We start from the raw sequence: 72089 nt of genomic DNA on the forward strand, positions 1-72089 counted from the left end.
CAGCTGTGCTCTCCAGCTAGTGCTTTTTAATAAGAGGGTGATGACTCAACATAAAAGTAAATGGATAGGCCCTTCGCAGAGGGAAGCAGGGATTTGTAGAGGTGTCAGAGCTCGGTTTTGCAATAGAGATAAATTGTATTTTGAGCGGTATACTTTCATTGTCAACATAACAACTAAGAGATGGCGATATCTTCCACGCTAAACACATTATAGGCGGTTCCCAAACAGAATGGTAAAGTTTATACTCCCCCTCCACCAACAAGCATCAATCCATGGCTTGCTCGAAACAACGAGTGCCTCCAACATACATCAGGTCCCAGGGGGAGTTCTGTTTGCAATTAATTTTGATTTAGTTTGCATAAAGCATGGGACTGGGCATCCCGACGACCAGCCATTTTCTCGTGAGTGAGGAGCGAAGTCCACTCCTCTTGAGAATAACCCGCCTAACACGGAAGATAAGGACAGCCTTGGTTGATACATGAGTTATTCGAGCATACAAAATAGAATGTTTATTTGAAGGTTTAGAGTTTGGCACATACAAATTTACTTGGAATGGCAGGTAAATACCGCATATAGGAAGGTATAGTGGACTCATCTGGAATAACTTTGGGGTTTAAGGGATTGGATGCACAAGCAGTATTCCCGTTTAGTACAAGTGAAGGCTAGCAAAAGAATGTGAAGCGACCAACTAGAGAGCGACAACAGCCATGTACATGCACTAAAATTAATAAACATTGGACGCAAGCATGAGTAGGATATAATCCACCATGAACATAAATATCGTGAGGGCTATGTTGATTTTGTTTCAACTACATGCGTGAACATGTGCCAAGTAAAATCACTTAAATCATTCAAAGGAGGATACCACCCCATCATACCACATCATAATCATCTCAATAGCATGTTGGCACACAAGGTAAATCATTATAACTCATAGCTAATCAAGCATGGCACAAGCAACTATGTTCTCTAATTATCATTGCAAACATGTTTATTCATATTAAGCTGAATCAAGAACGAGGGACTCATCATATTTACAAAAACAAAAGAGGTCGAGTTCATACCAGGTTTTCTCATCTCAGTCAGCCCATCATATATCATCATAATTGCCTTTCACTTGCACGACCGAACGGTGTGAATAATAATAAGAGTGTACGTGCATTGGACTAAGCTGGAATCTGCGAGCATTCAATAAATAGGAGAATACAAGGCAATATGGGCTCTTGGTTAAATCAACAATAATGCAAATAAGAGCCACTTCAACAATTTAATTATGGTCTTCTCCTACTGACCCCCCAAAGAAAAGAAAAGAAATAAAACTATTTATACGGGAAAGCTCCCAACAAGCAAAAGAAGAACGGGAAATATTTTTGGGTTTCTTTTTAATTATTACTACTATAGCAGAAAGATAAACTACTACTAATTTTTTTGGTTTTTCTTAAGGTTTAACAAACGCACAAGAAGAAAGCAGGAAAAAAACTAGCATGGATATTACAGGGAAAGAGTATGAGCACCGACATCTAGCAATGAGTGTGTGTGAACATAAATATAATGTCGGTGGGAAATACGTACTCCCCCAAGCTTAGGCTTTTGGCCTAAGTTGATCTATGGCCACGGCTGGCCTGGCTGATATCCATAATAATAGTTGTTGGGGTCGTACTGTGATGAAGAATAGTTGGGATCATATTGATGTGCAGCGGTTATCGCCTGCTGAGCTGCAGCGTGGAGTCGAGCTGCCTCCGCTCTCCTCTCGTATTCTTCTGCCTCCTCTCTGGTAATAACATATCTTCTTTTTGTCTGTGAATCAAAGAAGGCAGGAGCAGGAAGAGTAATACGGAAAACACGTCGTTTATTAAAAATTAAACGATATAAGAGAGGTGCTTCAGGCCTCTCGACAAACTGGTGCGAAGCCATAGAGTCGTAATCTAAATATGCAGGAGGCAACTCCGTATCACCCTCACAAATGTCTATCTCAAGAAAATGAGCTAAGCGGGTTGCATAAATTCCTCCGAAGAAATCTCCATTATGTCTATTATGATGCAACCTACGAGCTACAATGGCTCCCATATGATAAGATTGGTCTCCTAACACAGCACTCCTAAGAATGCTAAAATCAGAGACACACATGTGACAAGCTTCATCCTTAGCATTTATGCATCTTCCGATGAAGAGAGCAAAATAATGTATAGCAGGAAAGTGAATGCTCCCTATGGTAGCCTGCGTTATATCTCTAGATTCCCCCACAGTTATACTAGCAAGAAAAATTTTAAATTCAGAATTAGGGGGATCCCTAACACTACCCCATGATGGAAGTTTGCAAGCAGAAGTGAAATCCTCTAAGTCCATGGTATAAGATTTGTCATAGAGATCAAACATGACTGAAGGAGAATTACGCGAAGATGAATACTCAAACCTCCTCACAAATGAACTTTGTGAGATCATGATACCGGGGGCATTTGTTAGCCTCAAAATCCTCAAGACCGGCATTGCACAAATATGCTTTGGATTCTTCTTTAATTCCCGCACGGTCCATAAAATTTTCCGACAGCCATTCGCAAGGTCGTACTGGAGCGTCTCTTGGTGGATCCTCGTCAGCATCGCGCATAGCAATCCTGGGTCCTTGCTTCTTAGAGGAACCACCTTGGAACATCTTCCTAAGCATATTGTTTTTCTCTGAAAAATCCTGAAATTTTTAGTAACTTCAAACAAAAGTGAACCAACTTCAATAATATTGATAGCAACTACTCGTACAAGTGCCTAGAGCCTATATCAAGCATTAGAACTACTTGGAACCATATAAATTTGACATGCAAGCTCAAGAACATGGTCACCTATGCAGCACAAATTTGCAAAGAATAAAGCACTAGAACAAAATATAATTGGACCAATGGAGGAGTCACATACCAAGGAACAATCTCCCCAAGCAGTTTTGCGAGAGGTGCTTTGAGTAAGGAGATCGAAAATCACAGCAAAAATGGCTGGAACTCGTGCTTGAGTTGGTTTTTCGGGTTTGTGCGAGACAGAGGAAGAAGATGGGTGCTGGGATAAGTGGAGGAGGGCCACCGTGGGCCCACGAGGCAGGGGGCGCGCCCTAGAGGGGGGGGGGTGCGCCCACCACCCTCGTGGCCAGGTGGCAGCTCCTCCCGCGGTAATTTTTGCACAGTAAATCCTCAAATATTCCCGAAAAAATCATATTAAATTGGCATGGCATTCTGAGGATTTTTATTTTCGGGATATTTTTATATTGCACGGATAAGTCAGGAAACAGACAGAAAAATACTATTTTTACTTTATTTCTACTAATTAACAGAAAATAAAGAGAAGGTACAGAAGTTTGTGCTTCTAGTTTCATCCATCTCATGCTCATCAAAAAGAATCCACTAACAAGATTGATCAAGTCTTGTTAACAAACTCATTCCGATAATCATGGAACTGGAGAAATTTCGAATAACACTAAGTTACCTCAATGGGGATATGCACATCCCCAATAATAAGTATATCACATTTCTTTTTGACAGTAGGAAGAGGAAATTCAAAACCTCCAATTATAATCGATGGAATTTTTCCAATGGAGTTAATACTATGAACTTGAGGTTGTTTCCTCGGAAAGTGTACCGTATGCTCATTACTATTAACATGAAAAATGACATTGCCTTTGTTGCAATCAATAACAGCCCCTGCAGTATTAAGAAAAGGTCTTCCAAGAATAATAGACATACTATCATCCTCGGGAATATCAAGTATAACAAAGTCTGTTAAAATAGTAACGTTTGCAACTACAACAGGCACATCCTCACAAATACCGACAGGTATAGCAGTTGATTTATCAGCCATTTGCAAAGATATTTCAATAGGTGTCAGCTTATTCAAGTCAAGTCTACGATATAAAGAGAGAGGCGTAACACTAACACCAGCTCCAAGATCACATAAAGCAGTTTTAATATAATTTCTTTTAATGGAGCAAGGTATAGTAGGTACTCCGGGGTCTCCAAGTTTCTTTGGTATTCCACCCTTAAAAGTATAATTAGCAAGCATGGTGGAAATTTCAGCTTCAGGTATCTTTCTTTTATTAGTAATGATATCCTTCATATATTTAGCATAAGGATTTGTTTTTAGCACATCAGTTAATCGCATACGCAAAAAGATAGGCCTAATCATTCCAGCAAAGCGCTCAAAATCCTCATCATCCTTTTTCTTGGATGGTTTTAGAGGAAAAGGCATGGGTTTCTGAACCCAAGGTTCCCTTTCTTTACCATGTTTACTAGCAACAAAGTCTCTTTTATCAAAACGTTGATTCTTTGATTGTGGGTTATCAAGATCAATAGCAGGTTCAATTTCTACATCATTATCATTACAAGGTTGAGCATCATCATGAACATCATCATTAATATTTTCATTAGGTTCATGTTCATTACCAGATTGTGTTTCAGCATCAGACATAGAAATATCATTTGGATTATCAGGTGGTTCAGCAATAGGTTCACTAGAAGTTTGCACAGTTCTATCATTTTTCTTCTTCTTCTTCTTAGAAGAACTAGGAACATCAATATTATTTCTTTGAGAATCTTGCTCGATTCTCTTAGGGTGGCCTTCAGGATACAAAGGTTCCTGAGTCATTCTACCAGTTCTAGTAGCCACTCTAACAGCATAATCATTTTTCTTACTATTCATTTCATCAAGCACTTCTTTTTGAGCCTTAAGTACTTGTTCTACTTGAGTGGTAACCATAGAAGCATGTTTGCTAACAAGTTTAAGTTCACCTTTAATATTAGCCATATAATCACCCAAGCGTCTAATCATATAAGCATTTTCTTTTAATTGTCTACCAAAATAAGCATTGAAGTCGTCTTGCTTAAACATAAAGTTATCAAACTCATCCAAGCACTGACTAGCAATTTTAGTAGGAGGGACTTCAGCTTTATCATATCTATTGTGAGAATTTACCTTTACTACCTGTGTCAGGATATCGGGATCAGGAGGTTCTTCAATAAATAAAGAATTGAGATCATATGTTTCTTCAATAGGCGGTATATTAAGACCATGTATTTCTTCAATAGGAGGTAAATTCTTAACGTCTTTAGCTTTAATACCTTTCTCTTTCATAGATTTCTTTGCCTCTTGCATATCTTCAGGACTGAGGAATAGAACACCTCTCTTCTTCGGAGTTGGTTTAAGAATAGGCTCAGTAATTGGAGCAGGAGCTGGCTCAGGAGGTGCCCAATTATTTTCATTTGTCAACATATTATTCAATAGAATTTCAGCTTCATCCGGTGTTCTTTCCCTGAAAAGAGAACCAGCACAACTATCCAGGTAATCTCTAGAAGCATCGGTTAGTCCATTATAAAAGATATCAAGTATTTTAGGTTTCTTAAGAGGATGATCAGGCAAAGCATTAAGTAACTTGAGAAGCCTCCCCCAAGCTTGTGGGAGACTCTCTTTTTTAATTTGCACGAAGTTGTATATTTCCCTCAAAGCAGCTTGTTTCTTATGAGCAGGGAAATATTTAGCAGAAAAGTAATAAATCATATCCTGGGGACTACGCACACAACCAGGATCAAGAGAATTAAACCATATCTTAGCATCACCCTTTAATGAGAACGGAAATATTTTGAGTATATAGAAGTAACGCGATCTCTCATCATTAGTGAACAGGGCAGCTATATCATTTAACTTAGTAAGATGTGCCACAACAGTTTCAAATTCATAGCCATAAAACGGATCAGATTCAACCAAAGTAATTATATCAGGATCAACAGAGAATTCATAATCCTTATCAGGAACACATATAGGTGAAGTCGCAAAAGCAGGGTTGGGTTTCATTTTATCTCTAAGTGATTCTTTGTTCCATTTAACTAATAACCTCTTAAGCTCATATCTATCCTTGCAAGCTAAAATAGCGGCAGAAGATTCCATATAAAAAGATAGCCCTCAAGGATAACAGGCATATTTTCATCATCATTATCATCATCGTATTCATATTCAATAATTTCTTTTTCTCTAGCCCTAGCAATTTGTTCATCAAGAAATTCACCAAGGGGCACAGTAGTATCAGGCATAGAAGCAGTTTCATCATAAGTATCATGCATAGCAGAAGTGGCATCATCAATAACATGCGACATATTAGAACGAATAGCAGAAGCAGGTGTAGGTGTCGCAAACTTACTCATAACAGAAGGTGAATCAAATGCAGAGCTAGATGGCAGTTCCTTACCTCCCCTCGTAGTTGAGGGATAGATCTTGGTTTTTGGATCTCTCAAGTTCTTCATAGTGTCCAGCAGATATAAATCCCAAGTGACTCAAAGGATAGAGCTATGATCCGCGGCAACGGCGCCAGAAATTAGTCTTGATAACCCACAAGTATAGGGGATCGCAACAGCTTTCGAGGGTAGAGTATTTTTATTGATTCGACACAAGGGGAGCCAAAGAATATTCTCAAGTATTAGCAGCTGAGTTGTCAATTCAACCACACCTGGAAACTTAGTATCTGCAATAAAGTGTTTAGTAGCACAATAATATTACAGTGGTGGTAGCAACAACAAAAGTAAAGACAGCAAAAGTAATGTTTTTGGTATTTTGTAGTGATTGTAACAGTAGCAGCGGGAAAGTAAATAAGCATAAACCAGTATATGGAGAACTCGTAGGCACCGGATCAGTGATGGATAATTATGCCGGATGCGGTTCATCATGTAACAGTCATAACATAGGGTGACACAGAACTAGCTCCAATTCATCAATGTAATGTAGGCATGTATTCCGAATATAGTCATACGTGCTTATGGAAAAGAACTTGCATGACATCTTTTGTCCTACCCTCTCGTGGCAGCGGGGTCCTATTGGAAACTAAGGGATATTAAGGCCTTCTTTTAATAGAGAACCAGAACAAAGCATTAGCACATAGTGAATACATGAACTCCTCAAACTATGGTCATCACCGGGAGTGGTCCCGATCATTGTCACTTCGGGGTTGCCGGATCATAACACATAGTAGGTGACTATAGACTTGCAAGATAGGATCAAGAACTCACATATATTCATGAAAACATAATAGGTTTAGATCTGAAATCATGGCACTCGGGCCCTAGTGACAAGCATTAAGCATAGAAAAGTCATAGCAACATCAATCTCAGAACATAATGGATACTAGGGATCAAACCCTAACAAAACTAACTCGATTACATGATAAATCTCATCCAACCCATCACCGTCCAACAAGCCTATGATGGAATTACTCACGCGCGGCGGTGAGCATCATGAAATTGGTGATGGAGGATGGTTGATGATGACGACGGCGACGAATCCCCCTCTCCGGAGCCCCGAACGGACTCCAGATCAGCCCTCCCGGGAGGTTTTAGGGCTTGGCGGCGGCTTCGTATCGTAAAACGCGATGATTTCTTCTCTCTGATTTTTTTCTCTCTGAAAGCAAATATATAGAGTTGGAGTTGGCGTCGGAGGGCATCCAGGGGGCCCATGAGGTAGGGGGGCACGCCCTAGGGGGGCGCCCCCCGCCCTGGTGGACAAGGTGTGGGCCCCCTGGTCTTCATCTTTGGCGAGGATTTATTATTATTTTTTCTAAGATGTTCCGTGGAGTTTGAGGTCATTCCGTGAATATTTGTTTTCTGCACATAAAACAACACCATGGCAATTCTGCTGAAAACAGCGTCAGTCCGGGTTAGTTCCATTCAAATCATACAAGTTAGAGTCCAAAACAAGGGCAAAAGTGTTTGGAAAAGTAGATACGACGGAGACGTATCAGTGGCCAGGGGCACCCCAAAGTAATATCAATTGTTCTTTAGCCGTGTGCGGTGCCCCCCTCCACAGTTTACCACCTCGGTCATATTGTCATAGGGTTTAGGACAAGCCCTGCACGGATCACATCACCAACATCGTCGCCACGCTGTCGTGTTGACGAAACTATCCCTCGACCCTCTACTGGATCAAGAGCTTGAGGGACGTCATCGTGTTGAATGTGTGCTGAACACGGAGGTGCCGTACGTTCGGTACTTGGATTGGTTGGATCGTGAAGACGCTCGACTACATCAACCGCGTTACATAAGCTTTCGCTTTCGGTCTACGAGGGTACATGGACACACTCTCCCGTCTCGTTGCTATACTTCTCTTAGATAGATCTTGCGTGATCGTAGGAATTTTTTTGAATTACTACGTTCCCCAACACCTCCTGGCCAGCCGGTCGGAGGTCCAACATCTATTGGGAAACACAAGCCTTGCAAAGGATTTGCAACTCAAGGGTGCACGCGAGTCCCAAATCACCATTGCTGCAAGATCATGATGCCTACCAACAAATCACGAAGCATTTGCCGACCGCACCGAGTACACACTAGAAGTCTCCCATGCCCAGCGGACCACATCCTACTCGTTGTCCACCAGGTTAACTGAAGATTCACTCCCAGAGGGCCAGAGTCTCATACAACTCGTCTTGACTCAGATCCGGCCCAACATCCCTTGGTCAAAGCCCTTGTAGTGTCTCCTTGGTGGTCCTTGTGGCCCTAACCCTAGCCTGGATGCGAGCATATATCTTAGGGGCAATGTCATGTACTCACTTCCCCTGGAGCCTACGACCCTCCCAGAAGTACGAAGATCTCCCATTGCCCACGACCACATGCACAGTAGCTTGAAAATTTTTCTTAGTTTCCTTAGACATTGAACTCTCGAACTCAATCCACGGTCGCTCACTGTCCGTTCGCTTGATCCAAAGCCACCTCATCCGCAACACGATGTTCATCCATTTTAGGTTTGGGAGGCCCAATCCTCCCCCACTTGGGCATTTACACAATATTCCACGCGAGAACGTAATGCCCGTCATGCACATCCGTTTGAGCAACCCATAAAAACCCTTTGCATATATTCGTGATACTTGCAACCACATCCGGCGGTACGTTCAACGCCATCAAAGGTGTGAATGGGCATTGCGCATAGTACTAACTGCATCAACACAAGCCTTCCTAATTTATCCATAGTAGCAGCTCGTCAAGTTGGTAACTTTCTCACAATGACTTGAAATTGAGCGTCCGAAGGCGGTTTCCTCGCAGTCAAGGGCATGCCCAAGTACTTGCATGGGAATGAGCAATAGAATAGCGCAGACCATGCTGCAACAAAACTATCTCTACATTCGTGCACCTGATGGGTAAGTCATACTTAACACCACCATTTTCGTTCGAGCTAGAGATTTATACAACAACATAAAGGCAGCCAATGGATGTAACTCCATAGTTAACACCGAGAATAATCCATAATTCTAGTTAAGAAATAAAAAAGAATGGGTTGGTGCACAAAAAGAACAAAAAAATTATTCAAAGACATATAAATGAGTCATCCGCAATGTAATTGAAGTTGACATTCCCACATATGGACACCTCCCACAAAAATCATCACTTTCATACATAAGTCCATAAATCACATAATAAGTTTATGTCCCATTTGATCTTTTCTCACAAATTCAGTTGTGAGAATGACAGATGTGCACCAAATAAGAAAAAAGTATTTTGGTTCCATATTCAATCGAAACCAAATTTGGACTAAACATCTACACATGAAGCATTAACAACAGAGATCTCTTAACAACAACATTTATTTGTGTGTTGACCATTGTCTCCGCCATACCGGCGAAAGAGAGGAAGGTTTCGTCTGGCCATATCATGCTCACAGTGTGGGCTCTCTAGAAAGAGCGTAATGTCGTGGTCTCTAATGATGTCACCCCGAACATTGCTGGTTGTGTACAATCCTTCAAGTCAGAGGCACATCGACATCAGGCAAGGTTGGGATATTGCGGTTGCAAAAGATGTTTCCATCGTGACCCTTGTAACCTAACTTTCTATGAAATACATCAATGATTCAACGCCATATTGTGCTTTCTCGAGAGAAAAATAGACCAATTTATCACTTTCAACATTTTTTTGGAAACGCAACACAGGCACAAATGCTTATATACACGCACACACACACCATATCCTCACGAACACCTTGAAAAGAACGAGGCAGCAAATCTTGAGATTGACGAAGCCGCTTTAGACAATTCATAGTTGGCAAACACAACATACCGTTGATAGAATAATGCCAGAGAGCCCGGAATAAATCGAGAAAAATGCGAACACACGTGTCAACTTTAGAACTTGAACCGAGATGAGTAGTTTCCACCATAAAATACCTAGTCATTTGAAGCTATGCTCGTTCACCACTTTCAGCACCTCTGTGACCACGATGCTTGAAAAACAGTTTGTTAAACGTAACATTTTTTCAGTTTTCACACATCTCATATATCGGTTCCCGGTTCTCAAGCATGCAGCCAAGAAAGAGCCCAACTAACCAACTTTGAAGAAAAAAAATATGATGCTCCATACCACCATACAACAGCAGCAGTACGGGCGTACGGGTGTACATGCGCAGCACTCACCATGTGGCACATTGGCAGGCCGGCAGCAACACAACAACACGAGTAGTAGGAGTACATGCAGTGTTCCCCCGAACGGGAGCACCGAGCACCGAGCGAGCAGCTGGCGACTGGAGCAACAGTTCATGCAGTCTATACTGTTTGCCCAGCGCGGAGTAGAGATCGACGAACCGAAGTGGGCGCGCTCTGCCTCTTTGTAGATCAACAGTATTTTGTTTTGGAGGGTTTGTAGATCAACAGTTTAGGCCTGTACACTTAAAATTTCAGTTTGTTTGGTTAACGGGGGTAAAAGCGACTTTCCAAAGTTATTTCCATTAGAGCAACTCCAACGCGCCGAGCCGCCGACCAATTTTGTCCGCGCGCGTCCGTTTAGAATGGCGTGGAGAGAAAAATCGACCCAACACGCCGATTCAAACGGACGCGCGCCCGCTTTTCGTCCGCCTGCTGACTCATTCCCGACCCAATTTTGAGCCTATGCGTTGGCGTGGACACGAAGCGGGCGCGTGTGACGAGCACCTACTCCTCCCCTGGCCCGCTAGTCGGTGGCATCTTGGTCATTCTCTTTCACCCATATCGACAGCAAGCCCTCGCCCATCCCGCCCCTTCGCCGCCGCCGCCCATTTCCGGTGCCTCTGCCAGCAGCCCGTGCCGACACACCTTTCGCCAATGCCGCCACCTTTCACGTCGCCGCCACCACCACCTCGCCGCCGGGCCACTGCAGCTTCCCAACCCCCGCCCACTCCGACGTCGCCGCAACCAGGAAGCCACCTCCCCTACTCGGCCAGCTCCTTCGTCCGGCACCGCCAACTGTCCTGACGCCGCCAGGCCAGCCACCTGGTCCAGTGGAGGCGCGCGTCTCTTCGCCGGACAGCTTCTTCGTCGACGTCCGCAAGTTGCTCGACAGTTTTCCTCAAGGCACAAAATGGACTTCGCCGACGAGTTCTTTTTTCACAATTTCTTGTGCAACTCAGACGATTCCTCATCCATTGAGGAGGAGATGTTGGCTGCCTTGTTGGTCCATTACCACCTTAATAGGCAGTGGTCGTTGTTTCGGGGCTCGATCCCGGGGTACATTCCATCGTTGAATCGCAACCGAGAGAGCGGCCATTTCCTTCTTTGGAAGGACTGCTTTGACACAACCAACCTGTTGTTCAAACATCAGGAATTCCGGCGGCGTTTCCGTATGGCTAGGCATCTTTTTAACCGTATTACAGAGAGGGTGGTCATATACGATAATTATTTCGAGTGCAAAGAGGATGCCTTCGAAAGATTGGCTTCTTATCTTATCAGAAATGCACTGCAACCATCCGGATGCTTGCCTATGGAGTGCCCGGTGATCTCATTAATGAGTACGTCTATATGAGCGAGTCTACGTGCCTAGATTCCATGTACGGCTTCTGCAAGGCTGTGATTGCTGTGTTTGGCCCTGAGTACTTCAGAGAGCCGACTACTCAAGATACAGCCCGCTTGTTGGCGATGAATGCCGGTAGGGGCTTCCTAGGGATGCTTGGCAGTATAGACTGCATGCACTCAAACTGGAAGAATTGCCCTTTTGCTTGGCAAGGGCAGTATAAGGGCCATGTCAGGGTTTGCACTGTCATACTTGAGGTCGTGGCCTCACAAGATCTTTGGATCTTACACTCTTTCTTCGGCAAGGCTGGACCGCACAATGATATCAACGTGCTTTAACGCTCGCCGGTGTTTGCAAGGCTTGTCGAAGGCAATAGCCCGCCGGTGAATGTTAACATCAACGACCACAACTACGACAAAGGGTACTACCTAGGTGACGGTATCTATCCTCAGTGGACCACTATTGTAAAGACAATCCCCAACCCCGTCGGAGAGAAGAGGAAAATATTTGCCATGGAGCAAGAGAGTGTTAGGAAGGATGTCGAGCGTGCCTTTGGTGTTCTGCAATCTCAATGGGGCATCGTTCGGTATCCTGCTAGAACTTGGAGCACCGAGAATTTGTGGGAGGTGATGACTGCTTGTGTGATCATGCACAATATGATCATAGAGGATGAGCGTCCAGAACGTATTTACGATCAAGGGTTTCAGTTTCAGGGTGAGAATGTTCCTGAGCATGGAGGAGGAGCGGCAACGCTTGCAGAGTTCACCCAATTTCACCATGAAATGCGTGATTGGAAAACTCACATGCAGCTGCAAAATGATTTGGTTGAATATATGTGGGTTCATGGTGGCAACCAATAGATGTCTTTTTTAATGTATTTGAGACAATTATTTTTTTCGGCTTGTAAAACTATGCTAAATTTAGTTGGTTGTGAAACTATGCTATTTTTGTTTGATTGTGAAACTATTCAAAATGTGTGTATATTTTTTCAAAAACAGTGACAAACTGGCCACACATGTAAATATGGGTCAGCGCATTCGACGCACTGCCAATCCAAATTATAAACAGGATGGACGCCGAGCTGGCGGTTGATTCAAATAAATAAAAAAGGACAAAATTATTGTCTGTTTGAGTCGACGCATTGGAGGTGCTCTTAGTCAAACTACATAAAAACATAACAAACAACCAAAAACTGAGTTTTAGACGCTTCATCGGGTGTTGGAGAGAGCTGGGCGCGCACCTTGTGGAGGAGGATATCTGGAGTAGCTGTGGAGCGCAACTTCTGAGGGAAGGGGTGTCGCTCTCGGTCTAGTATGGGTTTTGAGGATTTTGTTCTAATTAGACAGGGACCCAATAGCCAGTGGACATTTCTAGGAAGTATGGCATTTGTGAATGTTTTTTATAGCAAGTTCTTCAAAAGTGCATGATAATTTCCTCAGGAATAGATGACAACTTCTGCAAAGAAGGGATTTTGCTGTGAAAATTGACATGTTCGCCTGAAAGAATTGTCTTGCTCCCGCAACATAAATTATCACAAAAAACGTTTGCAATGACATCATTCCCAGTAAATGTTCGCTGAATAGCATTACTGTTAGATTAAAGCCAACCCCTTAAGCCTAACCCCTAAGCCTTGTTCTAGGTTGGATAATAGTGAGCCATATTTATCAGTTGTTTGCCTAACCCCTAAGCCTTGTTCCAAGTTCCATAGTAGTGAGCCACATTTATCAGTTGTTTTTGCTTACCTGGTTTTCGGAAACATGTTATTCCCATTTGATCACAAGTTTGTATCTATTGTAACTCATATTGTAAACACGACCAACTGCCCAAGTTGGCATTGTTCACATTAACAGGATCCACCCAAGGAAAGAAATGTTTATTTCATCGACGTAACCCGTAACTGCCTTTAGTTATTTGAGGAAGCTAGAAAAACACAAATGCTTTCATGTGCGACTTTTTATTTATGTATATCCGCCGACGAGTAGAACTTTCCGAGTCATAATATAGTTACTTTCTTCTTGCCCATTTTAAAAGTGTGACCAATTATTTATATTTGGTTTGGTTGCGATCAAGGAGAAACACCTTCACGCAATGTGGTGCTTGATTACCACTTAACTGATGAGGACATCTCAACTATTGTTACACTCACAACCACCATTGCTACACCAGCTCAAGTTCTAGAGATACAAGGACCAACGGCTAGAGCTCAGACATGACAACTTAATTAGCAGGTACTTTCATTTCTAGGAACTTACACTATTGTTCATAATAATGTAATGTTTCCTAAATCAATGTATTTATATTACTCAGAAATGAAGGACCTAGCATAGACGAGAGGGACACTAACTAGAGTAAGATTAAGCATGGAGATAACAGCAAGCACACAAGAAGTGAGGACATAGCTTCAATTGATGAACTTAGGACTTTGAATCCATCATGATTACACGTGAGAGTCATGGAAGAAATATACAAGATGGCACTTTATAATTTCATTCATGGTCATCTATAAGTGTTGTGTCACCCCAATTGGGGGTCAGGCCCATGTATTTTCAGAATAAAAGACCACATGCAGTTTCCAGAGTTTGTTTTAAGAGAAGAGACTGTTAAGCTTCATGCACTAGCCAACGCAACCAAAAGTTTGAACTGATGGAAAGGGCTAGTGCAATTCACAAATGCTATAACACCCCCTCTCACGTGTGACGGGGAAGACAAGTCAACACGTGTAACCGGAAGAGCGCGACGATGCGTGAAACTCACGTATGACTCAAGAGGTCTCTGTGTGGACACAAAGGGGGGCTACCGGCATTTTTTAATAAACTATGAAAGCCAAGACTTGAACTCAAGACCTTAATTCTGATACCATGTTAAGCTTCATGCACTAGCCAACGCAACCAAAAGTCCGAGCTTATGGAAAGGGCTAGTGCAATTCACATATACCGTAATAGAGACAAACTGAGGTTATATTCGACCCCCGCCCCTTTGGTCTGGCCAAAGCACCCTTGGTCTCTCCTTAAATAACCCCTTGGGTGGGTTTTTTATGTAGTCTTCTTATTCATGCTAATTGGATATATAATGTAAGAACATAAGACCAAAGATGATATACTTCTGTTGTAGTGTAGCACATGACTCAATATGTTACACATTTATGTGTAAACGAGAGAACCCATTCCACCTCATCGGTACTGTGACGATTTGGTGCACGGCACATTACACTTTTTTCTAAAAGGTGTTCTGAATAGTGCGATTGAAATTTCATGGTGGTTAGGGTACTCTACTTTGGACCATTGTATGAAAAAAGTTGACGAGGACAGTGGACAGGGATAATTTCAAATTGAAGATTTGCCTAACTTGTCCTTGTCCATGTATGATATTTTTGAGTAGGCTCTTTGTTTTTTTCTTTTAGATTTATATTAATCTTCTCATGCATGTATGTTTATTTTGAGCAGCAACAAAAACATTGAATATGTACTTTTGCTTTTTCTGCATCTCACTCTGGTGAATGATGGGATGAGAAGGGTAGAAAGATTCTACTAGTTGCAAAGGCAATGGCACAACCAAGAAAGCTAAGGGTTTCTTTTCTATTCTCTGTCCATTGTAATAGAGTGCAATGCAATTATATCCAAATATCATATGAAATTCCGATGATTCAAAAGGAGCCATCTTCACTGCACCACATGTGTTCTGATGACACATCTTTTCTTGAGGAACTCTTTGCTGTACTTTCTGTTTTTAGTTTTAATAAATTGTTGCGGGGTGTAAACCCTGCAGTCTTCAAGGTCAAAAAAAACACTACCACAATTGAATTTTTTGCGAACTACATGTGGAGTTTAAAATTGATTGATATATGAATGAAATATTTTTTAAAAGTTTTGAATTATATTCTTAGAAAGATGAACAAGAATCAACCACTAAAATAATTGATTTTTAATGAAAATGGCCTCTCGAAATGTTCCTGAAACAATTCAACAATTTTGAATAAAAATGCCAAAATAATGTGAAACCCCTCTTTTGAAACTTTCATGAAGATGAAATATTTTTTAAAAATGAATTTTGTGCAAACCTATAGGAATAATGTTAGTTGGAAATTGGTATCTAATGCCGAAAAAATGCGGATAAAAAAGAAATACATCCCATAATATAGGCATGGCTCATACTAACGAAATTAGATTGGTTAAGAGGAGTCTACTATGTAGAAGGTCCGTCATAAATGAACTCTCCTCTCAGTGAGTCATTTTGGAGCCCGGGTTCTAGTGAGCCTTTTTTTAATGATCAAATTCATATGGAAAAGTATAAAAAATATTAAAAAGCTACATTATTATGTAGATTTGTTGTACATATATGTGTCATTCAAAAAAACACTTGTCTATGTGAGATGCCCAAAGAGGAAAATTCACGGATTTATAATACTAGCAAACAACTCACATTTTTTAAACGCATGCTTTTTTTGTGCGTGCATATATAAAAACATGCATTACATGAAAATCTAGGTACACATATTATATTTATACTAGCACAAACGCTTGTGTGTTCCAACAGGAAAAATACCAGTTCTTATGAACCACGATTTGCCGAGTCGAGGAACTATGTCACGGGATAATGGTCGCCGATGACAAAAAAGACGGATAATTTGAGGATCATGACATGGTGCTTAGGACATGGGGTATGATTCGGAGTAAATTGATCTGATTAACAACATTTTTCTACGAAAAACTTTTGATCTATTTATCAAATATCATGGCAATATTAAGAACATCAAAAATATTGAAAAATACAGCATGATGTAAATTCATCGGACTTCCACAGTCCTAATCCAATTATTATGTTTTCCAAAAAAAGAATAATCAAATGGCCCTAACATGAGGAATAATTGTTCTTTCAAGCCGACCATATATACAAAAAGTCTAACCGAATTTTGCATTTGGGGGGTGGGGGTGTATGGATTGTTCAACTTGCGGTTTATGCTTTGCTAATGAGTAAGCACCATAAATTTTTTTTGTGAAAAAAGACCAGAAAAACGGCTTACAATAGAGAGAGAGAGTTGATCAAAATGCAATATTGATTAGGGTATTTTGTTGACCTAGTTAAATCTCTCCTAATATTATGATCAATATGCAGTCCCTAGGGCAGGCGCTCTCGCAAAATCACAATGTTTAGTGGGCAACGTGCGTCCCTAAGGGCGGGCGCTCTCCCAATATTATGCTCAACATGCATGCATCTTCCTTATTATTCTATCAGAATGAAGTCTCAAATTCCTTTCCAAATTATTAACTCCCTCATTTGCCTATCAAAATGAACTAAATTATCAGGCATGGATACTTGTCTCAATTCCTTTCCAAATTAGCTTCCTTATTCCCTATTATCATGTCTAAATTTCCTTCCTTATTATCATGTCTAAATTTGCTTCTCAAATCCTTTCCTCTAGCATGGACAACTTTCTTTATTATTGTCTCAATTCCTCTCCTGTTTTTTACATCAAAGTGCTCTTTATTGCAAGGTGATCACCATAGTATCTTTTACAAGAGTATGAACAATCTCTACGGGTGGATCTTCCATCCACCCCGCACTCACCTTACTTGTCACTAGTTTGGATAAATCATGGGCAACACAATTAGTCTCTCTAGAAGCATACTAAAAAATGATATGTGGAAAATCACACGCAGGGTGATATATATCATCAAAATCTGTCGCCAATAGACCGTAAGAGCAAACTCCATTCTTCATTGTCTCTATCACCTCCATGTTGTCGGATTTCACTTCTATGCGATTACACCCGACTGTAGTTGCCAAATTAAGAACAAACTGTAAGGCCAATGCCTCAGCCATAAGTGCATCTCCGTAACAATCAATTTCCCTGTTTTTTGCCGCAACGAATCAGCCATTCGAGTCTCTGATCACAGCGCCATACGAGCCCTTGAGTAAGTCTGGTTCAAAAGCCCCATCCACGTTCAGCTTCACATAGTTGCTCCTTGGTCTTTCCCAGCCATGTCGCTTGATCGTCGCCTTTGCATCACTCGCCATAGTATAATTAGCAACCAAAGCTGTAATTTCCATTGCTATGAACTTAGGTTCCTGGATCTTTTCATTATGCACTAACTTTCTCCTCTTCCACCATAAGTACGAGGAACCAACAACAATTGCTTCCATTGAATTTCCTAGACCGAGGGTCACACATTCTTCAGATGGTTCTAACCATATATATTCTAGCACAGCTTCTCCCCCATGATCCAAAGCGCATGTTTTATCAATAGCAAAGTCCAAACCTAGTAACCGCCATACCTCTTTAGCTTTTGCACAAGTTAATAACAATTGCTTGGTATCCTCGGCTCCTATATCTTATGTAGGACATTGCTCACTGACTTTGTATGTCTATCAGTCAAGGTCTCCCGACATGGTAGCGAGCCTAAGAAAGTTTTCTAGAGGAAAATTTTAACCTTGGCGGGACAACTTAAGCTCCAGACCGTCCCCCATATTGGTGAATTCCGTGAGGGTCCGATTGTGTTTTCTGTTGTTATTTTATGTCCATATTGGTTGTGCCACTCCGCAAAGTACGTCGATCTCACTAAGAATCTACCGTTTTTTGCACAAGCTCCATGTTGCGAAGTCCAACATATCAAATTCAGGCAACTGAATCACAAGGATCCGTACCTCATCAACTTGCCAGAATGTTTGAGAAACCAACTCTTCATCCCAACGACCCGTAATGGGGTTAATGAAATTGCTTACTTTTGCTAGTAAATTGCCTCCATGAGTCGTGATCACTTTCCTGGTAGGTGAGTTAGGGATCCATTCACCATCCCAAACGACATTGATCCGACTACCATCAACAACCCTACATATATGACCTCCTTTTAGTGTATGCACCCCCAACATAATACTTTGCAATGTGAATGAGGCTCTATTTTTCAGAGTTGCACACAAAATATCACAATCTGGATAATATTTAGCTTTGAGAACACGGGCACAAAGGGAATCCGGATTATCAATTAATCTCCAAGCCTATTTCGCAAGCAGGGATAGGTTAAAATGATGAATATCTCAAAATATCATTCCACCTTCTTTCTTTGGCACACACAACTTTCACCACGTAAACCAGTGCATTCTCATCTGATTGTCACCGCCCCCCACCAATAATGTGAAATTGCATCTATACTTCCTTTAAAATCTGTTTTGGAATTTTTGAAATCGACATTGCATAAGATGATATAGCCTGAACAATTGATTTGAGTAGCACTTCTTTTCCTCTGGTTCAAAGTTGTCTATCCTTCAATCCCATAATTTTTTCCATAACTCGACCCACCAAAAATTGGAAACAGTCTGTTCTATCTAGACCCATGGTGGATGGTAAGCCTAGATAAGTATCGGATAGTGCCTTGGTCATTATATTTAAACTACTGCAAATTTGTTCCTTCATCTCAACTCTAGTATTAGGGCTAAAAACACACTTGACTTGTCCACACTGACCTTCTGTCCCGAAGTGACACAATATGATGCCAGGATTTCTTTCAGACACTCAACATTCTCGGTATTGGCCTTCATCAGGATTAATTAATCATCTACAAACAATATATTAGTGATGGACAGTGCTTCCCTACACACCTTTACTCCCTCAAGCTTCCATTCTTCCTCAGTTTAATTTATTAAGCAAAGCAATCAATCCGTTAGTACAAAAAGAAACAAATAAGGCAAGAACGGATAGCCTTGTCTCAAGCCTGCTGACGGTTTAAAATTTATGTTTCTTCTGAGCTAAAACGTACACGGCATTCCATTATAATACACATTGCATAAGCAGTTTAACCCACTCTTCACGAAATCCCAATTTTGATGCACGTTGAAACGTCGGTCAAAATCCTATCTAGAGAGCCGAAACTCAGTTTTTGCCCTTCCCTTATTGGTTTTTGAGATGACTCCTTGATACCCGGAAAATTCAAAGACCTATATAAGTTTGGAGGATTGGATGTAAGAAGGCGAGGTGGGACTATTTCATAGATTAAACAACATTATGTTTTAGACAAAACATTCAACTAGCTTGGTTGGTAGCACAATATTTACATGACCGCCTTTTACCCGATATGTGGGCTCCTAGCTAGACATACGAATGCACAAAGGTCCAGCCATAGGCCCAGTCGAGCGATGTAAGGAAAAATCAAACGCACTTGATGTAACGCCCCAAGATTGGAGCTTCAGATGCCTTCCAGGGTTTCCGGGTTTTTCGTCATGTGAGTTTGTTTGGTCCGTTACATTTCATCTTTGCATCATGTGCATTGCATCATGTCATCATGCCATCATGTCATTTCTTTTCTTAACTCAACTAAATAAATTGCCTGGATCTTCGGTCCATTTAAATTGAGGGATATTCACTGTGGTGATTACTCTTTAAAACTTATTCTTCCAATATTTTAGGGATCTATATAAATTATATTCCAATAATTTGGAATCACCCATAACACACGTGCAGATAATCCCATGCCTTTCTGCTTCGAGTTGATCTCCAAACCTTGCCGAAAATTCTTTCTTCTTTTTTTGAGGCTCCTCCAAAAGTCTCAATATTTTTGGACCTTCTCAAACCTCACTTCCTATTCAAATCATTTGAATTAATTTCAAATGAGTTTGAATTCAACTTCAAGCGTGTGCCCACTTCTATTTTGCGGGATCAAGCTCATTTTTGCAAGTCTAGGGAAATTATCCCTATGCGCAAAATCCTTCTGTAACCCTCTCCTTCTTTTCCCTCTCTCGATTTTCTTTTCTGCTAAAGGATATAAGAGAAGAGAGAGAGAGAAAAGCCCAGCCTAGGCCGGCCTGCTAGGCCCAGCCGGCCCATCTAACTCCTCCAACCCTAGGCGCCCAAGCCACCTAGGCCCGATCCCCTCCTCCCTTTCCTCTCTCTCGATCCCCATCTCCACCCTCTCCTCTTCGTCCTCCTCCTGCGCCGCCACACGCAGAGAGGGGAAGATCATCACGTCTGCGCCCGATCCCCTCAACCCCCGCGCCTCTGCGTCGTCCCAAGCCTCGTCTCCCCGTCGCCATGGACCGGTGCCCGCGCTTCTGCTGCTTCGTCGCCCACAACCGCCATGGCCATGGATGTCGTCCGCCACCTCCTGCTCGATCTCCTCTCCCTGTGCGCTCCACGCACTACACACACAGGAGAGTAGCTCCTCGCCCGCGACCCCTCCGGTCGCCGCGCTGCCATCTGCCGCGTCCTCCTGGCACGCGAAGCCCTCGGCTCTCTCGGTCACGCCCGACCGCATGTTCGCTGTTGCAACTCCCGGCTTCGGTCGGCCCTACTCCTTCTAGACTGCGTCCGTCGCCCGCCATGGCCCGCGAGGCCATCAGCATCGCCGCACCCTTGCTGCCTCCCTCCCTTGGCGACCTCGACCTCGGGCCTGTTTCGCCTTGCCGTCGTGCACCTTGTCTCCTCTGCGTCCATGGTGCCTCTCATGCTCCCCTGCACCACGAACCCCGAGCTCTGTCATTTCTGCTTCGCTCCACTGCTACCGCCCCCCATCTCCGGCCCCGTTCTCCTGCAACGCCCTGCCTCCTGATGCTCTGCACCAGCACCAAGTCATGGCCGATTTGGTTGTTTCGTTGTTGGGCATGAGCAGCAATGGCTCGACATCTTCTGCCACTGCTCGCCCGCTGCCTACCAGAGGCCCTTATGTCTTGTTTTGTTTTGGATAGGCAAGAATGTCGCCAAGACCCGTACGGGGACCGTCAGGCATTTTCTTTGAGATTTTTGCCAAGTACCACGACAACGCATCTTGTTCATCTATCGCTGTTTTCGGAACCACTAAGAATGGCAAGTACCTCGTCAAGTACCTTGACGCCCGATGCATAGAACGACTACCGTTGCCGACGACCCGAGTACCACTACCGTCGACCCTCGAAGACTCCGTGGACGTCAAGATCCTCGCCGTGACCTCAAACACCTATGGAATGTGCATGACTACAAAATGGGTACCACTACCGTTGCCGAAGACCCGTGTAACGGAATCGTCAAGTCCGACTACCATCGCGTGAACAACTACTTCCACTACCGCCGTCGCGAGAACGCCTACTTCCCTCTACGAACTTGATCCGTTCCGATAAGGCACGCTTCGAAAGGTATGACCATCGACACGACCGTCCGTGGACCGAATGCATGTTATTTGATACGAGATGAACCCCGTGTTTGCAGCGTGCCTGTTTGTTACGTGCACGACCCTTGGTTGCCATACCGCCGACACATGGGACACCCGGTATCCGGGAGCGCCCCACCTTCTTTTGCTCGCTCCCGCCACTTCCTTTTGCACCGGTATCTCTATGAGCTACCGGAACCGATATGTTGCCATGGCATCACTTTCGGATTCGTTGCCGTGGCACCCCTTTCGTTTCCGCCACGATGACAAATGCCTCGTATCTTATCATGCCAACATTTTCATAAATATTGCATAAAACTTGCTCATGTCATCCGCATCATGATAACAACAACTAAAATGTTTAAAATTGTTGTTTGCTTTAAATTGCTAAATGCATATGGGGATTTTCCGGACTTGTCGTTTTGTTGTTCCGGCCTCATTTAAACTTGCCTAGATAGATAGTTTCATTACGCTTCACCTCTTGCCATGCTAACAACATTTAATATTGTTGAGTACCTAAACGAGAGAGAACTAAATAAGTCATGTGGTGTTTCGTCAATATGCAACTCGTTGCATATTGAGCTCCATTTAATTTGTAGGATTGTTTGTGCATTTTGCCATGCCATGCCTCATTTAAACCGGACATGCATCATACCTGGTTGTGCATCATGCCATGCTTATGTGATGGTTGTTTACTTTGTTGTTTGCTTCTTTCCGGGTTGCTTCTCGCGTTTAGCTTCGGTTTCGTTCCGGAGTTGTGAGGATTCGTTCGACTACGTCCGTTTGTCTTCTTCATGGACTCGCTCTTCTTCCTTGCGGGATTTCAGGCAAGATGACCATACCCTCGACATCACTTCTATCTTTGCTTGCTAGATGCTCGCTCTTTTGCTATGCCTATGCTACGATACCTACCACTTGCTTATCATGCCTCCCATATTGTTGAACCAAGCCTCTAACCCACCTTGTCCTAGCAAACCGTTGTTTGGCTATGTTACCGCTTTGCTTAGCCCCTCTTATAGCGTTGTTAGTTGCAGGTGAAGATTGAAGTTTGTTCCTTGTTGGAACATGGAGATGTTGTTCCTTGTTGGAACATGTTTACTTATTGGGATATCACAATATATCTTATTTAATTAATGCATCTATATACTTGGTAAAGGGTGGAAGGCTCGGCCTTATGCCTGGTGTTTTGTTCCACTCTTGCCGCCCTAGTTTCCGTCATATCGGTGTTATGTTTCCGGATTTTGCGTTCCTTACGCGGTTGGGTTATAATGGGAACCCCTTGACAGTTCGCTTTGAATAAAACTCCTCCAGCAAGGCCCAACCTTGGTTTTACCATTTGCCACCTAGCCTCTTTTTCCCTTGGGTTAGGCCAGCCCAAGGGTCATTTTTATTTTAACCCCCCCCCCCCCGGGGCCAGTGCTTGTCTAAGTGTTGGTCCAAAACAGAGCCACTTGCGGCGCCACCTCGGGGAAACTTGAGGGCTGGTTTTAGCTGTACGTAGTGTTCATCCGGTGTTGCCCTGAGAACGAGATATGTGCAGCTCCTATCAGGATGTCGGCGCATCGGGCGGTCTTGCTGGACTTGTTTTACCATTGTCGAGGATGTCTTGTAACCGGGATTCCGAGTCTGATCGGGTCTTCCCGCTAGAAGGAATATCCTTCGTTGACCGTGAGAGCTTGTGATGGGCTAAGTTGGGACACCCCTGCAGGGATTTGAACTTTCGAAAGCCGTGCCCGCGGTTATGGGCAGATGGGAATTTGTTAATGTTCGGTTGTAGAAAACCTGAAGTTGACCTTAATTAAAATGCATCAACCGCGTGTGTAACCGTGATGGTCTCTTTCCGGCGGAGTCCGAGAAGTGAACATGGTGTTGGAGTTATGATTGACGTAGGTTGTTCTAGGATCACCTCTTGATCATAGTTTATCGATCGTGCTTTGTCTTCTCTTCTCGCTCTCATTTGCGTATGTCTAGCCACCATATATGCTAGTCGCTTGCTGCAGCTCCACCTCATACCTTTACATTTCCCATAAGCTTAAATAGTCTTGATCGCGAGGGTGCGAGATTGCCGAGTCCCCGTGGCTCACAGATACTTCCAAAACCAGCTTGCAGGTGCCGATGAGTCCATGCAGACGACGCAACCAAGCTCAAGGAGGAGCTCGATGAAGATCTTGTCCTTCGTGTTGTTTCATTCTAGTTGATCAGTAGTGGAGCCCAGTCGGGACGATCGGGGATCTATGTAGCATTTGGGGTAGTCTTCTTTTACTTTCGTTCCGTAGTCGGACCTTGTGTGTAACTGGATGATGTAATGCTTTATTCATGTATTGTGTGAAGTGGCGATTGTAAGCCAACTATGTATCTCTTTTCCCTTATTGTATTACATGGGTTGTTTGCGAAGATTACCTCACTTGCGACATTGCTTTCAATGCGGTTATGCCTCTAAGTCGTGCTTCGACACGTGGGAGATATAGCCGCATCGAGGGCGTTACACTTGACCAGAACGCAGCCTATCTACGACGCACAAAGAAAATCCAGTGACAGACGAAGAAACGGGCCAGACAGACGAATATTCGGGAGTAAGAAAGGATCATCACTTTAATAGTATATTAGGTATAGATGTACATGTCAATTTTCTAAGTTTTTTGACACTTCAAATGTGCCATTTTTGAAGAAAACAATAGACTCACCGGAGCCATGGATCCAAAGTCAATTTGCGGTATGTGCCACCGGTCTCGCACAGAAATTTACCTTTATATTTTTGACGGAAAGTCATCATAAAGCAATCTGAACATCTCGATTGGTTCGTGTCATCATTACGCCCCTAAAACACATGTTGCAAATTATGCGCAAAAAAACACATATTGCAAATGGTTTTTTCTCAAGACATGTATAAACTTTTTTTTGAAACGAGACATGTTGCAAACTTTTTTTTTGATATCAAAAGACTGCATTCATCAAATAATGGAAAGATTGTTTACAAGGGAAGATGAAATAAAGTCAGGGATAGCATCCCAAACATAAGAGGTACTAGAGCTAAAAGCATATTTTGCTGTAGTATTCGCCACCTCATTGGCCTCTCTAAAACAATGTAAGAAATCAACTTGGCCAAATTCCTTCATCAGCTGTTTACTCTCCGTCATCACTGGAACAGAAGGTCCTGCATAATCGCTCTCACCTTTCATAGCATCAATGGCAAAAAAGGTATCAGAATCGATTATCAGCTTGCTACAGCCAATGCTCGCCGCCAAATAGAATCCATTTCTGATCACAGTCATTTCCGCCGAGTCTACATTAGGAACGTGAGCCATGAGGTAGCTGCAATAAAATTGCCATTCTCATCTCAGGCCACTGTGCCAGAAGCTCCTAACAATGTTTCAGCGATGAATGAAGCATCAACATTTATTTCACGAATCCTTTGGATGGCTTGTTCCACATCTGATCCAGTTTACGCTTTTGGTGACTTTGAATTAGCAGCTCATATAAAATTTGTCAACAAAACTTTGATGGAGAGGGCAGATCGCTCTGAAGTTTGCACAGATTCTCCCCTCACCAACTGTCGTTGTTGCCACCAAAGAAACCATGCAACAACTAGCGCCAGTTCAGCAGAAGGCAAGCCTCCAGTGACTGATTGCATTTTAGCTCAAATTTCAAGTGTAACAGATCCTGATCTATCTTGCAGAACCTCTTTTTGCAAATCATCATAAAGTCCCAAGTCCTTCCATACATATTTTACTCTGACGCACTTGAATAGGTAGTGTTGTATGTCCTCAGGTCCCAAGGAGCAGATCGGGCATTGAATAGGGGTATGTATGTGCCTTCCTGAAAGGACCCCATAACATGGTAAAACCCCATGCAACACTTTCCATGCAAATATTTTAACCTTCCCTGGAATTCTTAGCTTCTAGACTTCTTTCCAGATCGAATTCAAGTTGACCATGCCTTGACCATCTATTATGTACCCTCGTTGCCCATGTTGATGTTCCCACTCTCGGTGGTATGCAGAACATACAGGAAAGGTTCCGATCTTTTGTAATTCCACCCTATAAAATTATGCGCGACTTTTTATTTATGTATATTGATACGTCTCCAACGTACTATAATTTTTGATTGTTCCATGCTATTATATTATCTGTTTTGAATGTTTATGGGCTTTATTGTACACTTTTATATTATTTTTGGGACTAACCTATTAACCTACATCCTAGTGTCAGTTTCTATTTTTTCCTTGTTTTAGAGTATCGCAGAAAAGGAAAATCAAACGGAGTCCAATTGAGCTGAAACTTCACGGAACTTATATTTGGACCAGAAGAAGCCCACGGAGTATCGAAGTTGGACCAAGAGAGTCCCGGGCTGCCCACGAGGGTGGGGGGCGCGCCCACCCCCCTGGGCGCGTCCCCCTGCCTCGTGGACAGCCCGGAGATCCACCGACGTACTTCTTCCTCCTATATATACCCATATACCCTAAAAACTTTGGGGAACACAATAGATCAGGAGTTCCGCCGCCAGAAGCCTCCGTAGCCACCAAAAACCAATCTAGACCCGTTCTGGCACCCTGCCGGAGGGGGAAATCCCTCTCCGGTGGCCATCTTCATCATCTCGGCGCTCTCCATGACGAGGAGGGAGTAGTTCACCCTCGGGGCTGAGGGTATGTACCAGTAGCTATGTGTTTGATCTCTCTCTCTCTCTCGTGTTCTTGAGGTGGTACGATCTTGATGTATCGCGAGCTTTGCTATTATAGTTGGATCTTATGATGTTTCTCCCCCTCTACTCTCTTGTAATGGATTGAGTTTTCCCTTTGAAGTTATCTTATCAGATTGAGTCTTTAAGGATTTGAGAACACTTGATGTATGTCTTGCGTGGGATACCCGTGGTGACAATGGCGTATTCTATTGATCCACTTGATGTATGTTTTGGTGATCAACTTGCGGGTTCCGCCCATGAACCTATGCATAGGGGTTGGCACACGTTTTCGTCTTGACTCTCCGGTAGAAACTTTGGGGCACTCTTTGAGGTCCTATGTGTTGGTTGAATAGATGAATCTGAGATTGTGTGATGCATATCATATAATCATACCCACAGATACTTGAGGTGACATTGGAGTATCTAGGTGACATTAGGGTTTTGGTTGATTTGTGTCTTAAGGTGTTATTCTAGTACGAACTCTAGGGCTGTTTGTGACACTTATAGGAATAGCCCAACAGATTGATTGGAAAGAATAACTTTGAGGTGGTTTCGTACCCTACCATAATCTCTTCGTTTGTTCTCCGCTATTAGTGACTTTGGAGTGACTCTTTGTTTCATGTTGAGGGATAGTTATATGATCCAATTATGTTATTATTGTTGAGAGTACTTGCACTAGTGAAAGTATGAAACCTAGGCCTTGTTTCAATGCATTGCAATACCGTTTGTGCTCACTTTTATCATTAGTTACCTTGCTGTTTTTATATTTTCAGATTACAAAAACATCTATCTACCATCCATATTGCACTTGTATCACCATCTCTTCGCCGAACTAGTGCACCTATACAATTTATCATTGTATTGGGTGTGTTGGGGACACAAGAGAATCTTTGTTATTTGGTTGCAGGGTTGCTTGAGAGAGACCATCTTCATCCTACGCCTCCTACGGATTGATAACCTTAGGTCATCCACTTGAGGGAAATTTGCTACTGTCCTACAAACCTCTGCACTTGGAGGCCCAACAACGTCTACAAAAAGAAGGTTGTGTAGTAGACATCATATATCCGCTGACGAGTAGAACTTTCCGAGTCATAATATAGTTACTTTCTTCTTGCCCATTTTAAAAGTGTGACCAGTTATTTATATTTGGTTTGGTTGTGATCAAGGAGAAACACCTTCACGCAGTTGCTACCTCTTGAGCACTGCGTTGGTTTTCCCTTTAAGAGGAAAGGGTGATGCAGCAAAGTAGCGTAAGTATTTCCCTTAGTTTTTGTTAACCAAGGTATCAATCCAGTAGGAGATCATGCTTGAGTCCCACGCACCTACACAAACAAATAAGAACCTCGCAACCGACGCGATAAAGGGGTTGTCAATCCCTTCAAGGTCACTTACGAGAGTGAGATCTGATAGATATGGTAAGATAATATTTTTGGTATTTTTATGATAAAGAGAAATAAAGATGCAAAGTAAGATAAACGGCAATAGAAATAACTAAGTGTTGGAAGATTAATATGATGGAAGATAGACCCGGGGGCCATAGGTTTCACTAGTGGCTTCTCTCAAGAGCATAAGTATTACGGTGGGTAAACGAATTACTGTCGAGCAATTGATAGAATTGAGCATAGTTATGAGAATATCTAGGTATGATCATGTATATAGGCATCACGTCCGCGACAAGTAGACCGAAACGATTCTGCATCTACTACTATTACTCCACACATTGACCGCTATCCAGCATACATCTAGAGTATTAAATTCACAAGAACAGAGTAATGCTTTAAGTAAGATGACATGATGTAGAGGGATAAACTCATGCAATATGATATAAACCTCATCTTTTTATCCTCGATGGCAACAATACAATACGTGTCGGTTCCCTTTCTGTTACTGGGATCGCACCGCAAGATTGAACCCAAAGCTAAGCACTTCTCCCATTGCAAGAAAGATCAATCTAGTAGGCCAAACTAAACTGATAATTCAAAGAGACTTGCAAAGATAAACTAATCGTACATAAAAGAATTCATAGGAGATTCAAATATTGTTCATAGATAAACTTGATCATAAACCCACAATTCATCGGATCTCGACAAACACACCGCAAAAGAAGATTATATCGAATAGATCTCCAAGAGAATCGAGGAGAACTTTGTATTGAGATCCAAAGAGAGAGAAGAAGCCATCTAGCTAATAACTATGGACCCGTAGGTCTGAAGTAAACTACTCACACATCATCGGAGAGGCCAAGGAGTTGATGTAGAGGCCCTCCGTGATCAATGCCCCATCCAGCGGAGCTCCGGCAAATGCCCCGAGATGGGATCTCTCGAGTACATCAGGTTGCGGCGGTGGAATTAGGTTTTCGTGGTGCTCCTGGATGTTTGGGGGTACGTGGATATATATAGGAGGAAGAAGTACGTCGGTGGAGCATCGAGGGCCCCACAAGGGTGGAGGGCGCGCCCAGGGGGGTAGGCGCGCCCCCTGCCTCGTGCCCTCCTCGATCGTTTCTTGACGCCCACTCCAAGTCTCCTGGATCACGTTTGTTGAGAAAATCACGTTCCTGAAGGTTTCATTCCGTTTGGACTCCATTTGATATTCCTTTTCTTCGAAACCCTAATATAGGCAAAAAAACAGCAATTTGGGTCGGGCCTCCGGTTAGTAGGTTAGTCCCAAAAATGATATAAAAGTGTAAAATAAAGCCCATTAACATCCAAAGTAGAGAATATAATAGCATGGAGCAATCAAAAATCATAGATACGTTGGAGACGTATCAGAAGTGTGGTGCTTGATTACCACTTAGCTAATGAGGACATCTCAACTATTGTTACACTCACAACCACCATTGCTACACCAGCTCAAGTTCTAGAGATACAAGGACCAACGGCTAGAGCTCAAACATGACAACTTAATTAGCAAGTACTATCATTTCTAGGAACTTACACTATTGTTCATAATAATGTAATGTTTCCTAAATCAATGTATTTATATTACTCAGAAATGAAGGACCTAGCATAGACGAGAGGGGAACTCACTAGAGTAAGATTAAGCATAGAGATAACAACAAGCACACAAGAAGTGAGAACATAGCTTCAATTGATGAACTTGGGACTTTGAATCCATCATGGTTACACGTGAGAGTCATGGAAGAAATATATAAGATGGCACTTTATAATTTCATTCATGGTCATCTATAAGTGTTGTGTCACCTCAATTGGGGGTCAGGCCCATCTATTTTCAGAATAAAAGACCACATGCAGTTTTCAGAGTTTGTTTTAAGAGAGGAGACTGTTAAGCTTCATGCACTAGCCAACGCAACCAAAAGTTCGAACTGATGGAAAGGGATAGTGCAATTCACATATGCTATAACACCCCCTCTCACGTGTGACGGGGAAGACAATTCAACACGTGTAACCGGAAGTGCGCGACGATGCGTGAAACTCACGTATGACTCAAGAGGTCTCTGCGTGGACACAAAGGGGGGGGGGGGCTACCGACATTTTTTAATAAACTGCGAAAGCCAAGACTTGAACTCAAGATCTTAGTTCTGATACCATGTTAAGCTTCATGCACTAGCCAACGCAACCAAAAGTCCGAGCTTATGGAAAGGGCTAGTGCAATCCACATATACCGTAATAGACAAACTAAGGTTCGATTCGACCCCCGCCCCTTTGGTCTGGCCAAAGCCCCCTTGGTATCTGCTTAAATAACCCCTTGGGTGGGTTTTTTATGTAGTCTTCTTATTCATGCTAATTGGATATATAATGTAAGAACATATGACCAAAGATGTTATAATTCTGTTGTAGTGTGGCACATGACTCAATATGTTACACATTTATGTGTAAACGAGAGAATCCATTCCACCTCATCGATACTGTGACGATTTGGTGCACGGCACATTACACTTTTTTCCAAAAGGTGTTCTGAATAGTGCGATTAAAATTTCATGGTGGTCAGGGTACTCAACTTTGTACCATTGTATGAAAAAAGTCGACGAGGACAGTGGACAGGGACAATTTCAAATTGAATATTTGCCTAACTTGTCCTTGTCCATGTATGATATTTTTGAGTAGGCTCTTTGTTTTTTATTTTAGATTTATATTAATCTTCTCATGCATGTATGTTTATTTTGAGCAGCAACAAAAACATTGAATATGTACTTTTGCTTTTTCTGCATCTCACTCTGGCGAATGATGGGATGAGAAGGGTAGAAAGATTCTACTAGTTGCAAAGGCAATGGCACAACCAAGAAAGCTAAAGTTTTCTTTTCTATTCTCTGTCCATTGTAATAGAGTGCAATGCAATTATATCCAAATATCATATGAAATTCCTATGATTCAAAAGGAGCCATATTCACGGCACCACATGTGTTCTGATAACACATTTTACAAACACTACCACAATTGAATTTTTTGCGAACTACATGTGGAGTTTAAAATTGATTGATATATGAATGGAATATTTTTTAAAAGTTTTGAATTATATTCTTAGAAAATTGAACAAGAATCAACCACTAAAATAATTGATTTTTTTTATGAAAATGGCCTTACGAAATGTTCCTGAAACAATTCAACAATTTTGAATAAAAATGCCAAAATAATGTGAAACCCCTCTTTTGAAACTTTCATGAAGATGAAATATTTTTTAAAAATGAATTTTGTGGAAACCTATAGGAATAATATTAGTTGGAAATTGGTATCCAATGCCGAAAAAATGCGGATACAAAAGAAATACATCCCATAATATAGGCATGGCTCATACGGACGAAATTAGATTGGTTAAGAGGAGTCTACTATGTAGAAGGTCCGTCATAAATGAACTCTCCTCTCAGTGAGTCATTTTGGAGCCCGGGTTCTAGTGATCCTTTTTTTAAGTGATCGAAATTCATATGGAAAAGTATAAAAAATATTAAAAAGCTACATTATTATGTAGATTTGTTGTACATATATGTGTCATTCAAAAAAACACTTGTCTATGTGAGCTGCCCAAAAAGGAAAATTCACGGATTTATAATACTAGCAAACAACTCACATTTCTGAAACGCATGCTTTTTTTGTGCGTGCATATATAAAAACATGCATTACATGAAAATCTAGGTACACGTATTATATTTATACTAGCACAAACGCCTGTGCGTTCCAACAGGAAAAATACTAGTTCTTATGAACGACGATTTGCCGGGTCGAGGAACTATGTCACGGGATAATGGTCGCCGATGACAAAAAGACGGATCATTTGAGGATCAGGACATTGTGCTTAGGACATGGGGTATGATTCGGAGTAAATTGATCTGATTAACAACATTTTTTTTACGAAAAACTTTTGATCTATTTATCAAATATCATGGAATATTAAGAACATTAGAAGTATTAAAAAATACAACATGATGCAAATTCATCGGACTTCCATAGTCCTAATCCAATTATTATGTTTTCCAAAAAAAGAATAATCAAATGTCCCTAACATGAGGAATAATTGTTCTTTCAAGCCGACCATATATACAAAAAGTCTAACCTAATTATGCATTTGGGGGGTGGGGTGTATGGATTGTTCAACTTGCGGTTCATGCTTTGCTAATGAGTAAGCATCATAATGTTTTTTTTGTGAAAAAAGACCAGAAAAACGGCGTACAATAGAGCGAGAGAGAGAGAGTTGATCAAAATGCAATATTGATTAGGGTGTTTTGTTGACCTAGTTAAAGCTCTCCTAATATTATGATCAATATGCAGTCCCTAGGGCAGGTGCTCTCGCAAAATCACAATGTTTAGTGGGCAACGCGCGATGTTTAGTGGGCAACGCGCGTCCCTAAGGGCGGGCGCTCTCCCAATATTATGCTCAACATGCATGCATCTTCCTTATTATTCTATCAGAATGAAGTCACAAATTCCTTTCCAAATTATTAACTCCCTTATTTGCGTATCAAAATGAACTAAATTATCAGGCATGGATACTTGTCTCAATTCCTTTCCAAATTAGCTTCCTTATTCCCTATTATCATGTCTAAATTTCCTTCCTTATTATCATGTCTAAATTTGCTTCTCAAATCCTTTCCTCTAGCATGGACTGCTTTCTTTATTATTGTCTCAATTCCTCTCCTGTTTTTTACATCAAAGTGCTCTTTATTGCAAGGTGATAACCATAGTATCTTTTACAAGAGTATGAACAATCTCTACGGGTGGATCTTCCATCCACCCTGCACTCACCTTACTTGTCACTAGTTTGGATAAATCATGGGCAACACAATTAGTCTCTCTAGAAGCATACTCAAAAATGATATGCGGAAAATCACACGTAGGGTGATATATATATATATATATATATATATATATATATATATATATATATATATATCATCAGAAACTGTCGCCAATAGACCGTAAGAGCGACCTCCATTCTTCATTGTCTCTATCACCTCGATGTTGTCGGATTTCACCTCTATGCGATTACACCCGACTGTAGTTGCCAAATTGAGAACAAACCGTATGGCCAATGCCTCGGCCATAAGCGCATCTCCGTAACAATCAATTTCCCTGTTTCTTGCCGCGACGAATCTGTCATTCGAGTCTCTGATCACAGCGCCATACGAGCCCTTGAATAAGTCTGGTTCAAAAGCCCCATCCACATTCAGCTTCACATACTTGCTCCTTGGTCTTTCCCAGCCATGTCGCTTGATTGTCGCCTTTGCATCACTCGCCATAGTATAATTAGCAACCAAAGCTCTAACTTCCGTTGCTATGAACTTAGGTTCCTAGATCTTTTCATTATGCACTAACTTTCTCCTCTTCCACCATAAGTACCAGGAACCAACAACAATTGCTTCTATTGAATTTCCCAGACCGTGGGTCACACATTCTTCAGCTGGTTCCAACCATAAATATTCTAGCACAACTTCTCCCCCAGGATCCAAAGCGCATGGTTTATCAATAGCAAAGTCCAAACCCAATAACCGCCATACCTCTTCCTTCTTCGGAGTACACATCTTCCACCACTCGAACCAGTGCATTTTCTTTCTGTCCTCCTCATATCCCCACCAGAATCCCGATATCTCATCGGTTATGGCCTTGCAAATACCTTTGGGTAATTGGAAAACTGACATAGCATATGAAGGTATTGCTTGCGCCACAAATTTCAGCAAGATTTCCTTTCCCTGCAAAGGCAAAACTTTCTCCTTCCAGCCTTTCAGACGTTGGCACACTCGGTCAATTAGGTGTTGGAAGCAGTCACTTCTCTCCACCCCAACCATAGTTGGGAGACCCAAATATGTGTCGGAGAGAGCTTCAGTTAAGATATTTAATTCCTAGCAAATATCCTCTCTCACAGAGACATCAGTGTTTGGGCTAAAATAAATACTGGACTTGGCATTACTAACCATTTGTCCAGAGCTCTGACAGTAAGTTTCCAGCACCTTCTTCAATGTTTTTGCATTGCTGATTTTAGCCTTCATTAAAATTGAGGAGACATCTGCAAAAAGAAATGTGATACAGACGGCACATTCCGGCAGACTTCGGAGAGACATGTTGCAAACTAGTAGTTCCCTTAGAGCATCTCCACTAGGCCCCCCCCCAAGACGACCCCCAAGCACTTTTTTTAGCACCGGCTGCAAAAAATGGTCCCAGTCACGCCTCCATGACCTCGTTTTGCGCCGGATTTTAGCAAAAACAGCGCCGACGACCACAGGAAAAACCCAGCCCCCCAAGGGGCACTTGGGACGCCCGACGCTACTTTATGCATGGTGAAACCCCACCAGCCAGCCTCTCTCCCCCCTTTTCCTGCATTCAAAAGGAATCTGGCTCCTCTCTCTCTCCACAATCAGAACTCCTCGCTCCAACACGCCACCGAGCTCGCCGCCTCTCCGGCCCCCTCCCCGCCAGCCTCCACCGAGCCACCGAGCTCACCGCGTCTCCGGCCAGATCCCGCGGGCACTCCCATTGCTGGTCGCGGCCACCTCCTCGCCGCGCGCCGGCCGGCCTCTGCCTCCTCACCGCCGCCCTCTGATCACCGCATGCGAGAACTTGGAGCTGCCCGCGGAGTCCGAGTACTTATCCTCCTCGACGTACGCAACAGCGCACGCCTATGGCCCCCGCGCCGGCTATGGCTTCCCCCTCGGCAGCGCCGTGTCCCTCGATGAGCTCAGATCCGAGTAGCCGTCGACTAAGTACTTGCCGCCGCTGCAGACCTCGACCTCCTCGACGTCGGAGGACTCGTCCATGTCGGAGGTCGTGGAGGCGCTCCCGTCGGCGGTGGGGCGCAGCGGCACAGACGCGCGCGGTAGGTGCCCGCTCCTGTACTTCTCCGGTGGCAACATGTCGAGGCCGAGGCCGATGCCGCCCGCGCGTGGCCGGGGCGGAGGAGGAGCGCGCGTGGCCGGTCACCGAAGAAGCTGCGCGCGGGGCGGAGGAGGAGCACGCATGGCCGGGCACCGAAGAGGCTGTGTGTGTGCCGATCTGCGTGCACACGCAGGCGTTCATCGCGGGCATGCGCCTGCCGCTGCAGCCCTTCTTCAGCGACGCGCTCGCGCACTTCGGCATCGCGCCCAATGGGTGGCGCATCCTGGCCGGCTTCGCGGTGCTCTGCCACTACACGGCGAGCAAGCTTTTGCATGTTGCTGATGTCCGCGTCGACGGAGGCGGGGCCACTGCCCCGAGCTACAGGGGGCCGCGGTGAGCAGGCCGACGCGGCGGGACGAGCTGCAGGGGCGTGCGGGCGCGGTGAGCAGGCCGGCGGGGTCGACACAACTGAAGCAGAGGACCGCGGTGGGCGACCTGGCAACGGCCGCGGCGAGGAGGCCGGCGCGGTGGTGGCGGTGCGGTGGAGTGAGGGAGATGAGGTGGCGCACAGGGAAAGAAGAGACAGAAGTGCTGGGGTGGGGGACGGCTGGAAGAATCTTCATCCCCAATGTAAAAATTTCGCCCGGGCCTCGCCAGGAGGCCAGAAAAACGCCTCCTGGGGGCACAACGGCTGGAGATGCTCTTAAGACATATCTTGGCGAAATCACTAATTAAGGAGTACTCGTTGCAAAGATCAATCCAATTCTCCTGGTTGCGACAAGTGGCGCACATGCAGCGCGCCACTTGTTGCAACCTGGGAGTTTTCCCTTTTTTCGTAGATCCGTTTATTCAAAACGTTTTATCTCTCAAACCGTTCGTCCAAATCTCGAACCGCTTTCACCGTTGGGTTCCTCGCGTCGAGATCTTCAATACTAGATGTCATGTTGATAGGTTTTGACAAACTTTTTTTCACGAAAAAAACCAAACGAAAAAACTGAACCGGGAGCGCGGGTTTTTTCCCTTTCCGAAAGAGGCACGTCCGTGCCTCTCACGAAATCACAACCGTGCCTCTCGCGGAGTCAAAACCGTGACTCTCGCGGAAGAAAAAAAATGCGGTTTTTTTCGTTTTCGAGGAGGCACGGTCATGACTCTTGTGAAAGCACAACCGTGCCTCTTGCCGAAGCAAAACCGTGACTCTCGCGAAAGGAAAAACAGAAAACGCATTTTTTTCCTTTCCGAGAAGCACGGCCGTGACTCTCGCGAAAGCACAACCGTGCCTCTCGCGGAAGCAAAGCCGTGAGTCTCGCGAAAGAAAAAAAACAGAAAACATGTTTTTCCTTTCCGAGAGGCACGGCCGTGACTCTCGCGAAAGCCCACCCGTGCCTCTCGCGAAAGCAAAACCGTGGCTCTCGCGAAAGCAAAAAAAACGTGTTTTTTCGTTTTTGAGAGGCGCGGTGGCCGTGACTCTCGCGAAAGCAAAACCATGACTCTCGCGGAAGCAAAATCGTGACTCTCGCGAAAGCAAAAAAACAAAAAACGTGTTTTTTTTTCATTTTCGAGAGGCACAGCGGTCGTGACTCTCGCGAAAGCAAAACCGTGACTCTTGCGGACGCAAAATTGTGATTCTCGCGAAAGGGGAAAAAAGAAAACGCGTATTTTCGTGCAAAAATATTTTTTTCCGATTTTTTTATTGAAAAGCTAAGGAAGACCGATGAAAAACCAAAACATCAAAAAAACCGAAAAAAACGTTTAAAAAGCCGAAAACGCGTGCGGAAAAATAAGAAAACAAAATCCGGAGGAAGCGCCCAGAGCGCGACACGTGACGAATGGCTGAGAGCGCATCAACTGGCGCTGATCGTTGTGAGGCTCCCGCAGGGGAGCTCGTTCATTAGTTGCTCTCATATCTTGGGGACGGCTTTAAAACAGACGGGCCTAGGGTGGGCTTCTACAGCGAACAGGCACTTGTTTTTAGGTATAGTTATGTAATTTCGGCCCAAAACTCCTAGTCCTATCAGCCCAGCACCTCCAGATTCCAGCCCATGGTAGCACCCTCTTGGGACACTGGGAGCCCACGCAGCAGGCACTGAATCAGCTTCCTCGCCATGGACGAGCCCGTGCCCCCCCTAGAGGCTCGGCTACGTGTAGCACACCGCCCGGTCGAGGGTTGACCACCTAACGCTGTTCCACGTTCATCCAGGCCACCAGCAAGTCAGCAGCTACGGCTACGCACGCACGTAGCAATAGCCAGCCATTCTGCAGCTGCCTCTGCTCACTCCGTCACCGCCCGTGAGCCCCAACATTTGCTGCATGGCGCTGCCAAACTTACCACACCACATGCACACAGAAGCTCAGGATCCAAAGAACAGATGGCGGATGGATCGACCGGTCGATCGTATCGTCCATGGCCGACGATGCCAACACATCGCAAGGCTAGGCCGCTCTAGACAGAGAAAGAGATACAGTAAGTGAAGAGCGTGAAGGCTTCCCCTTGTCTTTTGCCTGGCCTGACACGAGAGCTGTGCATGCAATGCAAACGCAGCAGACTCGCAGACACGCAGTTACTCACACTGCAACTCGTTTCGTTTTTAATAAAAATCGGTGGCCTCGGCTTGGCGCGCCTCTGGCCGGAGTACGCTAATGATACTATTGCCGCTGCCGTCCGTTCTGGCTTGGTTGGTTTCTTCTTCTGGCCCTGCGGCCCGCGTCAGGCTTCCCGCTGCACCGTAGCAACAGTCTAAATGTAAGTGCGGCAGTGCAGCAGCATGAGATGGGCGCAGTAGATAAGACGTTTCTGTTCTGAGCTCAGTGCGTGCATGGCGCAGATTAAAGTAGCCCCCATTTCTCCCGCCAGCTCATGTTTCGGGCTTTCTTCTTCTGCGTCATCTTTTTAATTCGTTTCATGGCATGCAGTCCAAAAGCTTCATTCCAAGAGATGCTTCCGCGTCAAGCCATGGCCATGCAGCTGCGTCTAGCCTGATATACTACAAGGCCTTGAGCTGCTTTATCATTTTCGTGGTTAAATTCCTGCAGCTGCCTTATGACCTTACCAGACATGAAACTCTTCATCAAGAGTAGTAGCATAGCATGCCGCCTTGGCAGTTCAAAATCCACATCCATGGGTGGAATAATTGATTGATCTCACTGTGTTGGGTGAGAACACCCTAGACTTGGGTTGGCAGTGCAAAGCACAAACAGGATGCTAGCTAATTTGGCGAGATCAGAGGGACAGACACAAGTGGGCACCATGTCACCATCAGGCTGGTCACAATGGGCAAGAACATAAGCTAGTAACTTACACACTTCCCTAGACTATGTTACTATCTCTATAGTGGGTAGAAACATCTATGTAGTGTCATGCAACAATGTATTTATTAGGTTATAGACTCATTGTTTCTTGGAGTGTGTGATGTTCCGGTAACTTAGCTAGTTACCACAAGCACCTCTTTCTTTATTAAATATGTGTCACATAAGCAAAATTGTATTGGAGTGTGTGATGTTACCCCTAAGTTCCTTCCCATTGTGACAGCATGAGGCACCACCACCACCAGGGTCAGAGAATGGCAATGCAATCAATGTGGGTTCACTGCTCCCATTCTCGATAGGCAGACTAGGCAAAGCATTGCTAGAAACAAGAGCCGCGCCTGCATGCATACACAGGGAATCTGTTCGCTCGCCCCCTACTACATCTAGTACGTACGAGTAGCTGTTTCTTGCTCGTGCACTGTAGACGCGCACGCACGTAGCAAGAATTATTGGGCATTGGTGTACGTGCTCCGCATTCACTTCCTTCTCCTCACCTTCGTCCATGTTCTGGCCAAGCCCGGAGCCCCCTGCCTATGGCGCTATGTACTATGCATCGAGACATATCGATCCTTCAACCGGCCTTAATTTTGCTTCTGCGGCGGGCTACTATTTACGTCTTCGTTTCCAGAAATTCCACATGACGTGAACCATGGAAAGCTCCGGCGACGCTCGTCTCCATCGAACTTTTATGTCGAGAGCGATCGATCGACCGTAATTGCACTTTCCCGGCCTTCCACTCTGTTCTGTCAATTGATGATACACGTAGTAGAACAGCAGGATCGGTGTCAGCATTCCCCGAATTTTCTTTCTTTCTTTCTTCCCTCAGGGAAGGCATGCAGTTAAGGGCCAGTTATTTTGCTAGCTTCTAGAATAAGCTGAAATAAACTATCCCTACACAGCTTATTCTAGAAGCCTAACCAAAATTATTTTTTTAGAAGCCTAATAGTTAAGACTTGACTAATAGGCTTTCAAAAGAAAAAAATTGGTTTGGCTTTTAGAATATGGGGCAGCTTATTCTGGAAGCCCAAAAAAGCCAGGAAAAGAACTGGCCCTAAGTTGCTTACAGAGGGTGCACGTAAGACATCTCGACGTGCCGGTCAGAGCTACTTACTGATCATGCGATGCGCACAGTGCCACAATTACTCTCGTGAACAGGCCTGCTGTGGCAATGTGTATGTAGTACACATCGCAAGGCCCCGGTTTGTTTCTTCGACGCACACCTGGCATGCATGATGTCAACCCTGTACGCGTGCGTCGGCGCCGTTGTAGGGCATCGAAATAAATTTGGTGCGTGCCTAATAAGTCTTGCCAAAGACGTGGGCACGAGATGATGGTCAGAACGCCTACCAGACATTCGAAATGAATTGGGCTACTGTGTAGGCTTCAACATGCTCGGTCGATGTCCATGAGGTTGCAATTGCGCGCTTTCGCGCACAGTTACGTACGTACGTACCGCTTTGTTGTCGTCCTGCCGCTCGCAGCGTCCATGCATGCAGTGCAACCATGCGCTGATTGGTCTTGACGGCACACACTGCGGTTAAATTTCGTCTTTTGACCCTTTCCTGAAACCTATTTCAGATTTGATCCTAGTTTCAACTTTTTTTTGAGATCTTATCATTTGCTACCGCCAGGGACCACGACGGTAGAGTATAAGAGCATTACTAGTAGAACCCTCAAACCCTTGAACCCTCACTAACGTTTTAAGGGTCCAAAAATGATTTTTTTTGTGCACTTTTACGGGTTGAAAAACAGGGGCAAAGATTAGAACCCTCAAACCCAACACTTATAACGGAATATTCCCCACGACGTTGTCGTTGCGCGCGGGAGATCGACGGGGCGGCCGCCGGCGACGGGGGCGACTAGCAGCGGCAGTCGCGGGCGTGAGCGCGGGAGTTGGGAGGATTTTCCCCTCCCGCGCGAGTATAACCGCCAAATGAGGGTTGGGGTAGGTTTTGCTCTCCAACCCTTACTTTTGAGGATTGAGAGAGGGTTTGAGGGTTGGACCTTTAAAAAAATTTAAGGGTTTGAGGGTTAAGGGGTTCTAGTCTACGGCTTTTTTTCGACGAAAACTGTAAAAAAGCAGTTATTTTTAAGGGTTTGAGGGTTTGAGGGCTCTACTAGTAATGCTCTAACAGCCTACCGTCAAGGTCCCTAGCGGTAGGGTTGCATGCCCTACCGTCAAAAACCTTCTAAAGGCTTCTTTGATTCAAAGGATTTTATAGGATTTCTGGAGGATTGAAATCCTTAGGATTTTTTCCTATATTGGTCCTTTGATTCATAGGATTGGATCCCATAGAAATTTTTTCTATGGAATCTTTTGTACTACATTTCGGCCTTCTTTGATTTGAAGGATTTTTCATAGGAAAAATATAGAAATTCTCATTCCATAGGATTTGCTACTGTAGTGATGTTTGATTTGCAGGAACCAGTATGGAGGAATACTATTGCAATCCAGAGAAACACTGTTTGTTTCCTGTGATTTTGCATGAAGTGAAACATTGAGTCAGACCTCTTTTTTACACAAAGACCGAGGCAAGAGGGACAAAGTTGCATACCAGCGCATGGTTTCTCTACTAAATAATGCATTCCTTTGATTTCAGTTCCTGCATTTCAAACGTTCCATTTGTTTCATATTCCTATACTTTTCACTGTTTTTCAATCCTCTGTTTTACAACTACAACCCTATAGATTTCCTGTATTCTTTCTATTCCAATGTTTTTGTAATCCTGTGAATCAAAGAGGCCCTAAGTATTGACCACAACGCGTGCTCATGCCTTGGCGGTAGAGTTGTGCAGGCTACCGTCAGCCCGGTTGGCGGTAGCGATATTTCCTACCGCCAAAGTCCCTGCCGTAGGCTGTTAGACCCTACCGTCATGGACTCTGGCAGTAGTAAAAGGGTCAGATTTCGAATTTTTTTCAAACTAGAGTCAAATCTCGAATAGGTTTTAAAAAATGGTCAAAATACGAAAATTTGCCACACACTGCTGATCATCAATTCATCATGCCCGTCTCATTGGTGAGAATATCTCCGTGAGTGCAGGCATGGCGGTGGCGGCCATTTCTAATTTTACTCCTCTACGTACTACCCTATTTTGTCGAGCCATTTTTCCTTTCTTTCATGGACACCGATACACCCCGCTCGAACGCTCGATCCGCCGGTGCACGGCAGACGGCACTGTGCCAATACCGACCGCAAACGAACAAAAGCCAATGAGGTGCAGTGCAAGCCCGAGACCGTGGATGGCGCGCTTGGATTCTTGCAGGCTCATTCCATCGTCCGTCCAATTCTTTAACGATCTCGTGCATGCATTGGATCCGATCCGCTGAAGCTAAAGCCGGTCGTCAGTGGAAACAGCAATCGTCCAAAGCCTCCCACCCCCTCAAATCATACCAGATCCAACGAGGCACCCGCGCCCGCGCGCCGGCTAGTTCCAAAAGCTGCGATCCCCTCTCATCATCCGCTCAATTGTCAAATTTAAGCCGATCGCGATCAGCGCTTGACCCACCCAAACCCAACCAGAGAGGGCCCCCGTCCCAAGCTTTTTTTCCCGGCGCCCCGGCACAAGCTCGAGCGGCAGAGGCGGCCAGGCCGGGTCCGGACCCCGGACCCGGCGCGCGCGCGCACAGCGGGCCAGCGGCACAACTGCTCGCCGAGGCAGGTGCACTTATTTCGCGACAGTGGCGGTGCATGCTTGCCTGATGACGCCCTGCGCCGCGCTGCCCAAAGTCTATACGAGGCTAATTTTCACTCCCCATGCCATCGAGCGTGCGCCGCTGCTTTTTTTTTTGCGGGGAAAAAAGCGAGTAAATAAAGCAACGGCAATTACTACTCAACCTGGCGATCGAGGCGACACGGTGAAAACTGAAAGTTGGGCTGGCGTGGCGAGATACACGGGCGGGTGGCACCGATGGACAGGCGGTTGGGCTCTTTTGAGCACCGCAAAGCGCGCGACGTGACATACTACGACACGTAGCAGTGACGACCTGTGTGTAAAGAGGAGTGAGAGCAGTGGAGCATGGGCGCGGGGTACCAGGATGTTCCAGCCCAGCCCAGCTCCACACGCATCGCCCGACCGATCATAGTAGCATGATGACGACCTCAAGCCCTCACCGTCGCAGTCTTCCCTAGTAAAACCCGCGGGGCCCGGCGCCAGCCCAACGCCCACCACCCAGCAGCGCAGAGCTGAGCAGAGCACCCGCTCTTCTTCTAATATAAACGGCTTGACTTCCGTTCTAGCGGGGCCGTAGTTGCATTGCGGTCGCAGGCTTGCAGCTAGGGAGAGAGCGAGTGAGTGGTGAGGCGAAGGAAATGGAGGCGGCGGGAGAGGGGAGGAAGCTCCATCACCACGCCGGCGGCGGCAGGGCGCAGATGGAGGCGAGCCCGGAGCGCGGCAGGCCGGCGTACGCGTCGGCGGTGACGGCGAGGTCCGCGCCGGCGAGGCCCATGAGGCGGGTGCAGATCATCTACTACCTCTGCCGCAGCGGCCAGCTCGAGCACCCGCACTTCATGGAGCTCGCGCAGTTTCCCCACCAGCCGCTCCGCCTCAAAGGTAGGCATGCACTTCTTCCATCTGCACCTTCATCTGCGTCCCTGGTCATCTGTCTCTAGCCATGGCTGATGATCGATGCTCCATTTTTGTCGCCGCGAAGATGTGATGGACAAGCTGACGCTGCTGAGGGGGAAAGGCATGCCCGCTCTCTTCTCATGGTCTTGCAAGAGGTAGGCGCCGGATCGTTTATTGGACACGCTCCGTACGTATTTCTCGTGTGGTAGTAATGTGCTCATGGTCTTGCAATTGTGTTACTCTTTGATTGAAGGAACTACAAGAACGGCTACGTGTGGAACGACCTCTCGGAGAGCGACGTGATATATCCGTCCGACGGCGTGGAGTACGTCCTCAAGGGCTCCGAGATCTTCCCCGGCTGTTCTTCCGGTAATGAAAATCATCACTCTCCATCGCTTAACCACGACGCATGTAAAAGAAACAACTTCTTCTTCTTCCTAGCATGACCATGAGCGATACTGTGATAACTTCATTACTTTTTTGTTCCTTCTTCTCGTGCAAAAAACAAGCCGTCTTTTCCATCTTTTCGCCTCTCTCTGTCCCCATTGTCGACTCGTCTTCAAACGAATGGTCCAAGAGAGAGGAGCTGGTAAAAAACGAAGTACCCACAGCAGCTTCTTACACCTTGCACGTTCCGTTTCTGCACCCGCGTCGAAAGTCGCGAGGAATTTATCACCCAACGGCTCGAACGCTAGAATTCCTGCTCCTTTTTTCTCCATGGCGTTAATGCATGAATGCACGGTGGCGCCAGAAGTCTACCATGGCATGCAATGCAGTGTCCGAAGTAAAACCTGAATTTATGTGCAGCAGAAGTACAGCACCGCGGTCACTGTCCAACTAATTTTCGTTTCCCTGATCGCCAGCCGTTGCAGGGGAGCGGTTCCAGCACCTCCGCGTGACGGACAGGTCGCCGACCAAGCCCCCGCTGGCCCTCCCGCACAGCCACAAGCAGTACGTGGACGCCTACCGGGACGACGCCGGCGAGGACCCCGAGGACGACGAGCTCGGGTACCCGTACCACCGGCGTGCCGCCGCGGCTAGGCTGGGCGGGCCGAACAAGCCCGTCTCGGCCCGCACCAACCGTGGCCACCCCGTGGAGCTGCCCGTCGAGGAGACCTCGCCGCCGTCCTCGACGTCCTCCGACAAGCCGCCGCCGCCGCAGCAGGCGGGCCGCTGCGACGAGGCCGAGCCGAACAGGACCGGGTCGATGCTCCTGCAGCTCATCGCGTGCGGGGCGGTCACCGCCGGTCCGGCCAAGTGCGGCGGCCGGGCCGAGCCGAGGCGGAGCTGCGGCCTGGTGAGCCGGCTGTCGTCCCGCGCCGGCGCGGAGGACGACGACGAGGAGGAGGCGGCGGGCGGCGAGCTGAGCCGGCGGTTCGGCCGCATGGGGGCGGAGGAGAAGGAGTACTTCAGCGGCAGCATCATCGTGGACAGCGGCGGCAGGGGCACCCCGCTGCCTGCTTCCTCGCTCAAACGCTCCAACTCGTACACCGAGGAGAGGTAATCAGCTTTGCTTGCTTGCAACCATTAATCCTCCTTCGTTCGTCACGTGTAGCGCTATACATATTCTCAGTTTGAAGTACGTAGTGAGCTGCAGTAGTTTTGAACGACACTGTCGGGCGCATATGAGTTCCCATAATCTCACTCGGCTTGTCACATCGGTCACTCATTACAATTAGGGTCATGTCATGTGAACGTAGCCCACGAGGTTCGGTCTTTAGCCGTGGCAGGGCACGGAGGTCAAAAGATGAACATGCACGTCCTTGGTCCTGGAAAAACGACACAGTAGGAAAAAGCTTTCATGCATGCATGTCGTCGCGGGCAGCCAAAGCGCCAACACATTGCAGGATCCATTGGTTGGTTCACGGTTCTAGCTAGGACGCGCTACTACCATTGCAAGTACGTACGTGCCGACCATGTACTGCTCCATGGATCCTCGTTGGCGGTGTGGTGCACTGCACGTTCAGGCGCGTCACATGGCACGGCGGCTAGCCTAGCTGCGTCGTCGCGCTGCTGCAGTGTTCCGTGCACTGTGCAGTGCATGCGCGGGCCACCGCCCACTCTGCTCGCTCGATCGCTCGCTGGATCGATCGCCAGGCAAAAGTGCCTTCACATACGTGCAGACATGCTGCTAGCCTAGCCTACTGCAGTAGCTGTCATCACTGTGCTCCTAATCACGTCCAACACATGCATATGATCGCTGCTGAGAATGGTTTTGTGTTTGAATTATTCAGGGGCTCGAGGCTTGGCGCGGGGGTGATCGGCGAGGGGACGGCGGATGGGCGCATCGGAGGGGAGGAGGGGATGATGAGGGGAAGGTGCATCCCGGGCAGGAAGAGGCAGCCGCAGCACCAGAAATAGGCCGGCGCCTCGGCTTAGCTATCTAGATTAATCTCTGCTTCTGACAGAGCATGTAGTAATAGTTCCAGTAGCAGGAGTGTTTAGCATCTCTACTTGTGTGTTGTGGACCATGGGTTAGCATTGAGAGCTAGGCTTAGCATCTAGTTCGATGTTGGACAAGCCAGCACGCATGGCACTTAATTTTGGATCCTATGTCTATGTGAACGGTGAGAGTCGGTACTACTGTATCCATACGGACCGGTAGCAATGCAAGTAATCGACTGATCATGCCCGGTGTGCCTGTATTTCTGACACTGTATGTCACGCCCCCAGGCCCCGATACTACGTAACAACATCTACAGTCGGACTTCTTAAATTAACTACTGATGCCCAACCAAATCCCTCAAAGTCTCCTTAAATGCAGAAGCAAAAAATTGATCCAACCAAACCCTCAAAGTCTTCTTAAATGTTGGGACTGTTCGCCACTCCTCCACTCCTCTTATTTATCTCGTATATGTGATGAGTATGAGGAATGACCGGGCATGTCTAGTTAGTGGTCATGCGTCCGCCACATAGGATTGAACCCATCATAAAGCATCTTTTTTCTTTCTTTACTAATTTTTTTTCTTCTTTCTCCTTTATTTATCACATGCATTTGACTGGACGTATAAGAAAAAAAGTTAGGGACATGACTGAGTGGACAGATAAATAGGGAGTCAAAACGAACATGACCGAACGCTGCATTTCCAGTTTTTGGAATGGAGGGAGTAATTTACAATTTGCTTTTGCAGAGGGGCTTCCAGAGAATGGGAGTGAGGATTCAGACATGATGCATTTCCAACCTTTGGACCTCCCCTTCCTCTTTGCTGGTAAATGCATTTTCCCTCCTGCATTTACTTGGGTGCATCTTGGTGCATACTTTTTTTGAGCAAAAGAGCGCGCGCGTGTGTGTGTGTGGAGGGGGGGCTCCGATTTCATTAACGAAGGCATCAAGTCTAATTAAGTTTTAGGAGGGGTCACAGGCGTCTAAATTTAAGTTTTAGGAGGGGTCACAGGCGACACATTTGGATAAAGAGGGCGCAGCCTCCAGCAAATTAAACACAAGAAAGGAAAATCGAGCCATCTCCATGAAACGAAGTCTTCAGTTCGTCAGACGGGGAACTCCAGCTCTCCATCCCTGCGAAGCTTTGTATACCTCACTTGCTACTTGCTCGATTAGCCTTGCCCCCAGCATCAGAAGGTTTTGTCCTGTTTTTTTTTTTCCTGCAAAACATCCCAATCCACAATCCAATTGCAAGTTAATTTCACCAACTTCATGGGGTCATTGATCAATTTATCTCGAAAAATTATATCATTTCGACATTTCCAAATAGTCCAAAGAATTGCAGACGTTCCAACTAGCACAAGTTTTTTTTTCCTCTTTTGAATTTCCTAATCCAGGCGCCCAGGCAATCATCAACCCCAACCGGGGTTGTTTTTATATTGAATGAGCATTTTATCATATTCCAAAGCAGCCTTGCAGTAGAGCAAGAGAGAAAAAGATGATCCATGTTTTCATTTTGACCACAGAATACACATCTTTGATCCCCTTTCCACCCCCTTCTTGCAAGATTATCTCTGGTTAGTATACTTTTTTTTGGCAAACAGCCATAAAAACATCTTAATTCGCTGGAATTTTCACTTTCCAAAGAAATTTGTGTGGGAATCCCACATCTGTTTTAACTAACTGTTGATATAACGATCGAACAGAGAATTGTCTGTTGGCTGTCAACATCCACATTGGATGAACTTTGCCCACATACTTCTCACCCCTCCACATCTGTTTTTCAAACCCTCTCATAAAGCTCTTTTGTCTCCAGGCAAATTTCTTCTAAACTTAAAACCCTCCCATCCCATATCAATGGCCTGGGCCACCGAAATGTCACGAGTTAAGCTGATGAAGTATAGGCTTGGGTAGGCCTCTTTTAATGGTTTGGACCCTACCCACCAGTCTTCCCAGAATCTAGCGTTTTGTCCATCTCCCAATTTCTTTTTCACATTATTATAGTAAATGTCTTTGATCTGCATCAGGGCCCCCCAAAACTGAGAGTCCCCAGGTTTCTTTTTAATTTCAGATATACATTTTCCTTTTGCATACTTATTCAAAAGGATTCTGACCCACATCCCATCTTCTGTCTCTAGCTTCCAGAGCCATTTTGCTAGCAAGGCTTTATGCATATAGTCAAGATTCAATATCCCTAAACCACCCAGGTCCTTTGGCAAACAACACGTTTTCCAGTTGACCAAATGATATTTCCTTTTATCCTCATTCTCCTGCCAGACTAGTCTGGCTCTGAAGAAGCCAGCTTTTTTCCTAACTCCTACTGGCAAGGGGTAAAAAGACATCATATACATAGGCATATTTGTCAGGCAGGCCTAGACTAGGGTTACTCTCCCAGCCATATTCAAAAGCCTCCCTTGCCAGCAAGCACATCTCTTCTCTATTTTCTCAGTCATGCTTTTCCAAAATTTATTTCCTAATCTCACATTGGTAACAGGTAGTCCCAGATATTTGAAGGGAACCTCCCCTTTGCTACAAGTGAGTATTTCTTGATAAATCTCACTTTTGTTTTTGGCTTCCCAAAAAGGTATACCTCACTTTTGTGGAAGTTAATAGTCAACCCATACATTTGCTCAAAAGCTGTTATTGGTTTTCGTATCGGAATTATTTCGATTATCAGACGAGCAGGTCCATATACTGGCGTTCCTATCAGCCTCCAAGCAAGATATGCACGTCATATCTCCATTTAGAACTGCTGCCGTGATGCCTTAGAATGGAAATTCGCTGCAGCACCGTACAAATAATCTACTCCTGTCAGTGAAAATGGTGATGAGCAAATGGAACAACCAGAGAATTATTTTTTTGAAACAGAGGCACAACCAGAGAAAATAGTTCTCACGGTGTTGAGGAGAACATGGAGATGTCCGAACTCGATGACAAAGTTTCTCCTTCAACACCAGATATTTTGGAGACCGAATCTCTCCTTCAGATTAAAGGTTGCAAACAGCAAATAGAAAACATGCTGCAATTCTTTTTAAATAATCCAACTTTTTTGTCTGAATTGCGGAGTCAGATGAACCTCTCTGGCCCAAGAAAAGAGTAGCTACAACTAATATGGCAGACGAACAATCATGTTCAGATATCCAGGGAATTAACACAGTTTCAAGGAGTACTGCTTATGATACCATCTCTGATAAAGGTTTTTTTTTATGGTGGCACGTCTAGAGGAGTCGCTCGGGATACTGTAAGGTGCTATGCTCTGCAGAATGGAGACATCGTGGTATGTTTCGAATGATCTGCCTGTTTAGTTGCTGGGTGACATTATACACTAATAAATCTTTTGTTGAAATGATTGACTTTGGGAAGTTTATGGACTATGCATAAATAGTTGCAAGCTTGGTGCTATAATTTTAGTTTCACAACCATCTGCTTGATGCACGGACACTGGTCTGAAATCTACTAGGAGTACCTTACTGCATCGCTTGCTTCACTGCATCTTAATGCACCTTTATATCCGTCACGGTAGTAAGTAGCCTCCTGCAAAGTTTAGAGTTATGTCTCACCATCTTCGGTGAAATCAGCTATTACGCTTTAAGCAAATTCATGTAAATCTTTTGCACGACTACTGCAGTTTTCTGTATACTAATCATGCTTGTTATTAGTTTATATGCACTTACCTTTGGTTTGAAGTTTCTGCCAAAGACCGGCGGTATCCATACATCTGAAGTATTATTAATCGTTTCTTTCCAGGCGAGATAAGGAGCACTCAATTATTCTGAAGCCTGCAAATATGTTTCTTTCCAGGGATTGGATGATCAACAGTGATGTATCTCTGACTTGGTCACTCCCAAAGATGACTGGAGTTGATACAAATGCTTCTGTGCCTGGGGTTAGCGACCCCGGTGCTGCTCTTAATGATCAGTATGCTGTACTTATATCATATAGCTGCAATTATACAGGTGAACTGTTGGAAAAAAAAAAGAACATGCGCTTGAGGACAAGTGTTTGTTTATAATTCTGACTCCCAGCCCTTTTATCCTCTGCAGAATCAAAGCTTTTCTTTAAGCAAGCCACGAGCTGGCAACCCCGTGCAGCTAGTGATCTTATAATCTCTGTATCTTCAGAACTGTCATTACGATATCCTAGCCTGAGTGCTCGAGTTCCTCAACAAGCATCTGGTTCTTCTTCAGTTGTATCATTGAACTCAGCTCCAACCACACCAGATAGTTGTTATGACAATCTTAATGAGCCTATGAGAAGGTTTGGCTTGGGAAAACATGGAAATGGTTCTCGGAGACTAAATTCATTTGTTAGTGGCTCTCCAGAATAAAGTGATAATGGAGGAAATAGAATGAGTACTTCAACAGGCTGCACCCATTTATGGTTGCAGAATGCAGTTCCTCTAGGTATTGCTATCCACCCTCGCCGTTTTTCCCCTTCCGTCGAGTCATAGCTCGATATGTCAATACGCTGAAGAATTGCATTCTTGTGGTTAACATGGTGTGTTCCTGCACGGTCAAGCACCACTGTCAAGTTTGAGCTACTCCCATTAATAGATAGGATCATTACACTAGATACATGGCAAATAACCATAAAGGAGAGAGGTAAAATTTTCATGAGAAAAACAACATACAGAATATCACCCAGATATAGCATGGTGCCTGCCCTCAGAACACATTTTGTTATTGTTACTGTTTACTACCTGTCATAGTCTGAATCCACCAGATTCATCAGATTAAATTTTGAGATAGTGTTCCATGGCAGGATCGGACGACCAAACCTCTCAAGCATGTCATGTATTTTGCAGCTGATTCACGCCATGTATCTTTGCACCACAGATCTTGCGTAGTACTCCCTCTGTCTCATAATATAAGAGCGCTTTTGACACTATACTAGTGTAAAAACGCTCTTATATTATGGGACGGAGGGAGTATATATTAGGGTCAGTTCTTTTGATGGCTTCTAGAATAAGCTCAGTAGGTACCCGTTAGGTACCTTACCCAGCTTATTTTAGAAGACCAAAAAAACTGACCCTTAGAGCACTCATTGAAAATACACGCACTTCCGCCATTCAGCGGGAAGGTCATAGTAGGAAGTAGTAGTGCATTACTCTATGTCTTATGTCTGTGGCTCAACCTCTGCGTGAGTGGGAGTCCAAGTGTGCAGCTGATCATTTGTATTGGATGTTGGACATGGAAGCTCTTAGGGCAGTATCCGAGAAACGAGCCAGCCAGATAATGGTATTTGTGCTGAACACGATGGTCTCCGCATGAACCAGAGAATATGAGACAAAGCTTTTGTGTTGGCCAGGTTCACACATATATATATCCATTTGTAAACAGAGTGGTTGGGCAGGCTCGTCGAAAAACCTGTAATGTTGTGCTGCATAGTTTTGACATCATTTTTGTGTTTTTTCATTCTTTTTGTTACATGTAAATCTGACGCTTGGTCTTGTCTTAGTTGGTGGGAAGATGTATCATGTTATGTATCGGAAAATGAGAAAGTTATCTCTGCTTTCGTTCCTTTTTGTTGGTAATTTAGATCAGCTGTTCTTGGCAGCTGATATGTGCTGCGTTTTGATACAAGTTGGAAGGCAAGGGAAGCAAGAAGGTCCGATTAATTGGCTTTAGGACAATTGAATACTCCGCATATAGTATCCGTTAGTCGTCCAAGTCCACCAGAAGGGTGGCATGTTGCTACACCTAGTGCTCGGTGCGGGCTGATGCGCGCCCGCACATGAGCTGATCGGCGTCGAAGTTGCACCAAGGTCATGACACATGCAAAGGAACGGAGCGGAATGGCGAGCAACCTCGGGTCCTATGGCGATTGGAGGTAAGAGCATCTCTAGCCGTTCGGCCCCCCAGGGTGCTAAAAAGGGGCGGTCTGAGGGCGAACCGGCGCTAGTTCGGCCCATGGGGCGACCTAGCTTCCAGTCACACCCCCAGGCGCTGCCCTCAAGACGCGAAAAATTTAAACTTGGTCGTTCCCGCTCATAAAAGACGCCATAAATCGGGCGATCGCAACCCACAGTTCGGCGTACAAAAAATAGAGCGGCAGAAGTTCGCGTGCGCATCACTCGGCGGGCTCTGCCCCAGGCGTCGGCGGAGTTGGCGTGCGCGGGCTTGTCGGTGTCGGCGCGGCTTCGGTGGTGCTGGGCGTCGTGGAGGCGTCGTCTCGCGGGCTTGGCATCGGCGTCGGCGTCGGCGTTGGCGTCGGCGTCAGCGGCCTTGTCGAGGGAAGCTGGTTCAGGATGAGGCCGCGCTCCGCCAAGTACCATGCCAAGAACTCGGCCTTGATGCGGTCCCAGTACGTGTCGACGCTCTGGTTCGTGTCGGTCATCGGGTCGAGGCAGACGACTTTCCATACTTCGGCGAGGCATTCCTCCTCCTTGGACGCCCACTTGATGCGCGGCTCGCCTGTCCTGACCACCCGCTTCTTCTTGCGCCCCTTCGCCGTCACAGGCGTCGGCTCCTCCTCCTCCTCCTCCTCCCCCTCCTCGTTGTCCTCCTCCTCCTGCTCCTCCTGCTCGTCCTCGCCGTAGACGTAGCCGAGCTCGCCGTCCATGCCGCCGCTGAGATCAACCACCTCGTCCTGGGTGACGAACCCGGGAGATGCGGCGGCCGCGGCCGAACCTGTCGCGATGATGTCGTCCATGTCGGCCTCAGTCTCGTCGGTGTCGCCCAGGTGCGAGAAGGGCAGCGGGCCACGGCGTAGCAGGGGCGTCGGGGAGGAAGCGTAGACGGGCGGCGAGTAGTTGTATGGAGGGTACTGCACGCCGGCGAAGGCGGGTGAGGGCGTGCGCTGGACCGGGTATCCATGGGGGAAGGTGACGTTTGGGTTGAACCCACCGTGCGCGTCACCGTCGGCGTAGTCCGGCGAGGGCGATCCCCATGGTTGCGGAGAGCCGACGCCTTGCTGACCCAGGGCGCGTACTGGGCGTGGCTTCCGGGTGGATTCATCATCCCCACGCGAGCCGCCTCGGCCTCGATTTGGTCCGCCGAGGCAGTCGCAGCCGCGCGCGTCGCGTTGTCGCGGGCCTTCTTGGCGATGGCCCTGTTCCGCCGGTCGGTGGTGACAGCCTCCCGCTGCTGAACTTCCGCCCTCCACTCGGCGTTTGACATGCCCGGTGACTTGGTCGGCGGCGCCCTCGGCTTCCTCTGCTTCGGCTGGGTGACGGAGGCGGTCGCGGTTGCCGCCGCGCGGGGGGCGACGTACTTCTTCGGTGGCATGCCGGCCGGCTGGGAGGAGGAAGGCGAGCGGGAGGGAGATTGGCGGGAGGAAGAAAGAGTACGGGAGGGAAGTGGGGAAAATGTGGGAAGAAACGGCGGGAAGAGGCGCTCGCCTCGCCAACAAGGCGGACCCACGCGCCCTTTTTGCTTGTGCCGGCGCTCCTCAGGAAGCCGGGTTCGGCCTGGATCCGCCGGCACCAGTTTCGCCCCGAGCCGCCGAAAAACGGGCTTCTAGAGGCATGACTGGACTATTTTTTTGACGCCGGCACGGTAAAATCGTCTGGAAAAGACCTATTAGGGGCGCGGCTGAAGATGCTCTAAGCGGGTGACGATCGAAACAGTAGCCCAAAGGGCTCAAGCACTCTGCCGTGCAGCGGATGATCCAAATGTCACAACTCAGAAGTCGTGCCTATTCAAGATAAGCAAATCAAGCTTTCTGGAAATCAACCATTCTATTCAACTTCCTCCATATATTGATTGTAATAACATTTTATATTATAGAACAACGTAGTATGTAGTAAAATAACGGGGATTTTGATTTCTTGCCACCACTTACTTTGGACTTTGACAATTTGCCACTGTCTACTTTGTAATTGATATTTTGCCACTTCTTAGTTGGAACTTTGAGGATTTGCCCTTGCCCATGTGAAATCCCGAACCTGCCCATGTTCTCGATTGACCGAGTCGATAGATGAGCTCTTCATGTCTGTTCGTTCCTGTCTCGCGGGCGCAGAACTGCTATATTGATTGCTCCCGCTCCAAGCGCTGGGATTATGCATTGCATCAGCTGCCGTTCGTTCAGCTTGTGTTCTACGTGGCCGGCTAGTGCGGAGGCACGAGGCGTGAGCAACACTAATAGCACTACGTGCGGCAGCGGCGACCAGCAGCAGCTGCTATACCACTAGTACACGGGCAAGCAAGAGCAGCATGGGGCAGGCGGGGTGTCAGTGGCGAACGGGTCATTGGCAGCCTGAAGCACTCGCGCGCCGGGCGCCGTTCCAGCTCCCTAGCCGCTGCGGTGCGCTCGGCTATGCGTGGTTCAGGGACGCCGCCGATGGGACCATGTGGGCTGGACTCGACTGATGAGCAGCTCCCACCTGCACTCCTCCACCGGTTATCTGCAGGGCCACCCGGTAGCAGCAGGGGTGACGGCGGCGGCTGAGTTATGAGTTAGGGTTCATCTCGATTTGGTGAGGAGGATGTGTTATGTGTTTCAGTCAAACAGGTAAAAGGGTAGTTTTGTCCTCTGCTTTGTGCACTCCATTTGTCTTTCATTTACAAAGATTATTTTTGTGTTGAAAAGTGGCAAAAAATCAAAATGCAAACTAAGAAGTGTCATCAGATCAATTTCAATGTAATGAGTGGCAAAATGTCAAAATCCAAAGTAAATGATGGCAAATAATCAAATCGCCCTAAAATAAAAGAGCAAGGATGATAAATCAAATCTAGCTTTGCCCATCCATGCGAAGTGCTACAAACGCACTTCAACTGTTTCGTACGGACATGCAACACTACTAGGATATATTTAGATCAGTATCATTAGTCATAAGTCATACATTGAAGCATAACATACACTTCACCTAATTCAACTGGACAGACAGTTCAACAGGTTCAACTAAACAGAGATTTCGCTACTACTTCAACAGGCTCAACATATCACACACAGGAGTACTTCACAAGCAGCAGCTATGCAAGTACCACTGGAGCACTGCATAACAAACGGACACACGACAGACACACACGATGACTCTAGTACCAGCAAAGCAAGCACAAACATCATGGCCTCTACTTCACAAGCAGCAGCTACCCAAGTAGCAAACAGACACGCGACACACAGCTGTGACTACTTCCAGCAAAGCAAGCACAAACCCCATGGCCCCTTCATCCATAAGACAAAAGGAGAGACCACGCCACCGTTACCTCCATCTCACAAGAGCCAACCTTGAGCATTTGGTGGCTCCTACCAGATCTCTTGGGTGTGAAATAGATGTCGTCACTAACTACATCCTCTTCATCATTGGCAGGGTTTGCTTCCACCAAGACTTCAAGCTTTCCTTTGCTTTCAACGCTAACGACGCGACGAAAAAGCTTGACATGCCCATCATCCTTAACAGGTAGGACCTCATCAACCTCAAATCCAAGAAGCACAACTTCCATGTCATTGATGCTAGCAGTAGACGCAGTAAATAGGCCTCCATGGCCATATGGCCATTCCCCATGTTTGACTTTGACACTAATTGTAGCCTCCACGGAATGAATAATGTGGGCCACAGTTATCTGCAACGTGCTAAGCCTGCCAGCCAAATCTCGTTGCATGACGAAGGAGTTAAAAGGGACAATCTCGATGTAGGCATCAGATACGTAGCTAAATTCTTCATCACCAGAATCTAGCTTGAGTTTTAACTCAACCTCGATATATGAATGATGTACCGACAACACAACAGCACGGGAAGGACCGGTGAGAGGTAAATACGGACTCTGCATATAATGGGGCAATAATCATTATGAGAATTCAAAATAATTATGCTGAATGCTAGCCACACAACATCAAGATTAGTTCAGATATAAAAGGGGAAATCAGTAGCATCCAATCTGATGTCGATCAACCATCTTACTGAACCCACATCTTCCTGTTATCTGAAGGCATATTGGGCCAGACATACTTCGAGTACTAATTGCCACATTCTGAACAATGCATAACGCAGCACCAAAGGTCAGTAGAAAATATGGACTAAACTGGGGCAGACATTTAAGTGTTCAACACAGCTATTGAAACCACAGGTAAGCAAACACTATATAAGAGCTGACATTTCAAAACCTTCAAAAAGAAGCATGCATTCTACTGCAATAACTGAGGTGGAAACTTTAAAAATTGACTATCGTGCTTCTATTTGCTGTCCACGAAGCATGAGGTTTACAAGAGCTTGCACGTTACTGACCTTACATTATGAAATTTAATCAAAATACAGGTAGGAGATAGCACATGTTGGCAAATTGTATCATTATTGGAAGTGTTTACAAAGAGCATGTGATATAACCACAGGATTGTTGCTTAGATGCCATAAGATTTTTAATTGAGATTTTCAACCAACCACAAGATACATGCCATGAGTTCTCCAGTTCAAATTATATAATAATTCATATCTCTTTGTTAGTTGTAGGGCATGCTTTTCAAGAATACTCTATGGTTGAAAACGTTAACTGCAGACAGGAGAAAGTGGTATTTTTGGAGAATATATACGTACATCCTCGTAGAGGATTTCACAGTTATCCCTCTCACAATCAAAGATGATATTGCGATTGCGATCAACTGTGTCGCGTGCCGCAATCTTGCCATAGAGACTAAGTGGCCAAGATATCCCCTTCTTTACTCCAACGACTTTGACTGAAAAAATCTGAAGAGTCTCAAGTGGGCCAGCGAGGTCACATACATCATCAGTGAATCGCATGGGAGGGATAGAAGCTGCATCGTTGATAAACAAAGTAGTTAGCAATAAAAGATTAAAATTAACACATTATGCCATATTAACAAAAAAACTTGGAAAAGAAATTATAGGGAGTGGTACGATATCGACTCTGATGGGCCTACATAAAAACGTTGGTCGGTGTAGGCTTGATACTGATACATGGGCTATGCATAATTGGGTTCAGATTTTTTTAAATACTGTAACCTATACGATAGTATGAACTCAATTACTTACCCGTATCAAATACTCAGATCCGAGCACACACAAATCCAGGACTAAAATGCTCTTAAATACTCCAAACTGTAACAAAAAAACTTGGAAAAGAAATTATAGGGAGTGGTACGATATCGACTCTGATGGGCCTACATAAAAACGTTGGTCGGTGTAGGCTTGATACTGATACATGGGCTATGCATAATTGGGTTCAGATTTTTTTAAATACTGTAACCTATACGATAGTATGAACTCAATTACTTACCCGTATCAAATACTCAGATCCGAGCACACACAAATCCAGGACTAAAATGCTCTTAAATACTCCAAACTGTACTGATACTCCGAGTAGCTGGAACATACACGTCGTACCAATACTAAGAAATGCAAACTGTATTCATACTCCAAACTGCAAACAAAGGGGTTGTTCAGAAAGGAGGGATTCCACGGGAAAACTGTAGGACCTCAGTTTCCATAGAATTGATTTCCTACAGGGCGTTCGGAACACAGGATTCATGGGAAAACTTCCTTCCCTGCAGGTTTGACAGGAAAAGAAAAAAAATGTCTGAGCTCTTTCTTCCCTGACCTTCGCATAGGAAGGAGGCAGAAACTGCTGCTGCTACTTAACTCCACGCTGTATCCATGCTACTGACAGTCGGAAAAACTTGTTGGTGGAGCCCATTTTCTAGATTCCTACATATTTGTAGGTGCAGCTCTACTAGGCAAGTTCAGTGCACTCTTTTCTTTAACTCATATTATTCCTATGTCATGTTCTCTTTTATAATCCTTTGTTTTGCACTCCTTGGAAACCACCTAACATACCTTTCCTATTCCTATTAATACCATGTTCCTACATTTTTCTAATTCTATGTTTCCTAAAGGGTGTTTAAAATACACATAAACGAAAAAAGCTGAAACATTAGGCATTAGGTCAATGGCAAGTATTATAATATTATAATCTTCATTTTCCACATAAAAATATGTATATAAATCTAGCTGTCCAGATCTCGGTAAAGAATCTGATTAGATGGATACAAATCATGCAGAGGACAAATAAGTAAGAAAATGGTTACACAAATACACGTGGTGGATAAATAGTTAAATACCTTCAATCAGAGGAAGGGGAAAATGTGTTACAAATATGTATGTATATGTATGTATGTATGGAAAGCACATTATTTGGAAGGTACTAGTGATTATTAAGTAGAAAATGCATTAGCGGGTTATATGTATATATCGTACGCTCCAGCCCACAGCAGAACGAGCGGGCTCTCTAATTACCCAGCCAACCAAAAGTCCACCCAAAAAAACTGCTCTAGCGTCGCTCGCCTCCAGGCTGAAGATCAACCGTAATGAGCTATCTATCTATGTTAACCAAAGCACATTTTGTTACAAGGGATTGACCCACAGAACAATAGTAAATTGAGACTAACTAATAGTAAAACTCGTTTGCACATTAGTTTTCTGCATGGCTAATTGGTACGTAGCACTTTTGTGTGTGGCTAATAAATATAGCGGTCGCAGATTGTAACATGATTACTGTTCCCAATGCAGACACGTCTTATGCTCAATTATTTTATGTGTTGCATCCTGGTAACTAAATAGGCAGAACGATTAAAGGGCAGAGGAGTGATTCGTGACAGCCGGTGATAAGATTACCATTTTCAATATGTACACGTCTTTCAGTGTTTTTTTTTGCATGGCAGCCTCGTAACAAAAGTACCATATTAATGGTGGAATGGTGTGTGCCAGGCGTAACAAGAATACCAGATTACGAGCACGCGAGGGAGAGTCCAAGAGTGGTTTGTGGCAGCCGGTGACCGTTTTAATTTCCTTATATGATGTTTGCTAGGATTTTTCCCAAGATCAGCCTAGCGCGCGATTAATGGTAATATTTTCTCTAACCATAGTAATATTAAAGTGATGCATTACTAGCATGGCCGCCACATGCATGTGAACGATAAATGAAGCATGTGTAGTAAAACTAGTACCAAGTAGTAGTAATCCAATAGCAATTGGTTTGTTACAATTTCCACTTTAACATGTAAGACCATATATTAATACAATTACCACATAGTAGCTAATAGTAATCGGTTAATTCCAAAGTCGTAACACAATTACCATCCAAAAATTACCATCCAACTGATGGTTATCTCCCATCTGCCCAATTTAAATTACAAGGCCCGAGTAGACAGGACTGTGGACCAGAGGGTGGAGCAGGTAAACATTGTAATAAGGTTACTATGGTTGCTATATTACTAGGGGCAAAAGAAAAATACTAATCAAGTGGAGCAGAGAACCAGAGGGTCCAGCCCGCGACCAATTTAATTCATTTACTATCCTCTGCCATGCCTTTTACTAAAGGGTGGAAACAAAATCTGTTGTTTGGACGAAGCGGCTCAACCAGCATGGCCAGAGCGCAGATTAAGGATTTTGTGCGCACGCATAGTATAGCGCCACCGTCAACGAAGTAATGTAGAATTCAAAATAAACCCAATAGAAGTTTGAAGCAATAATATTATAACTACCATGACAAGTCAAAACTGTACAATTTACATAATGTAATAAAAAATACATATAGAAATTTTTTATTTCAATTGGTACTACAGGGGCTGATTGGTACAAGTTAAAATATGTATAGAGATTTATTATTTCAATTATTATACAGAGGCCTGTTTATACAAATTTGGTGTGGCTCTGATGGAACAGGACCATTTATTGGACAGGCATGAAAGGGGCAAAATAGCTGGGAAACCTAAAAAATACATGGAGATAACCAAAACTCAAAGAACAAAATGCATATGGGGGAGTTCAATACAAATAAAAGTTTAACTTGGATAAAATTAGATCAAAGTTTAGCCATGCAAGGATAAGACTGCTTACTTGTGGTCTCGTAGCAACCATATCGTGGGCCAGCAAACATTGAATTCCAGAAATTTCGATGAAGATCGTAGGCATTTGGTTCAGAGAGGGCCTCCTCCGGAAGCTTGTTCTTACCCTTTCGCCTCCTCGGCTTTTTCTTCAGAGAGCTCTTCTTCAACTCGTCCTGTACTTTTTTCTTCAGAGAGCTCTTCTTCAACTCGTCCTGTACTCTTTCCCTGACAGCCTGAATCATCTTGAGAGCTTGTTCCTCTACTGTTTCGCTGGCAGTAGTCTGAATCTCCTTGAGAGCCTGTTCCTCCATTTCCACAGTAGCCTCTGCCTCTTTGAGAACGTGATCCATTGACAGTCGCATACCTCTGGACCTTGCAATTATTCTGAGAGCCTCTATCTCAATGAGAACCTGTTTCCTTGTCATCTTCTCACCCATACGACTACTGAGGAAAAAATACCTCCTCAGAGGATTACTCGGCCACCGCTGAAGTACCTCCTCCCCAACATCTATCAATAGTGTCGCAGCTAGCATCTCAGATATCAGGTTTCTCAACAACTCCAGAGGCATGTCCTTCCTTTGCAGATCAATCCGCAGCTTCTCAGAAAACAGATTGCTCAATACCTCCTCCGCATCCGCCGCTGATAGATGAGGTCCCTCGTCCGGATCCGCCCCTCGTAGCTCAGGTCCCTCCTCCGGATCCGCCCGCAGCTTCTCAGAAAACAGATTGCTCAATGTCTCCTCCGTATCCGCCGCTGATAGATGAGGTCCCTCGTCCGGATCCGCCCCTTGTAGCTCAGGTCCCTCCTCCGGATCCGCCCGCAGCTTCTCGGAAAACAGATTGCTCAATACCTCCTCCGCACCCCCAAAGAAGTAGATCAGGTCTCTCCCCCGCACCCTCCCTTGTACCTCAGATCTCTCCCCCGCATCACTTTGCACCTCAGGTCTCTTCTGCGCCCGCCCGCCTCGTACCTCAGGTCTCTTCCCCGCCGCATCCATCTTCAGCTTCTCACCGCCAGCCGCCCGCCCGCTCTGTTTCTTTTCTACCGAAGGAAACCCTAGTTCGATGCGTTTGGCTGGGGTTCGGGATAGTATAAATAGTACTGTACCACGCAAAGCTGGCCAAATGGGCCGTGCCATCTGGGCCGGCCCGTTAGCACGCCTGCATGGCACGGCCCAGGCACGAGCTAAACGGGCCGAGCCCGGCATGTGGCACGCCAGGGGCCGTGTCTGGGCCTGGAGGCTGGGCATGCGGGCCAGAACGGTGCTTTATTTATTTATTTCTAGATTTTTAAAATACTAGCAAAAGAGCCCGTGCCTTGCAACGAGAGAAAAAACACAACACACACTCTTAACCAAACAACCATTACTCAAGACCGCAATAGGTCCATCTTCTTTATTTTAGCGACGCATCATATTTGTGTTGCCGCTTATTCTTCTTCTCACCCCCGCCGGCGATGGCCTTAGTGTTCACACAAATCAAAACATGTTTGAATGTGGCTAATCTTAAGACGTCTCTCTCTCCTCCATCTCTCTCGCTTTCTCTCACACTCGCGATGAGAAATCTGTTGTTTTCCCCTGCGATGTATCCAGAGGTATGCATGTGTAATTCTCGATGTTTTCTTTTCCCTGCATGACTATAGTGGGTGTTTATTTGCAACCCGGATCGCCGCCTGTACGAAAGAAAAATGAATCGTGCGCTATAGTTATAAGTTTGCTTCCAAAACAATATCTAAACAATATTTAACAGGTAAAATTAATATCATATTCAGATTTCACACATTTTTCTAATCAAATTTCATATATAACATGTTACGATACATATAATTTAGAAAACCATTTGTTTGACTTCAATATCTTCTAAAATAATATTTATAAATACTTAACAGGTTAAAATAATCTTATATACATAGTCTACATATTTTTCTAATCAAATTTCATATATAACATGTTTAAATCGGAGTTACAGTTTAAAAGATATGGATGGTTTAGAAAAGCATTTATTTGACTTAAATATGATCCGCGGATGGAATACCTAAAACGTCAGGGGAATTTCCGAAAAACTGTAAAATAACGGTTCGGAGTGACTTAAATTCGGACTGCGGATTGATTTCATGAAAACGCAGGGGCTTTTTTGTAAAACGGTGCGACGGACGGATAGAAATCCTACGTGCTTTATTATTAGGTAGAGATTTATAGGCTACATATAAAACACCTCAAATAGTAAAAAAAAAAAGCCGAAATACGGCCCAGCAGGACGGAAGTACACGGGCTAACCGTGTCTGGCGTGTCGATGGGCCGGTCCGATTAACTAAGCGGCTGTGCCTGGGCTGCTCGGCACAGCACATGGGCCGGCACGACACGACCCGCTTACTAATCGTGCCCCTATGGGCCGGGCCGAGCCAGACACGCTTAGAACGTGTTGGGCCAGGCCGGGCCGGGCCGACCCGTTTGGCCAGCTCTGTACCAGGGAAGAGCAAGCAAGCAAATTCACATGGGTCAGGCTCCCTCGCTTCGCAAAGCTATGGGCATCACACATGTTACTGGTCTGGGCAGCGACCCATTCAACGGGGGACTCTAGAAAAAAAGTAACTGCCGATGCGTACAACTAGCGATGAAGACGGAGAGAAAAAGTGTCGCACCACAAAACGGAAAGTTCCATGTTAATAGAAAGTAAAATTCCATTTTCGCGCTTGTTCCATTGGAAAACATCGTTCCGTTTTCATTTTCGCTTCCATTTTTCCTCTCCATTTTCATTTTTTCGCCAGGAAAGCAAAAAGTTTCCGCTCTATTTTCATCCCTACATACAGCAGCCGAACTTGCAAACAAGCACCTCTTATATCCCTTGTTGGCGGCGGCACGGGGACTAGGTTTTCTGTTGGTCCGCCGCCGCGGCGGCATCGGGACGGCGTTTGCTGTCTCGGGTCGATGCCCTGATGTGTTGTCGCTGGTTCTCTATCTCCACTACAAGTTTTTGTGCGCTTCAGATGGCATCGTAGTAGGATAAGTTGTACTGCCTGATCTTCTTGATAGATTCAATTTAGTGTGCGTGGGATTGAATTTTTGCAAGGAATTGGTGAGCTACTCCTGCCGAGAGTGGTGGTGTTGTCCCAGGTGGAGGGCCACCAAGCCCAATGAGGACATTATTCTAAAATGTCGCAGGATTGGCGATCCGGCGACGGTCAACGAGCTTCGTGATCTCGCGAGGGCAAGTGCACCGTCGATTCTTTGCATTGCGGAAATGCAAATTGCGAAGACGTTAGTGGAAGGATTGTGGTATCATTGGGGTATGATCGAAGCTATGTTGTATCTAGAGAAGTGGTGGTCTGTGTTTTTGGAAGAACAATATTGAGCTTGAGATAAAAAATGAATCAAAGTACCATATTGATTGTGTTATTACTGAACCCGGTGAGGAACGGTGGTGCCTTACTTGCTTCTACGGTGAAACTAATAGAAGTTCGAGATATCTAACTTGGCATATGATGAAGTTCCTCCGGAGTATGAGCACGCTGTTGTGGGCATGTATTGGTGCTTTAAATTAATGTTTCCACTCAGAGGAATAATTAGGTCCGAATGAAAGGGATAGTTCTCAGTTTGTTGCTTTCACGGAGGCGGTTGACTTATGGACATGGAGTATCTACTCCCGAGCTCAATTTTTTTGTGGTAAAATTTCACAAATATTTTGTATGCTTGCAAAATTTCAGCACGAAAAGACATTCGTGGAAGTCATGGCCAAAAAAACAAAATCGTTGTTCCAAAAATACTAGTTTTGAAAACATTTTGGAGTGGTGATTTTGTTATTCATGTCACGCCTTTAACAGATGTCTTTTGTGCTGAAAATTTTCAAGCGTACAAAATATTTGTCAATGTTTATCACAAAAAATCAGATTTTTTTTGATTTTTTTACTATTTTTATTTTACTATTGATAAGGGAGCATTTGAGCTCGGGAGAAGAATAGGACTTTCGCTGACTTATGTGCTTTATCGAACATTGGTTATAGTGGAGTAGACTGGACGATTGAGAAGAAAGTTAGGTGTGGAGACTACTGTAAGGTTCGACTTGATCATGTGTTGGGGACGGCCGAGTGGTCGAAACGGTTCCCTTTTGCTTCAGTAGAGGATCTTACAGCGGTAAAACCTGACCATTGCTCCATCCTATTGGTGAATGAGATGGATACAAATAGTGTGCGCACAACGTGGGAGAAGCCCTTCAGATATCAGTGTATGTGGGAATCACATGGGGGTTTTGAAGGAGTTTTGGAAGAAGCCTGGAAGGCGATGTCGAAGTGCTCAAACGTATCAGGCATGACAACAAAGCTTACCTCGGTCGTTGCTAGTCTTAAGGGCAGTAATGCAAATCATTTGGGGCTGTTCATCAAGAGATTGGAAAACTAAAGCATAAGATTGTGGATCTTCGAGCTGATCGGAATTGGGTAGGACCGACTAATGAAGAAAAAGTGGTGGAGAAAAGGCTAATTGATCTTCTGTTTAGGGAAGAAGTGATGTGGAGACAATGATCTCGTGTCAAGTGGCTTGCAGAGGGGGACAGTAACACAAAAAATCCATAGAAAAACTTCTGCGTGTAGAAGTAAAAACTGTATCATGAAATTGACTCATGCTAAGGTAGTGTGTGTGTGTGTGTGTGATAACCAAGCTGAACTGGCAGTTATGCGACATGCAAACCTATATTTGTCAGAAGGTACAATAGGTATGGAGGAGGTATTGTATGTCATACCGACAAAAGTAACATCTAATATGAATGTTTTGCTGAATAAAGAGTACACTAAGGGGTGGGTCAAGATGGCCCTATTCCAGATGTTCCCAACAAAGGCTCCCGGGCCCGATGGTTTTCCAGCACATTTTTTCAGCGACATTGGGACCTTTATGGTGATGAGGTGATATGTATTGTAATGCGGGTTCTTAATGGAGATGACTCATTGAATTAAATAAAAAGGACATTCATCGTTTTAATTCCCAAGATATCCGGTCCAAAAAAATTAAGACAAAATCACTTCAAAGCTTCCCACGAATCGACTGAAAGTTTCTCTTCCAGAGGCGATTTCTCTTGAGTAGTCAGCTTTTGTACCTAGTCGCACTACAAAAAAAGACACATCCTTGACATTTTGGCCCGAACGAAAAAAATATGTCATGCTTATCACACTTCTATGACGATAACTGTGACAAAAACATGTATTATCATATATGTGGCGGACTCCTACTTCTATGACAAAAAATCATGACAGAAAATGGGTTTTCTGTCCTCGGCGGGCCAGAGACGTACCTGCATGACATTATTTGGGCCGTCCATGACAGAAAAATCGTGATAGAAGCGAGGGTGAGGAAAATATCGGGGAGTTCCCGGTCACGGTGGGTGGTCGGGGCCGAGCGATGCAGTATGGTTTGTGTGTTTCTCTCGTCTACGCGCATGTGTGCGAGGCGTTGGCTAACTGAACCCGAGCGATCACACTGCTAGCTACGTTACTGAACCCGAGTGATCGAACCCTTGGCTGTTAACTGAACCCGAGCGATTCCTCATTGTTGCTGCTAACTGAACCCGAGCGATCGATCACTGCTACTTACTGAAGCCGATCGAGCTCCCGTGCGAGACGTAGCCAGCCGGTGTTGGGTTTCCTTGTAACGCCCTGAGACCGTTGCGCAGGTGTCTTACAGTTATTCGATGTTGTTGCTTTATCATTCGCTTGCTGTTGCATCTTGCCATGTCATCATGTGCATTGCATCATCATGTTTTCAAAACTTGCATCCATCCGAGTCTCCCAGTCCTTTCCGTTGTCCGTTCTGAGCCCAGACACACTCGCACGCGCCCGCGACACGTCCGGATTAGTATTTTATAAGTGGCCGGAAAATGTTCTCGGAATGTGATGAGAGTGTGCGTGCGGTCTTGTTATGTTGTAGGTAGGCCGCCTGCCAAGTTTTATCGCATTCAGAGCTCGTTTGATAGCCCAACCGTTAAACTTATAGCGGCATTATAGCCGGTCAAACGTCGGACGTTTTCGGTCTCCGGAAACGGTTGCCGGGCTGCTTTCTTTCCTCTCCTCTCATCCCAAGCCCCTCTACACAGTCCATCTAGCCCACCTACCTACCCCCTCTGCTCCGGACTGTCCGATGGTGATCGAACGGCTCCGAAACGGAGCAAAACCCCCAACCCTAGCTCCTCCTGCTATATATGGACACCCCTAGTCCATTTTTGGCCTTCTTCCTACCCCCCTCCTCAAATTCCGCAGTCAGCCGTCCCCCCTCCTCGTTTTCATCACTGGCCATCCAGCCGCCGCCACTTGGTAGTTACAAGCGAGCGAGTGCCGCCCCCAGCCGCCGCTCTGGCCATCCAGAGTCGGCCCCATCGCCCTGGCCTCCTCCCACCTTCCCACGGCCCGCAACAGGCCCGCCCCGGGCCAGATCTGGGCCCGGAGGAAGCCCATGTTGCGCTGCCGAAGTCCGCAGGCACCCGCTCGCCCCGAGCACCCGATCACGCCGCCCTTCCTCGATGCCTCTCCGGCGACCTCGACGCCGGCCACCGGAGGGCCCCGCCGCTGCCCCCAGCTCCGGCCAAAGCCCTGCCTCGCGTCCTTCTTCTCTTTTCTCTCCTCCCCCTCACCCGAGGCCTCTCTCTCTCTGCCCGCAGGAGCACGCCGCCGTCGCCGAGATCTTCTCGCCGGAGCGGTCACCCCAAGCGCCGCCGACCACCTCCGACGCCGGATCCGGAGGTCCCATGCCCGGATCCGCCCGCTCCCGTCCTCCTCTACCGTTTCCCTCACCCCCTTGCCGTTCGACCGCCGAGAAGCCACACGCTGGCGCCTTTCTCTTCCACCGGCGTCGCCGGCCTCGTCCCCGTTCGGGAGGACGCTGACGACCCCACATGGGCTGACACTCCCCCGAAGGCCCAGCAACGCAACCACCGGCCCGCCGGCCTGCCTCGCCTACCTGGGCTGAACCCCTCTGGTGAGGCCCAGTCCGTCTCAGTTTTGGCCCATTCGTTTTTTCCCGTTGTTAGCGATTTGTTAAATTCTGAGAGCATTGCATATTTATAGAACTGCCCCTATTTCGAATTACTAATAACTTTTGAACCATGCATCCAAATGAAACATGTCATATATGAAAAATGCTTAGAATTTTGTGTAGTTTCATAATATGCCACTTTCATATATGTTTAAAATGTTTAAACTGTTGTTGGCATTAATTTGCTCCAATGACATATTAAAATGCTTTATTTCATAACTAAATAACCGTAGCTCCAAACTTAACAAACTTTATATGTAAATGGGGTGGAAAATGCATAGATTAACATGATGTACTTACTTTGCATGTTTAACAACTCTAAAATATGGTTTAGGGTAGAACAATAGCTAATCCATAAAATTGCATATGAGGATTTTCCGGATTTGTTGTTTGTTATTTCCGGCCTCATTTAAACTTGCCTAGATAGGTAGTTTTCATATGCTTCACCCCTTGCCATGTCTAATAACATTTAATTTTGTTGGGTACATAAATGGGAGAGAACTAAATAAGTCATGTGGTGTTTCGTCAATATGCAACTCGTTGCATATTGAGCTCCACTTAACTTGTAGTGTTGTTTGTTGCACTTTGCCATGCCATGCCTCATTAAACCCGACATGCATCATACTTGGTTGTGCATCATGCCATGTTTATGTGATGGTTGTTTACTATGTTGCTTGCTTCTTTCCAGGTTGATTCTCTCGTTAGCTTCGGTTTCGTTCCGGAGTTGTGAGGATCCGTTCGACTACGTCCGTTTGTCTTCTTCTTGGACTTGTTCTTCTTCCTTGCGGGATCTCAGGCAAGATGACCATACCCTCGATATCACTTCTATCTTTGCTTGCTAGTTGTTCGCTCTACCGCTATGTCGTGCTACCTACCACTTGTTTATCAAGCCTCCCAAATTGCCATGATAGCCTCTAACCTTTTTCAACCATCCTAGCAAACCGTTGTTTGGCTAAGTTACCGCTTTTGCTCAGCCCCTCTTATAGCGTTGCTAGTTGCAGGTGAAGTTGAAGATTTTTCCATGTTGGAACATGGATATGTTGGGATATCACAATATCTCTTATTTTAATCAATGCATCTATATACTTGGTAAATGGTGGAAGGCTCGGCCTTATGCCTAGTGTTTTGTTCCACTCTTGCCGCCCTATTTCCGTCATACCGGTGTTATGTTCCTTGATTTTGTGTTCTTACGCGGTTGGGTGTTATGGGAACCCCTTGACAGTTCGCCTTGAATAAAACTCCTCCAGCAAGGCCCAACCTTGGTTTTACATTTTCCTAACAACCTAAGCCTTTTCCCTTGGGTTTCCGGAGCCCGAGGGTCATCTTTATTTACACCCCCCGGGCCAGTGCTCCTCCGAGTGTTGGTCCACCCTTGGCGATGTCCGGCGCCCCCTGGGCAACCAGGGTCTATGCCAACCCGACGTCTGGCCCATCCGGTGTGCCCTGAGAACGAGATACGTGCGACTCCTATCGGGATTTGTCGGCACATCGGGCGGCTTTGCTGGTCTTGTTTTACCATTGTCGAAATGTCTTGTGACCGGGATTCCGAGACTGATCGGGTCTTCCCGGGAAAAGGAATATCCTTCGTTGACCGTGAGATCTTGTGATGGGCTAAGTTGGGACACCCCTGCAGGGCATAAACTTTCGAGAGCCGTGCCTGCGGTTATGTGGCATATGGGAATTTGTTAATATTTTCGCCAGAGTCCGGGAATTGAACACGGTTCTTGTGTTATGTTTGTGCGTAAGTAGTTTCAGGATCACTTCTTGATCACTTCTAGCTTCACGACTGTTGTGTTGCTTCTGTTCTCGCTCTTATTTGCGTATGTTAGCCACCATATATGCTTAGTGCTTGCTGCAACTCCACCTCACTACCTTCCCCTACCCATAGGCTTAAATAGTCTTGATCTCACGGGTGTGAGATTGCTGAGTACTCGTGACTCACAGATACTTCCAAACAATTGTAGGTGCCGATGATACCAGTGCAGGTGACGCAACCGAGCTCAAGTGGGAGCTCAATGAAGATCTTGATCGTTGTTTTGTGTCTTTTCCGGTTGATTAGTAGTGGAGCCTAGTTGGAACGATCGGGGATCTAACATTTGGGGTTGTCTTCTTTTTTTTGGTTCCATAGTCAGACCTTGATTGTACTCTGGATGATGTATGTTTACTTGTATTTGTGTGAAGTGGCGATTGTAAGCCAACTCTTTATCCCATTCTTATTTAGTACATGGGTTGTGTGAAGATTACCCCTCTTGCGACAAGCCTATCATGCGGCTATGCCTCTAAGTCATGCCCCGACACGTGGGAGATATAGCCGCATTGTGGGTGTTACAAGTTGGTAATCAGAGCCATCCCCGACTTAGGAGCCCCCTGCTTGATCGAATCGCTGACGTTGTTGAGTCTAGAACAAAATGTTTTGAGTCTTAGGATTATATATATATATATATATATCGGAGAGTAGGATTCTTTTTACTCCTCAGTCCCTTCGTCGCTCTGGTGAGGCCTCCTGGCGTAGAAGTTTTGACTCTTCTCTCCTCAAATTTCACGATTTTTTTAGGATCACGCGGGTATCTTGGAGTCGTTCCGATAGTCTTGTGACGAGAACATTGTTCTTGGTGCCTCCTGACATTTAGGGGTTGTGGCAGTGTCCCGGGGAGTTGAGCTCCGAGGTGTTGTCGTCACAATTTTATCGTTGCAGTTCTGGAATACCTGAGTTCGCCGACATCGAAAATCTCTTTTATGCAGTTGTTGGTGAGATAACCTCGACGCCACCTAGTACTGGGGCGGGAGTTTGGGAGTATTGCCATAAATCGTATAACGGATGCTTTTCGAAGGTTGAGGTACATGATTTCCGAAGGTTTCTTGGTTATGTGTTGAAGGATGGATACAGATGGATGTAGGGATTGTTAGTTTGGGTGAGATATTATGCTTCCCCTGTATCCCCAACACCTGATTGCATAACCAGAAAGTTTTGGGAGTTTATAAGTGGGAATTCAAGTCTCACGTAGGAATTCTTTCCAATAGACACATGATATGATATGGGATCTGTCATATGTTTGTTTCCGGCTTATTTTGCAAGCCAATCCTTTGTTTTGTTTTGGTTTGTGGTATTCGAGTTGCTTCAATGTTAAGTGTTGATTCCATACCTTTTCCTAAGCGGTGTTCTCATACTTCTATGTGAATACCAATCCTTCTTGATCATCGAGGTTGTCATGTTAATTCTTTTCTAATCGGCCTGCTTCCCTTCAAGTGGATCCGATCATTTCAACATTCGCAAGATCACCTCTCAGTTCTCTCAACGGTGTTTGTTCCCTTCCATCTGCTCCAAGTTGCCTTTGTCTTCCCGCCCTCCCACCCTTTTTCTTCAAGGATTCAAATTTCTTAATCATGTATCCTTTTATTTGTGAGAAGTCTCTTTAGTCTTTTCTTTCAATGTTTTACCCGGTGTTTCTTATGAAGATGCTAAGGGAGCTCCAAGTTCGTCACTCTTCACTCGTTTTCTTCTCCGGTGGATTCAATTCAAGCTTTGTTGATCATATCCTTTTCCTTGCTCCAAATGCTTTTCCATGCCGGTGCACCTCATAATCATTCCCTGCTTGCTATTCAATTTGTTCCGGAGTGCTGAAGATATCTCGAAGATTCGTGTTTCCACTCTGCATTCATTCAAGCTCTTTCGAGGTTGTAATCTCATTCAAGCCATTTAATTTAACCCATGCAATCTCTCTTCCAAGTAATCGTTCAACGATGTATCTTTTGAATGGGCCCTAACCCATAGGTCTTTTCCCAGGATCTTACCTGACTCTTCTTTTTCTGGAGTTATTCTCAAATTCTTTTCCAAGTTTGACGTAAGAATGAGTTATCATCAGTCAAATGTCTTGCACCAAGATCTTTCAAATTCTTTTCATCGTTGGTTCAACATTTCTATTCTTCATTGTTCCGGAGTGTCTCATCATTTGTCATGGTGGTTCTCATCATCATTCTCAACATTTGAAGACCAAGCAAGAGATTTCTCCTAAAATCTTGGTCCATTCTCGTGAAGATTCATGGTTCTAACTTCATGCCATCCTCTCATAATTGTTTTCGATTGTGAGAATTCTTTTCACTCATCCGGAGCAATTCAGGAGTCTTTTCAGTTTGATTCTCCGGAGCCCATCATCTCAGAAGTATTCATTTTAGCTTTCAGCTCGCATTCTCCAAATCTTACCGGTGCATCGCTCAAGTATTCTGTAGTCAGTTCATGATCTCTTCGTTTCTCTTGTATCTAAATTGCTTCAAGTATCTTCATTCGTTTTATAATTCCTCCCGGTGATTCATTATCTTTTCTTCATTCGTTTTCAATTCTTATGGTGGTTCATTCAAGATTTCTCTTCCTTCGTTATCATATCAGTTCATTCGTTCTTTCCAAATCCTACTGGTGGTTCATTGAAGTCCTTCCCAAGTTGCGCTATATCTCTCCTTAATCTTTTTCAACGAGAATAAGTGGTGTGCAAAAATCCTTTATTAGTCACCAAGTTAAGTTGATGAAGGATAAGCATAACATAACTCTTATTCTTGTTTCATCCAAGTGATCTAGTTTCTTCTTTCCAGAGTTGTTCATCATGTCACATTTCTCGGTTCGAGATGCTTCATCTTTTCTTTTCCGTAGTTCTAAGTTTTCTCGGTTATATCGTCGCGAAGCTCCATCAAATCATCGCAAGGCTTAACCTTGTGTTTTCAACTTCTCTTTCTTTCTATCATCCTTTTATTTACCGGAGTTCTTCATGGAGACTCAACATGGTGGCTCATCAAGGATTCTTTTCATTCTTCAATTGTTCTTCAAGATTTTTCTCTCGGAGTTAAGATCCGCCAAGCTATACTCTCAAATAAACATGGTGCTCAACACATGTTTTTTTTGAGGAGTTCAAGCATTCTTCATCTTGCATTCCGAAGTGCAATTCTTCCTACCTTATCTTTTGAGGTGGTGTTATGTCATTGATGATAATTTCCCTTCGTGTTTCATGATTCACAAGTTGTCCGGAATGACATATTTTAAACCCATCATTTTCAATTCGTTCATGAGATCCTTTGCAATCCATCAATCTCTTCTTTGGAGTTATATTGGGTTATATTTCACCTAAAGCTTTCCCTAAGGATTTTTGCTATTTATGGTGCTTATAAATGATCCAATTTCTTCATTTATCCTTTCGATGAAATAAGCTTCTCATCTCCTTGTTGATGTCAATTCAATCTATTGTTTTCGTTAGTGGCAGAATTTCACCTCATAATTTTGGGATGTTTTCCATAAGACCACTACAAGCTTATTCATTTTGTTGGTGGTTTTCCAACAACTCCGTTATAACCTTCTTGGAAGGGTGTTTTCCAACCTCATTTGTGGCAGAAGTTGTCATTTTCTTCTCAATTCTTTTCTTTCCAACGATTCAACTTCCATTCTTTCATTCCGGAGGCATAGCGATGATGCTCTCTTCAATCATCATCCCATTTTTGTCAAAGATCATGTTCTTTCCTTTTTGCTTATCCATTCAACCGGAGTGTCGTGTCCTTCATTAAAGTTCTCTCATCTTATCAAGTTTTGCCTCCCTTCTCAACCGGAGTGCCGTCTGAAATCTTTCTTACCCCTTGTGCCATGCTTTCAATAGTTCCGGAGACAGTGTGTTGTCGATCTTATCAAGTATCTCTCATCTTGTCAAGTTCATGTTGAATTCCTTCCATTTACAGTCAGAGTGCTGTCCAAATTATATCATTCTTATTCCTTCTCTATCTTGTTTTAACCGGAGTGTTGTGTCTATCATTCCTCTTCTAACCGGAGTTCTTGCATGTACTTCTTGTCCATTGCAACCCTTTTTCTTATGTCTTTCAACCTACAAGGTTCCCGTAATGTTCCTTGTTCCTCTTTTCTAACGGAGTGTTTTAAACTTTGTTCATCTTTGTTGTATTTTTCTTTCAATTTGTTCAACCTCGCAAGGTTCTTTGGTTTCACTCATTTGTCGAAGAAGCAACTTAGTTTTACCTCTTCCCCTTCCTCTTTCGTTTCCCCCGGTGCCATCCTAGATCTCGGGACGAGATCCTCTTGTAGTGGTGGAGTGTTGTAACGCCCCGAGACCATTGTGCCAGGTGTCTTCCAGTTATTCGTTGTTGTTGCTTTGCCATTCGCTTGCGTGTTGCATATTGCCATGTCATCATGAGCATTGCATCATCATGTTTTCAAAACTTGCATCCATCCGGGTCTCCTAGTCCTTTCTGTTGTCCGTT

The 72089-nt window shown here is 45.0% G+C and overlaps 2 protein-coding genes and 2 pseudogenes across 5 annotated transcripts; 3 read left to right on the plus strand and 1 right to left on the minus strand.

The window, feature by feature from the left end:
• The first annotated feature begins 20775 nt into the window (after positions 1–20775).
• Positions 20776–21767, plus strand: LOC147976511 (uncharacterized; annotated as a pseudogene).
• A 20474-nt stretch (positions 21768–42241) lies between these two features.
• LOC125552662 (protein SOSEKI 2) lies at positions 42242–45839 on the plus strand. 2 transcript variants are annotated; one of them, XM_048716291.2, is made up of 5 exons: positions 42242–42653; positions 42754–42823; positions 42922–43037; positions 43532–44168; positions 44903–45296. In XM_048716291.2, exons 1-5 carry the CDS (start codon positions 42413–42415, stop codon positions 45027–45029), a joined length of 1191 nt encoding a protein of 396 aa, XP_048572248.1. In that variant the 5' UTR covers positions 42242–42412; the 3' UTR covers positions 45030–45296. The 2 variants fall into 2 exon arrangements, with proteins under 2 accessions (XP_048572248.1, XP_087374961.1); XM_087518835.1 differs by lacking the exon at positions 44903–45296 and adding an exon at positions 45800–45839 and having other exon boundaries at positions 42243–42653.
• A 119-nt stretch (positions 45840–45958) lies between these two features.
• LOC125554135 (uncharacterized) lies at positions 45959–50509 on the plus strand (annotated as a pseudogene). Its single transcript, XR_015601562.1, has 3 exons — positions 45959–48328; positions 48799–49007; positions 49095–50509. The product of XR_015601562.1 is annotated as an uncharacterized LOC125554135 (transcript).
• A 3268-nt stretch (positions 50510–53777) lies between these two features.
• On the minus strand, positions 53778–59893 carry LOC125552663 (uncharacterized). Of its 2 annotated transcripts, XM_087518836.1 has the most exons (4): positions 59682–59893; positions 58841–59453; positions 55523–55740; positions 53778–54755 (listed from the first exon to the last, which is right to left on the minus strand). In XM_087518836.1, the coding sequence occupies exons 1-4, from the start codon at positions 59826–59828 to the stop codon at positions 54159–54161; spliced, it is 1575 nt and encodes a 524-aa protein (XP_087374962.1). In that variant the 5' UTR covers positions 59829–59893; the 3' UTR covers positions 53778–54158. The 2 variants fall into 2 exon arrangements, with proteins under 2 accessions (XP_087374962.1, XP_048572250.2); XM_048716293.2 differs by having other exon boundaries at positions 58841–59893.
• Positions 59894–72089: the final 12196 nt, after the last annotated feature.

This window comes from Triticum urartu, chromosome 4A, assembly GCF_056163025.1.
Source record: "Triticum urartu cultivar PI428250 chromosome 4A, HENAU_Tu73, whole genome shotgun sequence".
Lineage (NCBI taxonomy): Eukaryota > Viridiplantae > Streptophyta > Magnoliopsida > Poales > Poaceae > Triticum > Triticum urartu.

Coding starts and splice junctions, on each gene's coding strand:
- LOC125552662 (XM_048716291.2), top strand. CDS start 42,413: ATGGAGGCGGCGGGAGAGGGGAGGAAGCTCCATCACCACGCCGGCGGC. Junction 42,654..42,753: donor CCAGCCGCTCCGCCTCAAAG/GTAGGCATGCAC, acceptor GTCGCCGCGAAG/ATGTGATGGACAAGCTGACG. Junction 44,169..44,902: donor AACTCGTACACCGAGGAGAG/GTAATCAGCTTT, acceptor TGAATTATTCAG/GGGCTCGAGGCTTGGCGCGG.
- LOC125552663 (XM_048716293.2), bottom strand. CDS start 59,828: ATGGATGCGGCGGGGAAGAGACCTGAGGTACGAGGCGGGCGGGCGCAG. Junction 55,741..58,840: donor TGGTTGCTACGAGACCACAA/GTAAGCAGTCTT, acceptor TCAACGATGCAG/CTTCTATCCCTCCCATGCGA. Junction 54,756..55,522: donor GTGAAATCCTCTACGAGGAT/GTACGTATATAT, acceptor CATTATATGCAG/AGTCCGTATTTACCTCTCAC.